Source organism: Pelophylax lessonae (genome assembly GCF_965119305.1).
Source record: "Pelophylax lessonae genome assembly, chromosome: 6".
Taxonomy (NCBI): domain Eukaryota; kingdom Metazoa; phylum Chordata; class Amphibia; order Anura; family Ranidae; genus Pelophylax; species Pelophylax lessonae.
Window position 1 is genome coordinate 83092524 of NC_138773.1, and position 72089 is coordinate 83164612.

Consider the following 72089-nt stretch of genomic DNA (forward strand, 5'->3'; position numbering starts at 1 on the left):
GCTTGGCTCAGTTTGCTTTTCCACTGCGTGGTACGAGTCGGCATGTTTCAGCACTGTATAGGCTCTACTTGGCTAAATTGTTGACATATAATTAGAAAGGCCTATGTATGTATGCATGTAGTTCAATGTGCAAGTGCTGCTTTTAATGGATGTGTTACCATCAACATGTAACACATGGCACTGCAAGTACCGGCTCAGCACTGCTTGGCCCAGCTTGGCTCAGTTCGCTTTTCCACTGCGTGGTACGAGTCGGCACGTTTCAGCACTGTATAGGCTCTACTCGGCTCGGTTTGCTTTTCCACTAAAGTAGTAAGTGGGTGGGATTACAATGATTCTCTGACCAATCAGTGGCTAGTAGTGACAAACAATCAAGGCTGCATGCAAAGGATTGTGGAATATGGTATAGGTATGGCCTACTTGGAACCCCAAAGGAGGTGGTACTGTTTAAGAGAGCTGTACCGAGCCATACCATGTAGTGGAAAAGTGCCGCTGTACCAAACCGTACCGAACCGTTCTAGCACATACCATGCGGTACCATGCAGTGGAAAAGCGCCAAACCAAGCCGTATCATGCAGTGGAAAAGCGCCAATAGTGAAATGGTAGGTGGTTGATAGTATTTAATCAGGGGCATATCACATGATTTTTTAATTTATTTCCAGCCAGGTTGAGGAGAATCAGAGTGTGTTTCACTCTTAATTACAACAAGCTTAGAAGGGTATAGCACAGAGTAGTGGATATACAAATTTTTGAATATGCATTTAACATCCAAGAACTTGATTCTTTCAGAACCTCAGAGGAGAATGTCGAGAAAAATGGAGACTTTACAGTTATGGGGAATAAATGAGCATGGTCTCTCACAAGTCATATTATATACTATCGCTGTATTTTAGCAGCTTGATGAGAAAGGGTCTAGGTGGATTACATGCTATAGATGGACAGCGGGGTACTCTGGGAGTACTCTTCGGTACAAACTGCACTGACATATGGTCACGGCCAAACTTAGTATGTATCATCTTTTAATAAATTCAGCAGGTTTGCACCTTGCACCCATTCAGGGATACTGAAAAATATGAGGTTATTTTGTCTGAGCCTGTTTTCCAAATCTTCCAGTTTTAAATTATTCATGTTAGTCTTAGACCTTACAGAGCGACATCTTGTTTCACGGTTATGGTGGTAACCTTCATGCCCGCCTGCTTTTCTGATCGAATATGTGTTCTCTGCTTTTCTGTACATATGACCTCATTAAGATACCTGTGTATATATAGAGGCATTTCATTTATTAACAGCCCAAAGCACTGCAGACAAAGTGGACCCAGCCTGGGCATCGGTGTTAGTGGAGCAGGGGAGACAGCAGAGTTGTCAAGGTTCCCAATAATAGGCCTGCTGTTATTCCCGTCATTCTGCTCTTTTAGTTCTGGTGAGGCATGTAATATGTTCACAGCTATATACTCCGTATGCTCTGAAAGCATAGAGGGTGGCATGCCTAAACTGTTGCCTGCACCCTCCTTAGCAGGGGTACAAGAAAAGCTCTCTAACTTGGCGGTACCATCCTTGCTTCTAGTGACATGGGAGCTGGTGTCCTCTTGAGGGTTTTCATAGCAGGGGTGTGAGTGAAGCGCTCTATCTTGGTGACAGCATCGTTGCTTCTTGTGACATGGGAGCTGGTGCCATCTCGGGCCACATTATCAGCTGTGCATGGGTCTCCTTTGAGGGTTTTCATAAAGGGGTGTGAACAAAGCTCACTAACCTGGCGACAGCATCCTTGCTTCTAGTGACATGGGAGCTGGTGCCATCCTGGGCCACACGATCAGCTGTGCATGGGTTTTCCCTGAGGGTTTAATAGCAGGAGTGTGAACAAAGCTCTCTAATCTGGCAACAGCATCCTTGCTTCTAGTGATATGGGAGCTGGTGTCATCTTGGGCCACACGATAAGCTGTGCATGGGTCTTCTCTGGGGGTTTTCATAGCAGGGGTGCAAACTAAGCTCTCAAACCTGGCGACAGCATCCTTGCTTCTAGCGACATGAGAGCTGGTGCCATCTTGGGCCACACGATCAGCTGTGTGTGGGTCTTCTCTGAGGGTTTTCATAGCAGGGCTGCGAGTGATGCTCTCTAACCTGGCAGCAGCATCCTTGCTTCTAGTGATGCGGGAGCTGGTGCCATCATGGGCCACATGATCAGCTGTGCAGGGGTCTTCTCTGGGGGTTTTCATAGCAGGGGTGCAAACAAAGCTCTGTAACTTTGCCAAGGAAAAGGAATTGGCAGCACTCCAGGTTGAGTCAAAATCCAGATTTATTGACTGGACATCCAAATATGACAATCGTGACAAGGTACACGCGTTTCACACACTGACTGTGTGCTTAAACATTACAAAGAAAAATGGATATAACATCTCAATATATACACAAAAATCCAATCATCAATTAAAAAACAGGTGATACAAATAAGGGGTAAACCATTTTCCTAATTACTGAGGACACGGATAGACCCATAAAACATCTTTGTGAAACCAGTGAAAAATCAAATGTGAATGTTGTGACACAATTGTGTATGAAGAAATATGTAAATGCAAAAAATCTGATAAAATCTAAATATGTATAAACTATGTATGAAAATGAAATGTATTGTGATTGAAGATATGGATAAAATGACCATTGTTTAATAATATGTGTCAATTATAAAATGAGAATAAAACCGCAAAAAAATGCACAAAAAAATATACAAAAATACAAGGAATAGTGAATATATATATTGATATCTGTACAATCCGATTATTTGAATATAAAACTATGAAATAGTTTGTTATTAAATTTTCAATTTAAAAAAAATTGTCAAATATATAAATCTATTTGTGCATATTAGTTGTATGGGACAGAAGAAAATCGATCGTATAACATACACAGACCAAACGATATATGTACAATAAAAACAATTATTTCAAACAATATGGTTTTTAGGACAAAATAAACACATATGATCCTGTGTATATATGCATCAACCGGTCACTCATAAAAACATTTACAATCATATAGGGGTGACCGGAGAGAGATATATAGTTCGAGGAGATCAAAGCTACATACATCAGATTATAACACTGGATACCGAACAAGACAGGGGATCCATACATGGTAAGATCTAATTGTAGAAAATCCATAATTGGAAGGATATATGGAGGGATAAGGGATCCATACATGGTAAGATCTAATTGTAGAGAATCCATAATTGGAAGGATATATGGAGGGATAAGGGATCCATACATGGTAAGATCTAATTGTAGAGAATCCATAATTGGAAGGATATATGGAGGGATATAGGCCTGGGAGATGAATAACTACACAGAGTATATTTAATATTGTGCAGGATGATGGCCAAACATTTAAGCTCATTATATAAATAGAATATAAAGTATATGTGATATAATATAAACTCTGCAGTGTTGGCCATATCATGCTATAAACTCTTAGGGACGGACATCGAGATCTAGTCAGAGTTCAAAGGATCTGTAACTTGGCGACAGCATCCTTACTTCTAGTGATATGGGAGCTGGTTCCATCCTGGGCCACACGACGATCAACTGTGGAAAGGTCTTCTCTAAGGGTTTTTTAGCAGGGGTGCGAAAAAAGCTCTCTAACTTAGTAACTGCATACTTGCTTCTAGTGATGTGGGAGCTGGTGTCAGCTGTGCGTGGGTCTTCTCTGAGGGTTTTCATAACAGGGGTGCAAACAAAGCTCTCTAACCTGGCAGCAGCATCCTTGCATCTAGTGACATTAGAGCTGGTGCCATCTTCGGCCACATGATCAGCTGTGCAAGGTTCTCCTTAGAGGGTCTTCATAGCAGGGGTTGCGAGTGAAGCTTTCTAACCTAATTGCATCATCCTTGCTTCTAGTGACATGGGAGCTGGTGCCATCTTGGGCCACATGATAAGCTCTGCATTGATCTTCTCTAAAGGGTTTTCATAGCAGGGGTGCAAGCGAAGCCCACTAACTTGGTGGCAGCATCTTTGCTTCTGGTGCCATCTTGGGCCACAAGATCAGCTGCGCATGGGTCTCCTCTGACGGTTTTCTTAGTCATTATCATGGATGTGCAGAAGCGCTCAGGGGGGGGAGGATCCCAGTATACTGTAAAGCCCAGAGGTTTAGTAGCAGCAAGCTTGACTACTGAAATGACAGCAGAAGCTGAGTGGGATGCATCCGTCTATATCCCCAACTCTCTCTCCTGGCTTACCAGTACTTAGATGTGCTGGCTACTTTTTTTTTCAGCCCTTTTAATCTATTTTGACCAGGTGACCCTGTCAATAATACAGTCACTATACTGTGCCCATGGAGGAGCAACGTTGTCACCCTAGGACAGGACTATAGAATATCTCTCCCTGTCCTGTATATCAGTGGTCCTCAACCCTGGTCCTCAGGGCCCACTAACAGGCCAGGTTTGCAAGATAACTGAAATACATCCCAGGTGATATCATTTGCTGCTCAGTGATTGCAGTATTCTAGTCTGCATCTCCCCAAGGTAATACTTAAAATCTGGCCTGTTAGTAGGCACCTGAGGACCGGAGTTGAGGACCACTGCTGTATATCATGGAGGGAGGTCTTCTGTAGTCCACAGAGAGAGTAGGGAACTATGCTTACTAATAACAGTCTGCAGAGGCAGACAGCACATGAAGTTATTAGTCTGCATGATTTTTGCCAGGGTCCACGGGTATTTTTGTTGCACTTGTCAGATATAACAAAACACTTTCAATAGTATATATACCAGACCAAAAGAAAAAGCGGTAAGAGAAGTTCAATACTAGGATTTACACACACACTCTAATATCTGATTGATTGCAATAGGCAACACAGTCAATTTTGTTGGGTCTGGGCCCATAATCCTATGTGTGATCTCCACTGGCCCGTACGCCCATCTGGTAATAACAATCTAAAAAGACAGACAAAGCAAAACACAAACATTGGCGTATGGGAGAGCCATTTATAACTTCTCTTAATAAACCTGGAAATGTTTATACGGGTTCACATGACCAAACGGAGATATTTTTAGAAAGATGCGCTCATTGAGTAGCCCCACTGTACAAATATTGTACGAATACCACACAGCTCTCCACACACAATCAAAGTAAATCCCCTATAGATTTCCGTATTTTTAGTGGGAAAAGAATTTGAAGGTCCCGGCAGTGCTATGAACTGCGTGCAACTAATTATTAAACAAATATTTTTCCATTACTGTAAGCTAAACATAACACAGAAAAGATACTCATTTAAAAAGATGGCCTTGGATCATATAAAATGCACCATCTTTAAATAATATCTCGTTTCAGTTAACTATAATTACAATACAGAGATGTTAGTGGTTGCTCCACTTATTACTTGCATTCTCTGGGGAGGAGTGGATTCTGCAGCTGCCATATTTTAGTAGCCTCTGACTGCAAAATAGATTACGTCCTTGTTTCATCTTTTACTGTAAGCCCCCCCTAGGTCCTGGGAGACTTCAGCTATAGGAGCTTTTTGCTATAAGAAATATAGGAGTTTTAACTTGGTAATCAAATAATCACTTAGTTTAGTCAATAAGGTGAAGCTTTGTTTACTTCAATTCATCCAATCATGTGCAAGCTAACATTTTTCTTGCATTTTTTGTTATTAAGCCTCCGTTCACATTAGGTCAATGCAAGTCGCCTCGAAGTAGTACAGGACCCTTTTTCTAAGTCGGAGCGACTTGTGTCGCTCCTATTAGAACGGCTCCTGTACTACACAATGGGAGCGTGAGGACCGCGACTTGTCAGGCTAACAAGTCACGGTCCAAGTCGTACCAGTGTAAATGCGGTCTTAAAGCTGTGTTTATTTTTATTTGAATTTCATTCTACTTTGTGTATTTTTTGCAGATCTGTGTTGTATCCAGCATTAAACAACTCCTGCAGTTTGCCTCTGTGCAGGAGTTTCCTTTAACCACTTTACCCCCAGCCCTATTTCGGACACTTTTTGTTCACAAGTTAAAACCAGTATTTTTTCCTAGAAAACTACTTAGAACCCCCAAACATTATATATATTTTTTTAGCAAAGACTCTGGAGAATAAAATGTCGGTCATTGCAAAATTTTTTGTCACGCGGTATTTGCGCAGCGGTCTTTAAAACGCCATTTTTTTGGAAAAAATTTGAAAAATCACATTTCACTAATTTTAAAAAATACTAAACAGTAAAGTTAGCCCATTTTTTGTATATTGTGAAAGAACATGTCACGCCGAGTAAATAGATACCAAACATGTTACGGTTTAAAATTGCGCCCCCCCCGTGGGATGGCGACAAACTACGGTCAATAGAGATCTCAATCTGCGACGCTTTAAATTTATTTAATGGTTACCAGTTTAGAGGTAGAGTGTAGCTCTTTTTTTTTAAATTATTGCCCATGCTCTGGCGATCGCGGCGATACCTCACATGTGTGGTTTGAACAGCGATTTCATTTGCGGCTCGACTTGCGTATACGTTTTTTTTTGTGCGCGAGCTAACGGTGACGGGGGCGGCTAAATTTTTTTTTTTTCCTATTTATTTTTTCTTTTTTTTTAACTTTATTACAGGTTTTAAAAAAAAAAAAAAATCTGATCACTTTTATTGCTGTCACAAGCAATGTAAACATCCCTTGTGACAGCAATATGTGTGACAGGTACACTTTATGGAGGGATCGAGGGTCTAAAAGACCCCTCCACTACACTTCCATGTATGCAAAACGCCAAAAACGGCATTTTTGCATACAGCCGTTTTTTAAATCTGCCGCCTTTTGCGGCACAGTAACCCGGATGTGACGTCATGGACGCCGCCTCCGGGTTACGTCATCGGAGACCCGATCGATGCCGTTTCCGGCATTCATCGGGACTCCATCCAGCCGGCGGACGTGCCGGCTGGGTGCTCGGGGCTCCCGGTGGGACGGGAGCCCCGAGCAAAGCCGCGGAAGGCGGCGGGAGGGGGGGGGACGTCCCCTCCCGCCCCCCCGGGTAACGATCGAGCGGCTCCTGAGCCACATCGATCGTTACCGACGGAAAGCCGACCGCCGGCTTCAAACAACGGTACCGGGATGATGCCTCTAGCTAGAGGCATCATCCCGGTATAACCACTCAAAGTCAGCCGACGTAAATCTACGTGGCTGGTCGTTAAGTGGTTAATAAAGACCAGTCACTGCTGCTCTATCTCCTTGTGCAGGATGACTGGTCTTGTCTCCGCCCCCTCCTGTAGTTTTACTGCAGGCAGCCTGTAGTGGGTGGACCTGCCTGGCCCCTCCCACAGCTCTGCTCTCTGCACAGGGTTGCCAACCGTCCATAAATTTAGTTTGTAAAAATCAGTGATTTTTTTACAACTGTCTGCAAATATCAGGGACGGATAATTTGTCATTATGTGTTGACTTTTTAAGTGTAAGCCAGAAATTACTTGTTATGGGTATTGTCAGTGTTTCCATATTGTGTTTATACTGTTTAACCAATTCTGGACCGGAAGGATTTGCCCCCTTATTGACCAGGCCATTTTTTGCGATTTGGCACTGCATTATTTTAACAGACAACTGCGCGGTCGTACGACGCTGTACACAAATAAAATTGATGTCCTTTTTTCCCATAAACAGAGATTTCTTTTGGTGGTATTTGATCACCTGTGCAATTTTTATTTTTTACACTATAAACAAAAAAAGAGTGACAATTCTGAAAAAAAAAAAAAAAAAAAAACCATTTCACTTTCTGCTATATAACATTCCAAAAAAAAAAAAAAATTGAAAAATCAAAATTTTTCATCCTTTTAGGCCAATTTGTATTCTGCTACATATCTGTGGTAAAAAAACAAAAAAAACAAAACAAAACGCAATAAACGTATTTTGATTGGTTTGCGCAAACGTTATCGCGCCTACAAACTAGGGGAAAGATTTATGTCATTTTTATTTATTTTTACTAGTAATGATGGCGATCTTTAGCAGGACTGCGACAATGCGACGGACAGATCGGACATCTAACTGACATTTTTTACACTTTTGGGGGGACCAGTGACATTACTACAGTAATCAGTGCTAAACAATAGAAAGCTGGCTGCTAAGGGGTCATCCAGGCAGCTGTGTTGGAGCAGAACAGCCGTAGATCAGTGACAGGATTTAGGAGATTGTTAAGAGATGGGGGGAGGGGGAAGATAAGTCTTGATCCAAAGTACCTAATGTGATTTCTGTCCTCTGCTATCTGCATGAGTCACTTCTGACAGTCGACAGTCAGACATCAGGCAATCCCAAGAGATGGCTCCGCCCCCTCCCTCCAGCACACAGCAGGCGATTGAGAGCTTCAGCTGTGCATGTTTCTCTATGAGTGTGTGTGTGTGTCATTCCATCCATTCAGGTCCCAGATTACACTCAGCTTCCTGCTCTATGGTGTGCAGTATGTGACCATAAATCCCTGCCCCCTGCCTTCTGGAGATTGGAAATGCTGTGTAAAATGTGTTCTTTAGAAGACTGTAGAGGAGAGAAGGCTTCAGGAAAAACAGCCACAGCTTACGTAGGAGGATTTGTTTCATCTCTGTGTATCTTCTGGCCAGTCACGTCACTGGGTATATGAAAGGGTTTACAACCACTAAATGAGCAGAATTATACTGCTTTCATAACCATACTTTCAAACCTGATTTACGTGTCTAGGAAAATCTTACGTTGGTGGTGTAAAAATCCATCAATTGGATTATACATGGCTACTGCTATCACATTCAGCTAGATACTGCATGTCGAAATCCCTCCGTATTGATTGAAGGATGTGCGTGTAGGTGGGGGGTGAATAGTGATATGACTTAGCGTACTTTGCCCATTTTCAGTGCACTTTTTACTGTTTTATTGAATAAGCCTGTTGGACTAAATTAGGTAAAAAGCAATAAACTCAGCATGTTTTAGATTGTTGAAGAAAACTAAACATACAAATGCAGGAGTGAAACATCTACTGATAGCGTCCCTGGTTTCTTAAAGTGTAACTCTACTTTTGTTGAAAAAAAAAACATTCCCCTCTGGGTGATCTCTGTACATTGCAAGGGTTTTAACAAACTTTGTTGCAGATACCTTACCTACCTGTGCCTCTGTGTTGAGTGGGTCAAATGGGAGTGGTTTCATAATTATCTATCAGCTGTGGCAGCTGCAGAGCTCTAATGAGGGAATCTGCTGGGCCTGCATCCCTTAAGACGTGTTCCTATTGGCAATATCTCACCAAAAATGACATTGTTGTTGCAGGGGATGCCAGAAATCTGACTTGCATCTTAGGCAGACTTCTGGGAAAATTGGTGAGCCAATCACACAAGCAGGAAATTATGTTTCTGGGTGTGGTCAGTACACATTCTGTGTACAGAACAGCTCTAGGTCGCCATATTGCATTGCATTTTCAGAAAATTACAACAGCTGCAGATTGAAAAGGAAAGATCATTTTTAATAACATTCAATCACAATATGATTTGTGTCGCAATTGTATACGCTATATCGTTTTTTCTTTATTTGCTATTTTTTTCGCCCACATAAGTGGAGTTACCCTTTAACCCAGGACATAGTTTTGCCACCATGCTAACCACGAAACCACAGTTACAACCAACTTCCATTTTTTTTTTTTATGGCAGCCCTTGCTGTTTAACCACTTAAGCCCCGGAAGATTTTACCCCCTTCCTGACCAGGGTTTTTTTTGTGATTTTTTACTGCATAACTTTAACGGACAATTGCACGGTCGTGCGACGCTGTACCTAAACGAATTTGACGTCCTTTTTTCCCCACAAACAGAGCTTTCTTTTGGTGGTATTTGATCACCTGTGCGATTTTTTGATCATGCGCTATAAACAAAAAAAGAGCGTAAATTTAGCAAAAATAACAATATTTTCCACATTTTTTATATGAAATTCCCCCAAAAAAAATGTAAAAATCAAAATTTTTTAACATTTTCGGCCAATTTGTTTTATGCTACATATGTTTGGTAAAAAAAAAATCGCAAAAAGCGTATTTTGATTGGTTTGCGCAAAAGTTATCGCGTTTACTAACAAAGGGAAAGATTTTTGTCATTTTTGGTGTTTTTTAATAATGGCGGCGATCTGCAATTTTTTTTGCGGTACTGCGACATTGCGGCGGACAGATCGGACCCTTGACTGACATTTTTGGGGTTACCAGTGACATTACTACAGTAATCAGTGCTATACATATGCACCGTTACTGTAAAAATGACTCTGGCAGGGAAGGGGTTAACTGTATTGGAGAGGGAGGGGTTAAGTGTGTCCTAGGGGCATGTTTCTAACTGTGATGAGACATGGCTACTACTGTAAAAACAGAGATCAACGGTTCTACATAGTAGAAGCGTCTGATCTCCATTTTTACACAGGGGAGAATGACAGGCGGCTTGTTTACATTAGCCGCCTGCCTTTCTCCCTCTCTACCGACGATCAGCGAGTGACCGGCGGACATCGGGTCCACCGGTCACACGCACTGACTGCTTGGTGAACGAGCCGCAGCGGGCACGCGCTCGCCCGCTATTGGCTCACAAGCCGGTGACAGGCTAGTGATGTATATATACGTCACTTTGCCTGGCCGGGGCTGACCGCTGCAGTATATTTACTTGCGGCGGTCGGCAAGTAGTTAATAGGCCATTGTCCTGTCTGTGCCTTTAATAAATATAAAAAGTACTGTATATACCAGTGATGGCGAACCTTTTTGAGCCCTAGTGCCCAAACTGCAACACAAAACCAACTTATTTAATTTCAAAGTGCTAACGCTTTCAAAGCCAAAAAGCATACCAATAAGGGGGCGCTGTACCAGATGGAGACCAGGGCAAATCCATTGAAAGACATTAATAAAAACTTTCCACAGGCAAAGGACAGTTTGTATGGTAAGCCAGGTGCATAGGCAGGTGGAAGAGCAACATGATAAACAATGGGAGTATGAAGGAAACTCATAGATGAAGAAAAGCACAAAACCGCCAGGTCAGGCGAAGGGCTGGCTCAAAAAAAAACCCTGGATCTCCTGTGGGATGAACGAAGGACTCCAACAGGACCTGGGCGAACCGGTGCCTGCCAGAAACCAGAAGAGAAGGCTGGAGCACTCTTGGAGCACGTAGTCAGGCACGATGACGTAGTTGGATGAGCCGCCCAGTGACGAGCATGCACATTGGTGATGACCGATCAGTGTGCTCTCTTATGTCAAGCTCTTCCGAGTATAGCTCGCATGCCCACACAGAGGGATCTGCGTGCCATAGGTTTGCCATCGCTGGTATTGACTAATCTGTTTTGTATCAAAGTTCTGGTTTGTTAAAGCTCCAATGAACTTTCATTTTAAAGTGGAATTAACGTTCCGCTGTAACAGTGGGCAGGCAGGATTTTATTGCAGAGGAGACATTCATGAACATAGATACAAGCTTTGAAATACTGCGCTCAGAGCTTCTGCGTCTGGGGATTGGAGTCCTTTGATGGTAGTGGTGAACAGTAACAGCTAGGAGTATCCTACCAATAAGGCGGGGGGATGAGGCCATCTCTGGGAGTTTTTCAGGCTGTAAATGGCCTGCACCTATAGCAAGGACTTTGGTCAAAGCTGAACAGTTTGTTCATATCTACAAAAAACCCTTATTGGCAGTTTTTTTGGTAAAGGTGAACTATGCCTTTAAACAGCTTTAGAAAAGTATTTAGTTATTAAAGCTGATTGGGCTGTTGCTTTAAGAGATGTGGTGAAAGATGGCTCGAGTGACACCGTTTCCTGATACCGTAGTGTTCCATCTCTCTAGCAAATCTGTCAACTTTTCACCCACAGAGCTTCTTGCTGGTTTCCCAACTTGTGATTCACCATCAGATGGTGTTCCGATAAATTTTTTGTGTCTCAGTTGCTGAGCAGTGCAAGTTTGTGGGCAGAAGTTCATAGGCTGGTGATAGTTGACTCAATTCTCAGTATCAGCACTGTCTTCTGGGCAGCTGAAGAGGAAGCAGGCACAGAACCGTTTAAAACCGCGGTTTTGTCTTCAAAGTTTCCTGTGTTCAGTGCTTAACATCAAAGACTGAACATAAAACATTCATTATTGCCCTTGTATTAAAATTTTCCGTTGTACACCATTGTAGTGATTAAATATACTGCCTTGCCATTTAAGCCCAAGACTCGTATCCCTTTTGCATAGAGTAGGAGGTTTATACTAGGGATAGACCGATATGTTTTTTTCAGGGCTGATACCGATATTTTGGTTACAACGTATCGGTATCAGCCGATATTTTGTAAATTTAAAGTTTTGAAAAATAAAGACAATTTTTGACACAAATCTGGTACTGAACAAGGTAATTTTTGTTTAATTCTTAATGGATGGCTTGCTGGCACCCTGTGGTGGGTGGCTGGCTGGTACAGGGGCTGTGGGTGGCTGGCTGGCTGTCTGGCACCCTGTGGTGGGTGGGTGGGTGGCTGACTGGCTGGTACAGGGGCTGTGGGTGGCTGGCTGGCACAGGGGCTGTTGGCGGCTGGCTGGTACAGGGCCTGTGGCTGGCTGGCTGTCTGGCACCCTGTGGTGGGTGGGTGGCTGGCTGGTACATTGCCTGTGGCTGGCAGGTACAGGGCCTGTGGGTGGCTGGCTGGTACAGACCTGTGAGTGGCTGGCTGGCTCGCTGGTACAGTGCCTGTGGGCGGGTGGCTGGCATCAGGCTGCTGTGGGTGGGTGTATGGCTGTAATACACTCCCACAAGACTAGTCCCGACTTCAGACGAGGCTGTCCAAGGCGAGGGAGGCGGCCTAAAAGGTTTTGCCTTCAGTTCCAAAGTACCACTAAAGTCAAAACCTTACTAATTATATATATATATATATATATATATATATATATATATATATATAAAACTTTTTTTTTTTTTTTTAGGATTTACAGATTTTTTAATTTTTTTTTAGTACCCCCATTAGGGGGCTGTGGTGAGACCCCTGATGGTTTACTTTTGAGACAGAAAGTTTTGGATAGAGTAGAGGGATTAGAACACCGGCCAGGTATTTGCAGTCTGTGTCCCCATTCAGGAGATTGACCTTCTCTATTTGTCCTGTTAACCATGATCAGTGAAAGTAAAAGACCCCAATTTTAGGTTGTCCCAAGAAAAGGAACAGAGGGGAAATCTTCCAATAGGGACACTAGTTCTGGTGACCTGGGGGTCCCCAAGAGATTCCCTTAAATCAGAACTTTGCTGCATTTAAAAACCAAACTAAAAACACTATTTTATCAATTTTTATTATTCAAAAGCAAACTCCCCCATTCATCCATGTCTCCATGCGTTACTTTACTGAAAAATCACTTTGAAAAATACCCTCCTCCTAGCATTTCTGGCCAAAAAGCCATCTTTAGTAAGGGAAGATGATTAATGTAGCAGCTACTTCCTGGAATCCGTTTGTCCTTCGCTCAAGCATGCTGGCAGGAGGGTGTGCTTAGCTGAGATAGCCTCTCTCCCCTACAGAAGACTTTTGGGATGTTTGACATCATTTGTCTAGGCCAGTAACCAGGAAGTAACTGAAGAAAAAAATTAACACAAGCAAAAAGGACATACTTTCCTATCCATTTACTAATGCTAGCAGCATAAGGATTAAAAATAATCAAGGTTGATTGAGAGAGTGAAGTTCCACTTTAATTTGCAGGGATTTTCTCTAACTTCCTGTTATAGCTATGGGACAGGAAGTGAAAGGAATCCTCCCCAAATGGGATACAGATGACAAAAAATAAAAATGTCAGGGGTTATAACTCTCCCTTACTGTATCCAAAATGAGGAAAAAAAATGCCTATAGTTCTACTTTAACTTCATGTCCAATAGGTACATCAGGAAGTGATTTAAGCAGGATCTTCCACGCGGGTGCTAAGGACATGCAGTAGTGAGCCCGATCCTCCACCACACACTGACTCTTACCCTCTGGCCCCTGATGACGTCTTAATGACAAAACTCATTGGGAGGAGCTAGCCTTATGTTATGTCGTCACGCCCGGAGGTCGGCCATCATATTGGTTGGAAACATGGAGTCCTCTGTAGTGTGTTATGTGCATTTTATCTGCCGTTTGGCGAGTGCTATTTCACGGTTTTTGAATAAAAACTTTGGGCACTTATTACACTATGAGCCTCTCTCCTTAACACTTTCTCATGCATGAGGTATATTGTGCTCACGGAAGGAATCTCAATACCAGACTGATCCGGATGCTTAAGGCTGAGTGATCCTTTAAATCACCCACTGCGCAGCTTGACCATTGTAGGAACGTGGTCTACATATTGTGGTAAGAGTGTATGGTTGAGGTGGAGGATCGGGCTCACTACTGCATGTCCTTAGCACCCGGGTGAAGCTCCTGCTTAAATTACTATTGGACCATTTTTTATTTATGCTAGACTTTAAGGTTTATTCTTAAAAACAGCGCTGCTTGTGTGTTTCTATATTGTATTTTTTACCAGTGTTTAGGTTGGCTGCTGTCACTTATTGGGGAGCGCAGGTTTGATTCTGATTACATCAGGAAGTGAGAAAAGGCCCTTTTAGACAGGTGTCACCAAAACAAGAGTACCTATTATAAAAGATACCCACTCTAATGCCTCGTACACACGCAACGATTATCGGCCAACCGATCGTCCGACTTTTGTCCAAGTTGTGTTTTGTTGGTTGGAATGTGCCTAGACTGCACACAAATTTTCTCGGCCCACAAAAATCTACTTCAGAAGTGATGTCATGTGCTAGTTTACTTTCCGTGTGTTTTTTCTTCTCTGAGCATGCCCAGTCTTGCTCATCAGATTTTTGTCTGCCGAAATCTGTACTGACTGACGGAAAATCGGCCGTTGTGTTGACAGCCAACAAAAAATTTTATAGCATGCACACCAGATTTTTTTCGGCCGAAAAGTTGGAGTCGGTTGTTGGAAGCATCATACTAACAAGCCGAAAAACGGCCGATCGGACGTTGGCCAAAAATTCCCGGACAATAATCGATGCGTGTGTACGAGGCTTAACCCTGGGATTTTCAATCGCGTTCATGGTGACCGATTGACAGGACAAAAAATGGGGGGGGGGGGGGGGGGTGGAAAGGGTAGGTTCAAACTATTTGTCTTTAGATACACTTTAAATGTATTTATATTGGGTCAAAAATCATTGTCTATTGCAGTATTTCTCAACCTTTTTTCAGTCAAGGCACCCTTTAAAATGTTTGACAATCTCAAGGCACCCTTTTAAATTATGGACAGTCTCGAGGCACCCCATTCTAAAATGTAAAAAAACGATTGTAATAGTTTTACATAATGCAGCAACATCCACACACCTAGGACACCCAACGTTGGAGGAACTTTTTTCTTCCAAAGAAAATACACTTTTGCACAATGGTACTGACTAGTATTCCAATGTTTATCTTCTCTCTCAATTTCTCTCCATCAGTCAGCTAATGTCACACAAGTGCTGAGGGAGGGAGACAGAGGAGGGTCAAACAAGAATGCCGTGGAGGGAACGGACATCCTCCTTTCAACTGATGATCTCATAGGTTGTTAGGATGGCAGTGTCTAGAAAGTCATAATGGTGCATAACAAAAACCCGTTGTTTTGTGTATCTAAAAGGCAGGCTTCGTCCACCTGCTGGCTTGTATAAAATTTGTTGATCAATTTTTAGGCATTTTGCTAAGGCATCCCTGAAGAAGCCTCAAGGCACCCTGGTTGAAAAAGGTTGGTCTATTGCAAAGGCAGGCTTTACTTCTTACTAGAGCCAGGATTGTGCTTTATGGTTTCACATTCTCATGCAGATCTATTTGTCTTGTCAGGCTAGGTGCTCACATACACAGCCACAAGAAGACCGTACAGTGTGCAAGAGCACTTAGAACCTTTGTAAAATCACCCGAGAGCCCCAGCTGCTGCGTACAGCCACCCATAGACTGCAATTACAGGATGCGGCAGTATGCAGGTTCTGTATGCTCTTGCATGCTGTGTAGCCCCCTTGAGGCCCTCTCAAAAAGCCCTATATGAGCACAATACATCCTCTTGGTTGGTTATTCTGTTCAGGAATTTTTACTTTGCAGTCGTTCAGCTAAAATGCTCACTGCTTGTCTGATATACCGATCTAACTGATAACTTTTATATACAGTATCTATGTAATCCAGCCACAGAGGAACCCTTGAATTTTTTCCAGTTTCAGGGAACCCCTGCTAAAAATGACTATATATTCATCTCATAGTACATTAATGTGATGGTCAGTGGGAAGATGGTTCCTTACACGTGGTCATTGGGAAGAATTACCCCCTTATGGATAGCTAAAAATATCAATGGTGTCAGTAGGTGCCGATCTGAGAAGCAGACATTGCTAATTGCTCAAGGAACCCCTATGGCACTTTTCCACTGCATGGTACGGATCGGTTTGGCGCTTTTCCACTGCATGGCACGGGTTAGAACGGTTCGGTACGGTTTGGTACAGCAGCGCTTTTACACTACATGGTACGGCTCGCTTAAACAGCACCACCTCAGTTGGGTTTCCAAGCGGGCCGTACCTATACCATATCCCACAATCCTTTGCATGCAGCATTGATTGTTTGTCACTATTAGCCACTGATTGGTCAGAGAATCGTAATCCCACCCACTTACTAATTCAGTGGAAAAGCAAACCGAGTAGAGCATATACAGTGCTGAAACGTGCCGACTCGTACCATGCAGTGGAAAAGCAAACTGAGCCGAGCTGGGCCAAGCAGTGCCGAGTAGAGCAGAGCCGGTACTTGCAGGGGAAAAGTGCCACTAGAAACCTCTGAAGGAACCCTGATTGAGAAACCTTCATCTACTAATCCAATGCCAACTTGTATATATGTAAAATCAATTAAAAGGTAAAGTGTTTGTAAAACCTTACATATATATGGCCAGTGAAGTGAATGGCTGGTGACACAAAGCTGAAACAAATCCTCCTACATAAGTTGTACCTGTTTATCTGCAGCCCTTTTCTATCGATATCTGTTCAAAGTGCTGTTTTTTTTAAAGCTTGTCTGAGAGTTCTGAAAAAAGGGGGTGGGGAGCTGAAGTTACACTGTGCAGAGCTCAGTGAGGAGAGCTCTGACAGCTGATTGGAAAGAAGGGACACACCCTACTTCACACAGGAAAAGAGCAGAGGTTGTCAATCAGTTGGGGCTCCCTCCTCTGTCACCTTTCTCTTGGTGTCAGGAAAACTTGTCAGAAGTGATTTGTTTTGATAGCAGAGGAACAAAGCAGCAGACAAAAGTTACACTTGGTGCTCTTAATGAAGACAAGTAGACACTAAAGGGGATATGCTTTGTTCATATTTCATGTCTGAGGTTTCCAACTACATTAACTAAAATATGCATGTACTGAAACTGCAGTATATGGTCCCATTGAATGAAAAGTAATCAAAAACACACACAATATTCAAGAAAAAAACTGCTTTATTTAAAGCAGAGACTGAGATACAGAATCGCCCTGATACCAGGTATAATTCCCCTGAGAACAATTTAATTCTCTTTAGATTTCAAAACAAATTCTAGAACGATAAAACCCCAGATACTGGAGCTGTGACATTAATAATGCAAGCGCGTTAAAAGATAAAGATTTTAAATTCAATAAAACAGCATATTTTTTTCCGATCCACAGAAAAGAAATAATTCATTAGGTACATAAAATGTTATCTTTCATTAGATACACAGTAAAAACACTGCATCTTTAAATTATATACAAACAGTGCCCAATATGGGCAATCATTAAATCCCCAATTAAAAAAATGCCACCTTGAAGCTGCATTAAAACTCTTTTGTTGAAGGCTCTAACAAGCTTATAATAAGCCTCACTTATGAAAAATATTCTTGTTGCCCATAGGTATGGCCAGTTTTCCAGTGCAGATAAAAAAAAAAAAAAAAATGGCAAAAAAAAAGAAGGCAAGACTGGACAAATGGAGACAGAGTTCAGGAGACAGTCAGTCCAATCTGAAAGCCTATGTGGAGCAACACAAATGGCTGCTGTGGTCTGCCCAGCCTTGCCTATGGGTAACAAGAGCACTTCTCATGTGGTTAAACCCTTCAAGTGACCCAGCACATCTACAGAATACACTTGTGCAGTTAGACCAGGTGACCCAGAACTGAACACCGACATTTATTTTATGGCACAACACTGCTTAAAAATAAGCAGCCTGGGCTGGTCTTGGAATAACTGTACTCTGCAACCCACTGGAGAAAAAATGATTCTACGGTAAGATGAAGGTTTTACACAGCTTTAAAAAAAATGTTTTGGCATAGGGATTTTTTTTTTAAGTTAGTTTTCAATAGTTAAAAATGTTAAAGTTAATTTCCATGCCGAAATTAGTCCCCGATTTTACTAACCCTTATTGAGTTTTCACACTGGAAAGGGATGTCGCAAACATTTTTTTTTTCCATTATTTCTTTTCAGACCTCTGCATAGATTTTTTTTTTTAAAGGTAAAAAAATATTAAGAATTAACCATCCACAAAAAAGATTCCTGCCCAAATTTGGCTTTTGTCCATTGTTGTGAATGCTGCATCCCGTTACAGTGTGGCAGCTTAAGGTGCTTTTAAGAGTCCAGCTCTTATGTTACGATCAAAGTGCCTTAAAGATGTGCTTAACTGGTTTTCTGCCAGAGCAGAAAAATAAATGCATTGGCAGAAAAGGGTTAAATCACTATATATTCTCTAAACATAAACAGGCATTAATAAGGCAGTGTAAGGTACAACGAGCAAGTGCGAAGTGCTGGAACCCGTAACAACCAATCAGAATTCATATTTTAACTGCCATGGCTAGAAACCGGTTTGTTGCACTGGGTTATTGCCTGTTGCACAATCTTTCCACTATTCACTGCTTCATTAAAGTGGAAGTAAACCCATCAATTTAATAGTTTCAAAAAACAGTCAACATTTCCGGCATGCCGGAAATGCTAGCTGTCACATTGGTTGTGCTCGCAACCAAACTGTCAAACCATCCAATGGCTGGAATCATAACTGATCACATGTGCAGCAACATAGCAGTTGCAGATTAAACAGAGGCCAAGATGGCAGCTTCCTTGGCTGAAAACGATAGGAGGGTTTACTTCCACTTTAAGTGATTAATATATCACCATATTAGACAGGTGCTCTATGACAATAAAATTCTATTTGTTGAAGATAAGGGAGGATATTGGGGGAGAGGGGGGGGTGGTCTTCATTTGGACCTAAATCCGGAGCCTAAAATATAGCGGGGAGACATCCCCTAAGGTAAGGCAAATAAAAAAATTTTCCCAAAACTGTAGACTGGATCTTTGACAGCCAGATCCATAAAATATTAGCACCAATTGTGAAAAATATTACACACCAGAATGTACAAATAAAAAAAAAAAAAAAGTACCAAACATTTTTCAGTAGCCATGCAATCAATCTACACAAATCATATTGCATGATAACCAAGGCGCCTACTAAACAGGACCTTGGATGGATTGGCAATTTAAACTGTACCCCAATTTTGGGAAAATTTAGGTAAATAAGCAATAGGTAGCTCACAAGAAGCAACAGTTATAGGGGCAGGTCTTCGGCTTACATTCTATAAGAATTGCAGACACTGCTAAGCATTTAAAGTCTATAAGTCTTTGATTGAGCGAGTTGACATACACAAACTGAGCGTGTCAACCTTCGCGCTCTCTTCCAGAAGGTCCCCATGGCTCTCAATCACATGAGGAGGTGCCAAAAACTCTGCAGAGATAAGCTGTCACTGTCTGCTTAGGCAGAGACAGAACCGGCCGCACAGCAGCCTATGAAACGAAACACTGTGCGTTCCATGCACAGCACCAGAAACTGGCGACGTTCACAGCAAAGACGACGTACTGGTCCCACAAGCCCTTCGGATACCAGGGAAACTTGGGACGAGGTTGAAGAAGATTTGAAGTCTTCTAATAGGCAAAGGTTTTGGGGCACCAGGGAGTATCTGGATATAGCAGACAATGGACTGAGCGAAACCTGCGAGAGAAAAAAAAAAAAGGGGATGTTTAGAGACCTGGATATTTTATTAACAAGGCTCAGAGTTTAAAAAAACCTAAGCACCTCTTAGCAGACAAACAATGGACCCTTACCTTGATGGATCATCGTCAACTGAAAAGACTCCTTTCATGAGGATTGCATTTCTCTTGTTTTCAAACATCCCGTAACTCAATGTCACCTGGAAGAGAATAAATTACGTATTTTTAAGACCTGATCTTTAAATCTCTACAACAGAAACTATTCTAACCCAGGGGTGTCCAACCTTTTGACTTTCCTGGGCCACATTGGAAGAGGAATTGTCTTGGGCTACATATAAGATACACTAACAAAGGGTAGCTGATGAGCAGAAAAAGTTGGGCAGATCACAAATTAACAATCACTGATATAGATAATGTACCTATCCGAGTAATAAAACTTAATTTTGTGTAATATTTAATATAAAGTAAAAGAGGGCAACATGAAACTAGGGCGATATTGGTTTTTGGTAAACTAGCATATCAATATCTGGTTCAATGGATGTAGTAGCAATTCTCAATGAATTCTCAGACATTTTGGTTCTAATTTTTCACTTCATCCTTGAAAATGGTTGCTCACAAATATAAGTAATGCTGAAAAACTGATGACATGAATAAGGCGTGATTGTGAAGAGTGTGATGTTTTTGTATGGGAAAATGAAACGTATAAAAGCCCAGTAAAGAGACATGGTCACTTTTTTTTCGGCCACACGTGTTTGCATCTTTACAATAAATACCCCACCAAAAATCAACATTTTAAAGCATGTTTACAATTTTGTGTTGGGCTGCATTCATAGCGGTCTTGGGCCACATGTGGCCTGTGGGTTGCAGGTTGGACACCCCTGTTTTAAGCCATTTCAGCAAATTTTGCGCCATTAGGAATAAAGCATTATCACAAAATGTTGACAGCCCCTCCTTTAAGAAATAAAGCAAAGGTTCAGTTTACTGGGTACTGATCTTACCTGATTTGGGATTTCGATTTGAGGAACTTGGTGCAGGTTTTCCAGATGAGAATGGAAGAGGTTGCTTCGTATTAGCTTCACGCCAAGAACAGACTCAATGATATAACCAATAGTGCAGTCATCGGGAAGTCGGATTTTCTCAGCTGTGTTCATAAAGTGTCCCCCACTGCCAAAGAAAAGCAAACCGTGTTAAAAACACTGTCAAAGCAAAGATCATTGATCATAATATCCCTGTTTTAACATGCCCCTCCACTGTTGAGGTTGCCTTAGTGGCCAGTAAGGGTGCTCTCATTGGATAGGGGAGATGACCTTGGTCATGAAGTCAGGTTCCCAACAATAACTTCTAACTTAATCAAACTGGGGAGCATAAGGAGGCTTTTAAGACTAGTTAAGACATCAGTAGCTATCTAGTGGTGTCTTCTTCAGCAAGACATTTTCTTTGACATGCTGCAATATAAAATTGTCATGTCCCAGAAATTACTTCCTGTAAGGCAGTAATGACTAAAGTTACCGGAAATGCCCCCCCCCCCCCCCCATCTCCCCATCTGTAATCCAACCCAATTACCAGGAAACCGTTTCTAAATAGACACTCACCTTGCCCATGGGCTCATTTTTAGGGCCAATCCTCGGCTAATGCAGAACCCAGCTCCTCCAGTGGCAAACCAGAAGTTGACAGGACGCTGCGAAAAAAATAAAAAAAGATCGAACCATTACAAAACTACTCAAACAAGAGAACAAGATCACAGTTTAGTTCTTCCCTGCTTAACAGAACATCTAGGCAGGCCTCTTCTACTTACCATTTTGCTTTCACTGATCCTCTCGGTTGCTTGGATAGGCCGATCTAAACTTGGCTTCCCAATATATACATCATTCGTATGAGAATAACGTGACAACAGTTTAATTAGAGTCTTCACATTGACGTAATTGTCATCGTCCACATGGCAGAACCACCTAAAAAAGAACAAGCAACAATATAAGGTATGGCCACAAACCATAGAATTCCCTACAATTTATTATATGTTTAAATGCACTTTGTATTATACAACTTCACTAATAACTTACTTCATGTTGGACTCTATAAACGTGTCATATTCAACAGCCATTTTGCAGGACAAGGCTTGTCGGCTGTGAGCAGCAGAGCAGTTTGTGCTGATGACATTATCTGTAAGGGGATACAAAGAAACACGATCAGTATACCATAACCTTAAGTACATAACCACGCGCTGCAGAGATTTGGGGTTTAATTTCAGCCCTTGCTGGCAATGGGTTAATACAGCTGCTGGGATTGACAATATAAGGTTACAGTGAAGGATGCCATATAACACTGGGGGAAGCAGTAGATAGAACAAGCCATTGTCGTTTGGCTGGGGGAGGAGGACTGGCAAATCACTAGCTTTGGGGGGAGTGAACATGTGAAAGGGTTAATTACTAGTCCCTCACCCCCCCCTTTTTTTTTTAAAGGGATCTCTTCCTATTGAATATGCACTTTCCCAGATGAGGCCACCTGTTACTGGCTGTGCTCCCTCAATAGACGCTGTATAAAGAGTCTGAATAGAAATCATTTACATGAGAAGGATCAAGGTTGTGACCCAGACTCAATGGGGGAATAAAAAAAAAATACACACGCTACATTAGCAAGAAACCCACCCCACTGCTGGTGTTCCACCCTTCCTTGTCCATAATGGTTTATTCCTAGCTACTGCTTAAAGCTTACTCCTTGTCAGTCTAGTTAAAAGGTCCCAACAATGGAAGAGATGGTAAAATACAGTACAAAGGACCTACAGCACACGGAGAACATCCTTTGTCAGGCCCATTCACTTACAAAGCTCCATGTTGCTTAACCAACTTGTCCTAACCCCCACAGAACAGGGGCAAGCTCGAAATATGTTAACCAAATAAAAACGGCATTAAGATGTTTTTTTTGGTTAGAAATCAAAAGGAAATCAAATTATTGGTCCCAAACGAAGGATTTAAATATCTCAGAGGCAACATTTGTGTCCTGTTTATTTCTGATTTTCCCGGTGTTTATATAGAAGTCAGCAGCCCTGTAATGTATTGTATAGCTAGCTTCTACGTAAAATTGGAAAGTAAAAGTGGATTATACAACAAAGGGGGGGATTTGAAGTTTGATCCTCACCTGTCTTTTTCTGCAGCTCTTCGTCCTCCCCATCCGTGAAGATGAAAGTCTGAAAGATACAAAGGAGATAAAAGGCACATTACATTTCTGTGGTCGGGAATGCACCTGGGACATTTATACAAATAGGATGCAGAAAAGCAGATGGTTGGAGGACAGAGCTTATAATTTGCAGCAACCCCGATCAAATCCACGACTGGCTCCTTTTGTGTGCAGATTTTTGGAGAGCGACAGCTGTGTTGGTTAAAAATTCTAAAGCCCTCCCTAAAGCCAGTAAATGGAGATGGGATCAGAAGACTAGCATTTTGAAGGAAGCAAGAGTTAACTTCACTAAGTTATATACTTTTGCATTTTTTTTGATTGGCCGATATTCAATATTACATTTTTATAAATTTTATTACCGGTAGAGCGGTCAATTTATACAAGTATATTGGACATTCGTTTTGCACATTATCATTAGCACATCATCATCTCAGTTTTAAAGTATTTGTCTAATTTTCTTCCACTTTGCTCTTCGATTTATAAAACTTGCTACAAATGTTTCCTAAACTAATCATCATTTTATCTTTCATTTTGCCCTATTAAAATGACAGCAAAAGCAGCTACGATGTTCGGCTAAGAGCCGGTTCACACTGAGGCGACACGACTCCTTACTATTTTGGGGGCGACTTGTGCATTACCATGCACCACGACTTCGGAGCGACTTGCAGGGACTTCACATAATGGAAGTCTATGCAAGTTGCTCCGAGGTCGCCCCGAAATAGTACAGGACCCTTTTTCTAAGTCGGAGCGACTTGTGTCGCTCCTATTAGAACGGGTCCTGTATCGGTCAATGGACCGCGAGGGAGCGCGACTTGTCAGGCTGACAAGTCGCGCTAGTGTGAACCGGCTCTTACACGCTCGAAAAGTTACACGTTCGAAAAGTTACAACATAATTCCTACTGTTCTTCATAGGTGACACTACTAATAACTGTGGCATGAGCAGCTGTTATCGCGGCACGAGTCTTGGCTGTGTTCAACCTGCCACATATCCGAGGGTTGTCCCGAACCAGCCTTTACATCTGCCAGCCGCTTTAGCTCTGCTTCCAAATACCTTGTTTTCCATGCTTAGTTCTATGTAACTAAATAGCACTGAAAACCATTGTGGCTCTTGGGCCTGTAAGGCTGGGGGCTACCTTCATAAGCCCTGCCTACTTTTACCTTCCCCACCTGCCTGGCCGCCGTCCCTTATTGACACAGCTAATTCTCGGCAGATGTCGACCGTCTTTGTGGTTTTGTATGTTTTATTTAATTGTTGTGGGCAGCAAGATATTAAAAAAATAGCATAAGCCCCATCAGTTACAGAAGGGAAGAAAGGAAAAAAGGATGGCGTGCCACCTGCCTGTTGTAGGTAAAAGAAATAAAAAAAACAAGACACAAAGGAGGCATGAAAAGAAAGTAATGCACAGCAACAAAGAACAATGGAGGAGGAGGGAAGGAAGGCGAGATACCAAACTGCAGTTGAAGTGGAAGCTCCGCTGTCAAACGTAATTTATGCCTGTGGTAGGCTTTCTTAAGAAGGGAAGAGGGGAAAAGTTGGGAGTCTGTTTCTCAACAATAGGCTAAATGTTGCTGGCTAGCTTTACTCACTGAGCAAGAGTTTAAGCTGAGACGTGTCCTCCTTATTAGCATACAGCTGGCCTGGTTAAGCTTGGTGAATTGAAAAGGAGAATAAAAGAAAATGATTGATGTGGCAGCCCTTTTCTCCCTCCCGGGACACAGAGGGGGTGACTAGAGAGGGGGCAGGGTGGATTCAGGATCATTTAGAAAGGTACATTTTATAGAACAAATGACAAAATTGGTTCAAGATGGCTTTTCATTAAAAAATGCATACAAGCCCACAGTAAAGCCGTCCATAGTGGACAAACCGAAATCATCTACCAGTTTATTACTATCCTGTTCTATATTTAATAAGAAGATCCTAATTTCTTTGAGGATCCCGTCTGTCTTTGCCGTTGTTTGCAGTACTCTGCGTGAGTCTGGGCTGGGACCAAGTTTACAATCTGCCCTGCAGAGTCATGTCATCTATAGGACCAGAAAAGAATTTGCTTTACGGTTATTTTACCTTTCATCTCAGCAGGAGTTGGTTTTGGCACTAAAAATAGATAGCTAACTGTTTTTTTTTTTATAGGTCTGGCTAAGCAGTCGGATTCTGAGTCCCCATCCTCTCCCCTCCTTTGTCCTCAAAGCTCTGAGACAATGGGATGATTCCTGGCTATAAAAGAAGAGTCTTCTCTCTATAGAGAGACAGGAAAGAAAACTCAGGCACCCTCCTCGCTTTATTGGAAGTGTACTCCGGAAGCTTGTAGCCTGCCTGCCTGCTCCTTGCTCCAAGGGAGGAAGGGACAGCCTGTTTAAAGCCCCAAGTGTCACCTCTTAGGAGATATCTGTGATCGGCAGGATCCTTGGCTCACACCCCTTCCTGCCAGGCCCAAGAAGTCCAGCCAGGAAATCCAATCAATCTCAAACAATTAACCTTTATCTGCTCCCCAGCTACTAGACACATGGGTCAGACATTCCAGAAGCCTTTTGAAACAGCGGACTATATTTAACTATCCACCAGATATGTCCGATGATATGCTGCAAGTACCCTAAAATGGTCTATCAAAAATTAGAACCAAAAGGTTTGCTGAAATGGTATAATATATACCAGCCTTCAACCATTTTACTCCAGAGCAGGGTTTCCCAACTAGGGTTCCTCCTGTGGTTGCTAGGGGTTCCTTGAGCATTGAGCAATTTTAGCCTCTTAGATACGTTCCCACTGACAATTGATTTGTAAGAGACGGCTCACATTAACGCGACTTGTCAACCTGACAAGTCGCGCTCCCTTCGCGGTCCATTGACCGCTACAGGACCCGTTCTAATAGGAGCGACACAAGTCACTCCGACTTAGAAAAAGGGTCCTGTACTATTTCGGGGCGACCTCGGAGCGACTTGCATAGACTTCCATTATGTGAAGTCCCTGCAAGTCGCTCCGAAGTCGTGGTGCAATGTAAAGCACAAGTCGCCCCCGAAGTAGTAATGAGTCGTGTCCCCTCAGTGTGAACCGACTCTAAGAGGGTCATTCTTCCCAATGTCCACAAATATAGGGAGCATACTTCTCACTGACCATCACACTATTGTATCAAGAGTTGCAGATCTAGACATTTTTAGCAGGGGTTCCCTGAACACAAAAGTTATTTCAAGGGTTTATCAGTTAAGGTTGAGAAAGGCTGCTCCAGGAGGAACCCTTGAAATAATTTTCAGGTCTCAAAGAACATCTGGTAAAAATAATTCACCAGGGTCTGTGGGGGAAATGCCAACCTTACAGTATTAGTCAATGCCACCTTTACAGAAAGCTAAAATGATTACTGAGGTCATGCCACTGGCTCTTCCAAGTGGCATTGAACCTGAAATTAGCCAGGCACCATCAAATGAACACAGATCAAGGAACCCTTAACCAGTGCCATATTTTGGCCTAGGCCAACAAGGCTCAGGCCTAGGGCGGCACTTTGCAGGGGGGCAGCAAAAAAGCCGCCCCCCACCTCCACCTGAGAATCTATTGGCCACTGGTTGATAGAGTCGCCTCTCTCACCCCTCCTCTCTCTCTTCCACCCCCTCTCTCTTTCTCTCACCCCCCTCTCTCTCTCTCACTCTTTGATCCCCCCCCCACCCTCGTGAGATCTCAGGGGTTCATGTCTTTTTTTGGAGGGAGTCACGTCCATTAAAAAGGGAGTGGGGCAAATTTACATAGGAGGGGGCACCCAGTTTTAGTCTTGCCTAGGGCAGCACAAAACCAAAATACACCACTGCCCTTAACATTTGGAGGAGCCCTGCATGGAACCCTGGTTGAGAATGGCTTATCTACATTGACCAATTCGATATTACCTCGAAGCAGCTCTGTCAAGTAAGGGTTGGTGGATGATAAAAATCTGATTGGCTGGAATGGAGTAATTATTTTTAAAAAGGTACATATTTACAGTGGAAATCATTGTGCTGTACATTTTTTCCCCTGTTTACTACATAAGAAAACTAAATGTCTTGAAGAAACTGCAGTTCAGGGCAAAGAGCAAGTGTTGATTGCGGTTTATAAATTCCTCTGAAGTTTTACAACATCGGTAACAAGTAGGTGACATTGAATGTCACTATATCCTGAAGCTGGTTGGAGAGCATAGTGACAAGTGAGGTGCGTAGGAGGGCTGCGTGCTGCAGCCACGTGTTGCTTCGTGCTCCATTTACAAAAACCGAGCACTTTTAACTTAGGTTATCCCCCCCCAAAATACCACCATGCAGACAGATACTCCTCTCAATTACAGGAACCCCAAGCCCATTCGGTTTCAAAACATGTCATCTATCACTGACTCACCATTATGTAATACCAAAAATAATGTCTGTACATTTCTTTGAAACTTCTGCATTTTTCAGGCAGCTTTACTTTATTTTGGCCACTTCTCTAAATTTCAGCTTTGGCCACAAGATGCTTTTGTCCCTTAGAGAAGGGGGGGGTTTACGAAAGAGGAAGCATCGTTATTCTAAAAATCCACAAACACAGGATGCCAACTCCTCTTGTAACAATAGGGACCACCACTGAAGTAGGTGTGGATAATGACCCCCCCTACCCCTTTAGAACAGATCTAGCTAGTACAGTTAACAATAGACAGCTTGTCTGATTGTAAGGAACAAAAAAAAAAAAAAAAAAAAGAAGTCGACTATTTGTAGGTAGACTCTCCAATAAATCGAATAAAACAATTCTGTGCAGTAGAACATAGAACCTCAGCTGCATGGGGATGCTGGACTTAAATGTCCACAACAGCTGGAGGATTGAAGCTGCCTGTAACTGATCCGAAAGCCTGTAATAGCTGATATGTCCAATCTTGGAAGCAATGTATGATATCCCAATTCTGGTGTAATTCTATGTATTGGATCATTTCAAATTTGAATCTCGAGCGGTTGCCAGCAGACAGGTTTGACAAGATGATACAGATGATATGGGAGGAGGAGGAAGGAGAATTACTACCTGCAACAATCTGCTTGTCATATCACCTGTCAAACAACCCCTACTCACACAGGTTTACCCAAAACATTGCCTAACCAACCCCGGATCAGGACAAACAGCTTAGTGTTATTGGATGAGCTCCCACCTTCATTACAGTTTAATGAGTTTACGTTATCGGCACATTTAAAAAATGCACTCAATAGCTGATGCTATTCTAATCTGAACACTCTGTACAGGTAATTGGAATCATTAAGATTTTATTATGTCTATTATAGCCTTTATCAATGTTTTTACCACAGAGGAACCTTTGAAATAATGTTCAGAAGTTAGGCTGGCCATCCGATTTACAACATTTTAGATTTACTAAAACCATATATCATGAGGTCAAACCTAAGCACTTTCAATTTGTATGCAATCAGGCAGGCCATTGCACTACATAGTTGAAGGTAAATCTAAAGGAAATTGAACAAAAAGAAATGTATGACGTATGGTCAGCTTTAGGGAATTTTAGGGCTAAAATTAATTCTTCAGGAATTAGTTGGAAGAATGGTCCTTACATTGGTGGTCAGAATGCCACCCTTGCAGATCACTGGGGCCAATCCTCTGGCTGTTGCATGTGGTGTTAAAATAACCTGGGCATCAATAGGCCACAGCTCGAGGAACCCGCTTGGCCACAGCTCGAGGACGCCAAATGACGTCAATAGGCCACAGCTCGAGGACGCCAAATGACATCAAATAGGCCACAGCTCGAGGAACCCATAGCCACCCTTGAAGGAACCTTAGGGATCCACAGAACCTTGGTTGAGAATGGTTGGTCTAATAACTAGCAAACGAATTGCAGCTAAGCTTAAACAGTAAGTGGCGGTTCACACTAGTACGACTTGGTCAGCCTGACAAGTCGCGCACCGTCGCGGTCCATTGTGTGGTACAGGAACGGTTCTTAAAAGAGCGACACAACTCGCTCCAACTTAGAAAAAGGTTCCTGTACTACTTCGGGGTGACCTGGAGTGACTTGCATAGACATTATATGAAGTCCATGCAAGTCGCGCCGAAGTCGCGGTGCACGCGACTTCACAAGTCGCCCCCTAAGTCGGATCGCCATAGTATGAACAGACACAAGTGGTTTCAGTTATAGGTGGATATTCAGTTGCTGACTGAGGGGGGTATTTACTAAAACAGAGTGCAAGATCTGGTGCAGCTTCGCATAGAAACCACTCAGCTTCCAGGGTTTATTGACAAAGCCTAATTGGACAAGCAGAAATTAGAAGCCGATTGGCTACCAGGCTTCTGAGTGCTTCTGTTTTAGTAAATCTCCCCCTTTGTGGAAAGTTCCTTATGTCACCATTCTTGGCCCCGTTCTTGCCCACCTTGGGGTGTGCCTACTTCTGGTGAGTCCAGCAGGTGTGCAGACCTATGAACTAATACTAGCTTTTGAATGATTGCTGTGGGTTACCCCACAAACTGCCACTGATGAACCATCAGTGCACAAGTGATACTTTTGGAATGAATAGGTTTTATAGAAATTATCACAACGAGTCCACTCTAGAATACAGACTACAAGGGAGCTTCTGTAGATGGCCTTGCATAACCTTTTCTCATTGCCTTCTACAAAGATATTTAAAGTTCTTCCTTGTCTGTACTATATTTTGCCATGGGGCTCGGTTAATGGGCATACCCAGCAAGATTTATATTGATCACGTGTGTGATTCATAATACAACAGGTAGAAATGTGAAGTGGGAGTTGGACTTCGCTGCCAGATGCACTGGTTACCCCCAAGTGCTTGTTAAAGGTGGTCACAACCAGTTCTTCCCAGTTCCATCTGATTTGGTTGGACCGTATACATGCTTGTGTTTATACCATAAACAGAAGGCAGAGCTCTATCTACCTCATCTCTGTTGATATATACACAGAGCAGCACGTCAGGAGCATGTGAGGCACGCCTCTTCAGAGCCGTTACACCTGAGGACAAAACCTGGCAAGCCAGCCTCTGTCTTGTCACTGCCGCAGGCCTGTCAAGAGTGCCGGATGGGGTCTTAGAACAGTTGAAGAGCAGAATGACTGGCATAAGTCTCGTCACTGCCACAGGGCCTGTCCGGGGGACTGCCGTCTCCTGTAAAGTGCATTCCATGTAGACCTAACCCCATTACTGCTAGAGGCAGAGAGTGTGCACTGTACTACTGGAAATTCCAGATCAAGAATACAAACTATGCATGGGGTCCAGTCATTATATGAAGACATTAATCTATAACCAGGAAGTTAACAATAAATACCAGTACTATAACCAGCATGGTGGGCCTTGTAGTTCCACAACTGCCTATGACCAAGCTTTTGTAGTAACCTAACCTCCTACTGCCTTACTGAAAACTGCAGAAACCCTTAGTAACCATCCAATAATCATTGCTTTGGCCAAAACCTGTTCATCCTAGTTGAACAACTGAACCTTTTTGCATTTGGCACCAGATGCATAGGCCATACCTGTATGCAAAAGCCGCATGTGGTACTTAAATGTCACTGTCATTCAAATCCCCCTAAGGGCCACCTATTGTTCGTCAATAAGAAAAAATGATAAATATCTGAAGAAAAAGAAAAAAAAATGACAAATATGCAGAACTAGATTCCTTTACAGCCCTTTCGCGGGGTAAGCCGTACTTCAGCGCCAAAATGTGAAAACACGAGTTGTGCCGCAGGCGACTACGCAGGAGGCAACTTTTTTAGATGGCTTTGCACAACAGATGCTTATCTCTGCAGCAGATATTCAGGAAGATGGACAGAATAACGTTTTGTGCGCAAGCCCTTGTCATCACTTACAAAGAAAATATTTTTTACCAGCTGGGGTGGTCTACCATTTTAATTATCTCCCTTTTGCCCCTTTTTTTTTTTTTCTATTGTGCGATCAAAACAGTTACGAGTAACAATAGAGAGGTAACAGTATCACCCCAGTGTAGACACAGGAAACCTGGCCCTTTGTATCTATCAAAGAGACCTTGTCCTCTGCAACCCTAAATCTATTTTCTCACTGCTCCTCTATAGGGCAGGACAATCAGATAGAATAGAAATAAGGCATTAACCCCTTTGCTGCAGCTGGACTGAAGTCCAAGGGTTAACACTCGTGAAGATAGACAGAACTCACAATCAAAAAAAAAAAAAAGAGGAATCATTACCGGTGAACAAAAAAAGCTCATTATGAAAAACTTGTGTAAGATCAGGGGAGGCGTGCGGGTGAGTGGGTGAATTAGCTGTGTTTTGGGTTAAACATTGGATGTTTACTACCCAGGGGCATGCTGGAAGTAAGCGAACTGGAATTTCTACTTGCGCCCTAAGGTCCTGGCAAAAGCACCAATTTAGTCCATGCGGTTGACAAAACAGAAAGTTCATCTTATTAAAAAATAGAAAGATAAATAGGAGTTAGAGAGTTCCGCTTAAGACGCTCTTTGGCCAAGTGCAGATTCTTAAAGGGACAGCGCAAAGGAGGGTGTTTGATATTCAGATTTTCCTGGGAATTTCGCTAAGCAGTGAATTCCTCAAGCTGGAACCCTAACTAAACTTACATTCGAGATGCTGAACAGGATTATCTTGGCCCTCTTTAGTAGAAGCCATGAGTAGCTGTCAAGATATCTCTCAGGGAATTTGAGACCAATCGTGCTTGGTCAATATGAAAGCGTAGCCTTCCATGCCTATTCTTCAATGGCTATTTGGGTCACATCTCCCTCAAACGGCTGTCCTTCAAGAACCCTACAAGGACTGTCAAGCCTTGTCAAAGAGCCCCCAGAAAGCTTCCTCTTTTTGCTTGTTGCCCCCCCCCCCTCCTTTTTTTATCTTGGGGCTTCATCAGCCTACATCTCTTAGGCAACCTGACCTGGACACCACTGTGATAGCTTGGACTTCAAGTGTTCCCAGCATAAAAGCTCCTTGCAAGAGACGGCAAAAGCCTTTCTCTGGCCTTGCAGAAAAGGGGCATTGTTAGCAAACGCTGGGGGACAGCGTGAGAGAACAGGCCCGGGGTCCCTGGGAACTCAAACAGCCTGCAAAACCAAACAAAACAAAAAGAAACCCAAGAAGAAAGCGCCGGGCTTCATTCTCAGGGATGTCATTCTATAGTCCTTGTGAAATTTATCCTCGCCACCCCCCCCCCCCCCTTTCCCATCCCCAATCCTTAACTTCAATTCAGGCGCAAAGGACAGAAGAGAAAAAAAAAAAGCAGCTACATGACAAAAGAATAAACATAAAACACAAGGTAGGAATGAAGTAGCTGGTCTTCTGGGTGAAATCCAAATATCCCTGACAAGGCCAACAAAATTAAGGATCACCTACCCAAATCACGTTTTGTTTTAAAAAAAAAAAAAACTACTGATTCAGTAGGTCTGTGTGACCAATCAGATGTCAGGCCAATCTATATGAGATGCATGCTGACTAGTATTATAAGTTGCTGCAGTTTGCGGATTTCCAAGAGTGACAGAACTTGCAACATTTCCTTTGGCAGGAAGTGTCAGCAGAGCGCTCTACAATGTCACATACATGCTAGATGTCCCCTACAGTGCTGAAAGCTCCAGCCAAACCAGTGGCAAGTCATAAAACAGACAACGGATTGCCTAAATAAAAACAAATAAAAAAACAAAAAAACAAAAAAAAACAGCACTGTAGATCAGATTGTGCACACAATGTACAATATTATATAGGAGATGTGTGATTGTGTACAGAACAATGCTGGTTTCCTGTGAGTAGAGTCTACTATAGAGCAGACAATACAAACTCTATCCGGACATATAGAATACAGTAGAACATCTGCTCTCTATGTGCCCTTATATGATCCCATTTCACAGATCCAAGTCAGAAAACACAAACTTTATTTCATGCTCCTCCAGGCCCCTCCTCTCAAGAGGAATAATTATATATATATATATATAAAAAACAAAAAAGGGGATGAAGGGGGATTTAGTACCATGGATAGTGAGGGCTTAAAGGATGGTCATACAGAAAATTGGCATGACAGGCGTTTGCCAAAAATTAAGGGGCTCCATCCATAATGATCCCTGGAATCAAACATTCCTAAAGCCATATACTGAGGTCACCCAACTAAATCCATACCTATGGGAGCACCATTGGATTATAGATCCTTCCAGAGTGCGGAGTATAAGAAATTAAATCTACTGTGCAGTAATACATCTCTATCTATTATAAATCTAACTATATACAAGTCTATTATTCAAATATATGTATCTATAAAGCCATTTATTTTTCTACCCATCAATCAATAAATCTATGAATTGATCTATCAATTATCGATCAATGTATTGATCTATCAATTATCGATCTATCATCCATCTATTGATCAAATAAATATCGAACAATCTTCTATCTATAAAATGTGTATTTAAAAAACAATGTATTGATCAATAGATTATTGATTAATCGTCTATTAATCAATATGCCTATTGATTATCTATAAGCAGATAATCTATCAGTTGATCATAAGTCATATGTATCAATCGATCAAATATCAATCGATCAATTATCAATTTCTGAGTTGTGACACTAACATTTGTAGCATTGCTTTAATAGATTTAATTTTTAGGTTGAGTTGATACAAATTAAAGCTTATACTAGTGATACATTGTGACTCCTGATGTCACTTGAGATGAACAGATGGCACAGCAATCCCTACCCCATTGTCAGCCAACCAAGTGAGGTCTTCGCTCCTCTAGAGAGGTAACATTGTGACTTTTGTGAGCAGATTGTAACCCTCAATGAATGTTTATGTATAAGAGTATATAGGATGGTATGGTAGGAGTAGAGAAGATCAGGGGGTAAAGGATAAGTTGCCTCCCCACCATTGCTTAATCAGGTGACCCCTTATCTCTGATCAGATGACCCCCCCCTTATCTCTGATCAGGTGACCCCCCCTTATCTCTGATCAGATGACCCCCCCTTATCTCTGATCAGGTGACCCCCCCCTTATCTCTGATCAGGTGACCCCCCTTATCTCTGATCAGATGACCCCCCCTTATCTCTGATCAGATGCTCCCCTTAATCTCTGAGCATGCCCCCCCTTTTAACTCTGATCAGGTGCCCCCTACCCCCTTTATCTCTGAACATGTGTCCCCCCTTTTTATCTGTGATCAGGTGTCTGGAGGTGATGTTGGGGGTCTCACCTGCTTCTTGTTCCTGGAGATCCAGGTGTCCATGAGCAGGTCCATCCTGGACCGGTGAAACTTCTTGGTAGTCTTCACGGCAATGAAGACATCTTCAGCGGTGATCTCTTCTATGGAGGGCTTGCTGGCCCCCGGGGCCCCTACAGAGGGGGCCCCCACCTGCTCTACGTCCTTCCTCTCCCGGGTGAGCTGGCTGAAATAAGCCGAGAAGGTCTGGGCATCCTTGGCGGACGGCGGCTCCTCACCCTGGGCAGAGGCTGCCCCGATCAGCGCGGAGAGGTCGGTGGTCTGTGCCATCTGCACCAGCTGTCTGTTCTGCTGATCCACCACCAGGACCAGCAGGCAGGTGAGGGTGGCCCCCACCAGGGACAGCAGCAGCTTCCTTCCGCAGTTCTTCAGCATCCTACAAGCTGGGATCAGTCCGATCAGTGATTGGGGGAGCCGGCTGTATGCAATCCCACTGAGCTCAGCTCTCTGATCACTGACACACTGTACACACACTGAGCACACAATACCGCACTCTGACATTTAAAATCTCCTACGTAGCAGCACGCCCACTGAGGAGGGGCAGAGTGCTACCCCGCCCATCTCCTTTAAGAGATACTGTGGGAGCCATACCCACTGGGGAGGGGACAGACTGAAAACACGCCCACCACAGCGTTAGATATACAGAAAGGGGCCGAGCCGGGGGCGTGGTAGGATGGCAGGTCACACCCCCTGTGGAATCCCATGTGGCTTTCAGGCTGGTTCCATGAGTGTCACAATGGGCGGGAGCTGGCCGGAGGAGGACGTGTGTTCCCTGTGCTGGGACTGTGAGCGGGATCTAGCAGAGGATCGGATGGCTGCTCGTCTTTTTACAATAAAAATGAATACATGTACAATCATTATTTTACTGCCTGGGGGGGGGGGTTAGTGCGATCTTGAGTTGTAACAGAAACCTATTTATCAATTGTCCACAACAATTCATGCAGAGCATTGCAACCTGGCTCAGCTCATCACACCACGGGTCCAATGCTGAGATATGCAGAGCATTGCAACCGTGCTCAGCTCATCACACCATGGGTCCAATGCTGAGACCGGTGCAGGCTCTTCCCCAGTCTCATGTGTACGGGGTTAAAGCTGACCATACACTATTGCATAGCTTCCAACTGTCACTGATTTTGAGGGACTTTCCCTGATTTGGAACAAAGTCCCTCTTTCCTCTTCATTTTGGTCTGATCTATAAAGTTGTATATAAAATACACTTTTTAGCTTTCAAAAAGTGTTTCCCAGCTCTAAACCTTCCATCCAATTTCTAAATTGCTGCATTTGTTAATTTCCAAAGCCAATATAAAGGAATAGAAATGGAAAAAAAAGCACTTGTGGGTTTAACCACTTTACCACCGGAGGATTTTGCTGTCTTCCGTCCAGGCCACTTTTTGCGATTCGGCGCTGTGCGACTTCAACTGACAATTGCGCGGTCGTGCGACGCCGTACCCAAACAAAATTTACATCCTTTTTTTCCCACAAACAGAGCTTTCTTTTGGTGGTATTTGATCACCTGTGCGATTTTTACTTTTTGCGCTATAAACAAAAAAAGAGCGTTTATTTTGAAAAAATAACAATATTTTTAACATTTTTTTATATGAAATTCCCCCCAAAAAAGATGTAAAAACCAATTTTTAAAAAAATTTTTGGCCAATTTGTTTTCTGCTACCTATGTTTGGTAAAAAAAATCGCAATAAGCGTATTTTGATTGGTTTGCGCAAAAGTTATTGTGTTTACTAACAAAGGTAAAGATTTCTGTAATTTTTGGTGTTTTTTATTTTAACGCGTAATGGCGGCGATCTGCGATTTTTTTTGTGGGACTGCGACATTGCGGCGGACAGATCGGACCCTTGACTGACATTTTTGACACTTTTGGGGGTACCAGTGACATTAGTGCAGTAATCAGTGCTATATATATATGCACTGTTACTGTAAAAATGACACTGGCAGGGAAGGGGTTAATTTTATTGGAGAGGGAGGGGTTAATGTATGCCTGGTGCTTACTGACGTGTGGGGGGGAGGTGACTGAGTGAGTCATGGACAGATCGGATGTCCAGCTATGCTGAACAGTCCGATCTGTCACTCCCTGTCACTATAGAGATCCGCCCGCTGTGTTTACACACAGCGGGCGGATCTCCAGACTCGATCCCCGACGATCGGGTAAGAGCAGCGGCGATCGCCGCTGCTCCTCCCCTGGCCCGACTCCCGCTGTGAATGAAAACAGCGGGAGCGAGCCTCCGGCGGCGCGCAATCGCCTCTCAGAAGGGGGAGTGTCTGACGACGTTAATACTACGTCGTCAGACGATAACGAGCCACTCTGCCGCGGTAGTATTACTGTGAGCGGACGCAAAGTGGTTAACTAATCATTTTTTTGTATAATTCTCCTTTAAGGGGGTGTGACAGGGGGTTTGTCCTGTGCCTACATACTTTGGGTAATAGGTGTCCCCAGGGCCGCCATCAGGGGGGGACAGCCCATACAGATGTAGGGGGCCAAGGCGTCCCAAGGGGCCAAAGAGCGGGCCCTGGTGTTCCACCACTGCTGGGAGAGGGGGGGGGGGGTGCGCTGCTCACTGCCCGTTCTTCTTCTAGTTTTAATGAATGGCCGCTCTGGGATTCCCGCCCCTATCAGTGGCGGCTGGTGCTCAAAATTTTTTTTTTGGGGGGGGGGGGGGCCCAAAAAGAAAAATTATGAGTTATGAATGAAATTATGAATGAACACAGCGAGTGAGTGTCCTCTGTGTTCATTTAGAAAAGGAAGGGGCTGGTTAATGACATATTTACTAGCCTCTCCCCCCACTCTCCATCCTAAAACATCCTTGCAGCAGCCAGTGGGAGAGGAGGGAAGCCAGCAGCACTTGGGGGGGGGGGGGAGCCCAGGCAATAGGGGGAATCAGCATTGCACACAGTGTTAGGGTGTGGCCAGCAGTGCTGGGACAAGGTCAGCTAGAGCCCAGGGCAAGCATGCCAAATTGCCCCCCCCCCTCCAAGATGTATGAGCATTATGTATCTGCAAAAAAAAAAAAAAAATCCCTCCCCCCAAAAAATATTGAGCACCAATCTACATGCTTAGCTAAAATCCTCTACCCCTCAAATTTCTCCTCCGAGCACAAATCCTTTCCCCCCACTCCAAATCTCCCTCCTAGCACAAATTCCCCTACCCCAATCCCTCCAAATTTTCCCTCCTAGCACAAATGGCACCCACAAATTCCCCTCCTAGCACAACCCCCCCCACAATATTACCTTTTCTTACACAAACACCCCCAAATCCCCCATCCTAGCACAAATCCTCTTCCCCATCTCCCCTCTTAACACAAATCTCCCCCAATTCACCCTACTCCTAGCACACCTCCTGAAATTTCCCATCATAGAACAATTATTACCTCCTGCTGCCCCCCCAAACGTCCCCCTGCAAACACAAATCCCCTCCCCCCAATCTCCTTGTGGTGCCCCTGCACCTCACATGATACCACAGTGCCCAGGGCAGCCGTCCCTCCTGCCCACCCCTTGTCCGTGCCCTAGTGCCCAGGCACATCTGGCACACCCCTTGTGCACGCCTATGCTGCAGCCACCGAGCAACAAAAGTTTTCCAACATACTGGTTCAACAGAAATCGATCGTTAGATTGACTTATGTCAAGCAGTAATGACCACACATGGATTGGAATTTGTTTGGTCCTTACTGAACTGGCTTAATTAAAGTCCATCTATGGGCGGCTTTAGCCTTTAAAATAGTTTACAAGGTCCATTGATTAGGGAATCTTCTATAGCCAGCGCCATAATAACTTGCAGTAAATACTGATACTGTCTGATACCACGCCGACAAGATTAAAGCTAGTGGTTGAACATGCGGGCATGGCCTGACTGCTAAATTATCATTTTATTATTTTATTGGTCATTAGAAAGCTTAATAACTCTCCCTTGGATTACTTGAAAGAGTTTTCCAGAACAGGAAATGCAAGTAATACAAGTTAAACATCTAGGAGAATTAAAGTGACCAATTCGTATGCCTAATGAGTGTTTCATTAAACTGGTTTCTTACAATGATCTGGGAGCGACTGACACAACCAGTTTAGAACCCTATGGAATTCTCCTATGGCCGGGAATGCCATATCTTATGTACGCTTATCGAACTGTAATGGCGTCACTTACAGAGCTGGCGCAAGGGACAAAACTTGGCTTTGTTTTAAGCCACATTAAACATTAGCATTGCTACATTGATACTATAAGGGAGTCTTGCTGATGGATGTTTCATTCAGTGTATTACAGAGAAATGCAGAATGAAGCCACCAAAGTCCGCTGAAATATTCATTTTGGTTGGAGGAGGCATTAAAGATTTCAGGCCACATATATGATTTTAAAGCCCAGTTCTAGCCTATCCTCCAGTTCTCTCAATATGTATTTATGATCATTTTTTTTGCATTCGGAGTTTAGGGGTATATTTCATTTTTGTAAAACTGCATTCATTCTGTGTGAATGGGGTCAAAACTAAATCTTACTAGGCTATTTTCTCTCCAGGTCAGATGTTATTCATTCATAAAAATAGCTTGTTTCACAAAGATACTGAATTATGGCCACGGGATGGAGCTGGAAATCATAGGAAACAAGTATTTATTTCCTATGATTACTGGCTCCATCTAGTGGCCATAATGCTGCATTTTCCTGATTCCCTCTATTCTATATAAATTGATAGAATTTGACTTGAATAGAAAACAGCCCAGTAACATTCGATTTTGACCCCAATCACAAAGAACAAATGCAGTTTCACAGGACGAATAGCTCTGAGAATTTTTAATAAATACAACCAGAAGTGATACCCTTTATTGGTTGACTTAAGCTTATTAAAGAAGCAAGTTTTTTGGATAACTTAAGCCGGCCATAGACAGTTTGGCTGAGGGCTTGGCTGAGATTCGAACCATGTATGGGCAGGCTGATCGATCAATTTGTGTACAACCAGCCTGTTCGATTTTACATGCAATTATTGCTAGTGGCTGTTATAGCCACTAGCGATAGTCACTGTGTTCCCCTGGTGGGGACAGCTTGCCCCATCCCCCTTCGGGAGAACACAAGTCTGGGGGAATCAAGCAATTTTCTTTCCTGAAACTCGTGGTTGCAGGAAAGAAAATCGCTCTGTCTATGGCTGGCCTTTGACCCTTTATTTTAGATATATTTTTGCCACTCATGTGACTTTTAGGGTCCTGTTCCTCCTATTTTGTTTATCAATAGATGGTCTTCATTGATGCAAAGAATGGCACTTAAATAATGTCAGTGCTTATCTCTGCCGTATTTTACCCCATGATGAAGCATTCACTTTCTCCTCAATGAGGTCCTCCCAAAGACTCACCACTTTGTGGTACAGCGTTGATCTTATTCCGTTTTGAAGAACGCCCAAAATCATTCAACCATCTTTCTGTGGACGTCATCAAACTGGTGTCTTTGAAGCACTGGGCTCACAGAAAGTGAGTTGAATGATTTTGGGGATTGTTCAACACAGGAGAGGACCAATGCTGGACCACAAGCTGGTAAATCTTTAAGAGGACGTGAGTTTTTTTAATTTTAAGAACGCACAAAATCATTCAAACCCCTTTCTGTGAACCCAGGGCTTTAGAGAATGGGTGGCTCTATGAAGCCCTGGGCTCACAGAAAGTGAGTTGAATGATGTTGGGCATTCTTCAATACAGAAGAGGACCAATGCTGCACCACAAAGTGTTTAATCCTTGAGACGATGTGAGTTTTGTAGTTTGAAGAATGCCCCAAATTATTCAACCCCCTTTTTGTGGATCCAGGGTATCATAGAAATGGTGGGTCCATGAAGCCCTGGGATCACCGAAAGTGGGTTGAATGATGTTAGGGATTCTTCAACACAGAAAAGGAGACCAATGCTGGACCACAAAGTGGTGAGTCTCCGAGAGGACATACGTTTTCTAATTTAAAGAACACCCAAAATCTGTAACCCTTGTTCTGTAGGCCTAGGGCAGGGGTGTCAAACTCAATTTTATCGTGGGCCGCATCAGTATTATGGTTGCCCTCAAAGGGCTGGTTATATCTGTAAGATTAGATGTCCAGAGCACCCCACGCCCCCTTACATCCTACATGAGATGTCAAGAACCCCCTCACCATCATAAGTCAAGAGTCACCCACCCTTCCTTACATCACAGTGCACCCCCTTACCTTGTGTTGCTGCCAGGAAGACGATGCGGTTGATTCTGGGAAGAAGTACAGGGTCTGGAGGAGAATCAGAAGAGGGCTGGAGTCAGCTTCCAGAGTCTGCTGAATGCTGAGACCAGGGGAGGCAAAGGCAAGGTGGTGTTGCGGCTGCACAGAGAGGTGCACGATCTGTAGGAGGAGTTCTGCCCTCCTCTCTGCTGCGGACTGCTGAGAAGGGGGAGGGGGGTGGGCAAAGATTAGCCTTTCTGCAGCTGCACAGAGGAGTGCAGAATCTGGCAAAGGAGTTCTGTACTCTCTGCTGTCGACTAAAGAGACAAGGTGGGGGCAAAGACAAGGGGGGTGCGGGAGCTGCAGGAGAGGTGCGAGGGCCACATGAAATGGCCTGGGGGGCCGCATTTGGCCCGCGGGCCTTGTGTTTGACACCTGTGGCCTAGGGCATTATAGAACTGGTGGGTTCATGAAACCCTGGGCTCACAGAAAGTAAGTTCAATGATGTTGGGCATTCTTCAACAGAGAGGAGGACCAACGCTAGACAACAAAGTGGTGAGTCTTTGAGAGGACATGAGTTTTTTAATTTAAAGAATACCCAAAATCATTCAACCCCCTTTCTGTGGACCCAGGCAGTGGTGTATTTAGGTTTTGTGCTGCCCTAAGCCTGACTAAACTTGTGCACCCCCTTATTTAAATATGACCCGAGCCTTCCTGTTTCTGACCCGTTCTGTCATCTGTAAACCACAGACCACAACCACAGTGTATCAGTGCCCATCAACGTAGCCTCATCAGTTCCCATAAGTTCAGCCTCATCAGTGCCCATCACATGAAATTATATTATATTAAAAATTATATTATTGACATGATGACTCACCTGCCGGTATTATCATACTGGCAGGTAGCAGTGTGAGTGCTTTATGTAGGTGCCAGACTTATTTGGATCCTGCCCTCTGCCCAATTCACCCCATAAGACTGGCACGATACTAAAAGTGCAGCGCAAGCCGGCGGGGCCGGGAGGAGGCTGTTTTTTTTTTTTTTTTTTTTTGTGTGGGGTGCAGCTTTTATGCTGCCCCCTGCAAAGTGCCGCCCTAGGCCTGGGCCTTGCTGGCCTAGGCCAAGATACAGCACTGGACCCAGGGCATTAGAGAACTGGTGGTTCTCTAACTGGAGAACTGGTATAAATCCCTGGGCTCACAGAAAGTAAGTTGAATGATGTTGGGAATTCTTCGGTTAAGTTCTCTATTTGTCCAAGTTGTGTTTTACCCAATGCAAATTCAGGTATTGAAGGCAGTTGAAGGGTTTTTTCCAACTCTAAATGTTGACATGATCTGGTGAAGACTGTTAACATTCTTTCCTGATGTATTTGCTTTCGGAATCCCTGATTGTATCAAGGATATATAAATAGATCTTGTCGCTAGCACAGGAGCCACTTGGGGATCTGACAGTTTGTCCTGTCCAAGTGTTACTGCCAGCAGTTCACTGATACGTGCTAAAGCTGAGAGTGTTTATTGAAAAGACAGAAGTGTGTCTTATATGAAGTGTGCCCCCACCACCACCTTATTTCAATAACAAGCTCTAATAACAGGATGGGTGATTATGTTGATTTATTACTGTAGGTCTGCAGGTCTGACGAATATAACACATGCTTGTGAAATCTTTAATGACTTTTAACAATCCAGCCCTGTGTATTGCAAATGAGCATTATCCGGTGTGTAGGTGGGGATCTATTCACTATACAGTGAGAGGCATTTGCAATCAATAGAGTATTTGAATTCCTTTAAGCAAGTGGAGGTCTGTGGATAATCCCTTTACCTGGGTTCTGTTTTTTATGAGTACGCATGTGGAAGATCACTGTCAAGAGAGTTCATTTAAAGTTACTGAAAGCATACCAAAAAGCTGGCCATCGCCTTCCGAGAACGCTTGGACTTATATGGAAGACCTGACTCTATCACAATGTTCTTTTGGCTGTTTTCACCCAGATATGAGTGCTTATGAGTACAGCAATGTGCAAACTATCCCAGTTTTGGGGTAACTCAGGGGTGCTCAACTTGTAGCCCTCTGAGCCATCTGGTGTGGCCCTCAACCTCAAACCAGGGAAGTGCACTTCTATTATATCCTGTAGGTTTGGTGCGCTTTCCTGAATGCGGGAGTTTTGGTGGGCTTTCAGAAAGTGCACCACACCCACAAGATATAATGGAAGTTTTTGGCAAAGCGCCACTAACCTGCAAGAAAGCCGCAAGTCCACTGTGCTGCATCCGTGGTGCAGAAAACCACAGTAAATCAGTGTGAAAGCAACCTTGTAGGGGGCTCAGGACAGTAAGTGCTCATTTACATTTGCTTTTTGGGGAGTGGTAAAAACCTATAGTCGATATGTGTTTTTACCACACACCCCAACCACTGGTGTAGCGTCAGGGGTCGCAATGGCAACCCCACCCTATACTCTAGGGAGCCCGTGTGGCCTCCCTGTCACATTCTGTTTTACACTTGGACAGGAGGGGCAGCATATACAGAAGCTGATCGCTTCAATTTTCCTCCTGCAGCCTCATTCACCCTCCATTTAATTTCCTTTTTGCCTGCAACCGGTTACCAAATCACTTAAGTGGTCCGCACTTTTCAAAGGGTTGAGCACCCCTAGGGTAAACAGTAGCCAATGGTCAAGGCTTTATAGTCTGTTCTATTATTTTGTTCTTCAAGAATGCTTTTTTGGAGCTGATTGGCCCACCTCCATAGAATATGCACTGATTCCCGGTCTGGCAAAAAAAAGGAATTCTTATGGACATCTTAAGTTAGTATTATTATTATACAGCACATGTGTCAAACACAAGGCCTAGGGCCAAATCTGGCCCTCCAGGCCATTTCATGTGGCACTCACACCTCTCCTGGAGCTGCAGTAGAGCTCCAACCCTCCTTTGAGCCTCCTGCAGACCTGCACTTTCTGTTTCCCAGCTCTGCCACCAGCTTCTTCCCAGCAGCAACACAAGGTAAGGGGGTTCACTTTGATGTAAGGGAGGGTGGGGTTGGACTCTTAACATCTGATATAAGGGGTTTGGGATGCTCTGGACATCTAGTATTACAGATGCAACTGGCCCTTTGAGGGTAATCATAATGCTGATGCGGCCCTCGATGAAGTTGAGTTTGACACCCCTGTTATACAGGATTTATATACCACCGGCAGTTTGCACAGTCTTTTACAACATGAGGGCAAATAGTACATTTACAATACAATTCAACACAGGAGGAATCAGAGAGCCTTGTTCATTACAGCTTAAAATTTAAGAGGGAGGGTCAAGAGATACAAAAGGTAATAACTTTGGGGGATGAGCTGATGGAGAAAATAAAAGTACAGTGGTTAGATGAAAGCAGGATAGGCCTCTGAAGAGACGGGTTTTCAGGGATTGCCTAAAAGTAGACAAAGTAGGAAATAGTTGGACAGATTGTTGTAGGAAGTTTCATAGGATGAGAGAGGCTTCGGAAAGTCCTGAAGGCGAAAACTCTTGAGTACAGAGGCAGCCCCAGTAGAAGGGAGGCCTAGAGAGAAGGCAAGCCGGAGATAATGCAGAGAAAACACTAGTATGGTGTTGGCTGCAGATGTGAAAGCATTTGCTCCAAGGAGGTTGAATGAGCTGAAATAAATTAAACATATTGGACTCAGTGTTGCCAACCTCCCGGAATAAAATTTACTGGCAGAATGCCAAAAAATTACGGACGGCACCAATTTTTTACTGACATTGCAAAAATGTACATAAAATAGCCGTTTTCAGTGCTAAACTGTGCAAATATGAATAATTAAACTATAAACATGTAGATAGAGCTATTAGCAATGTGTTTAAGTTAAACAAAAGTTTAATGAAATTGTCTTGGTTTAGTCAGCAATAGAAGAGACTGGTGGGGGGCCCAAAAGGTGAATCTCCTCAGCCAGTCTGCTCTGCTGAGATGAGCTCTCTCCTCACAGGAGCTTTTAGGCTTCGTTTCCACTATTGCGACTTGCTGTGCGACTTGACACATGTCAAGTCGCACAGCAAGTCAAAAGCCATTAATTTCAATTCGGCCCGTTTTCACTGCCGCGACGACTTCAAAAGTAGTTTGTGCACTACTTTTGGGCCGACTTCAGTGCGACTTACCTCTATAATGAGGGACAAGTCGCACTGAAAGCAGCAAACAACTTACACTATGAAGTCGTGCTAGAAGTAGCACGACTTCGTAGCCGCAGTAGTGGAAACGGAGGCTTAAGCTACAATGTAAAACAATTTTTCAGCAAGCATTAGGCTTTTAAATTAAAGTTCTTCTCTGGGCACTCTTAAACCACTCTCCCAATTTAAAAGCCTAATGATTGCTGAAAATGGTTTTACATTGTAGCTTAAAAGCTCCTTTCTAATACAATAAATTGTCTTCAGCTCTGACATTTGTCTTTGCCAGAGGCAGAGCAAACATTCTTTTTAGTAAAATGACTGAAACATACATTAACCCAGGTCCATCTACACAAAATAAATCTATCTGCTGCATTAACTTAACAGTAAGCTCTGAACAGCAAAGACTGCCTTTATGCCTTTATCTGACCGACCTGTGCCTTCCTGAGCTGGTGTCTGTGACTCCCTCTGTGACTGTGGATGGATGCTGGCCGTGTCCGACTCCGTCCTGCAGCACAGTCACACTGTGTCCTCTCCAGACTCCACCACGGCTCCATATTCCGCCGCCGCGGCCGCCTGCTCAACTTTAAGCTCAGCTTTGCTCCACATTTTCAAATTCTGGCGCCTGGCGGTGGTGTGGCGGGGAAATGCGCCATGACATCCAATCAGCAGCACTCAGCGGCGCCTTGTCACAAGTAGGCGTGCCGCACTCACATCTTCTGAGTCCTGACAGCAGCCAGACCCACCCCCCTGGCCAGGGCTCCGCCCGCCTGCCCGAAAACAGGAAATGATCGGGTCATCTCGGGCATTTCCGGAACTGCACATGCGCAGTTCCGAACCGAGCCGATCGTTGCCGTTTTTCACGGGCACTTTTCTCCTGCTACGGACATTTACGGGCAGGAGAAAAGTGCCCTGATTTTACGGACTGTCCGTAAATATACGGACGGTTGGCAACACTGATTGGACTAGGTGGGACTTTAGATGAGACCCAAGCTGGTGTTGCCCGGCGTCTCCATCCCTATAACAAAACACAAAATGAGGTTGAAGGATTGTAAGAGGTGCATGAAAGTCAGCCAGCCCCCAGTTTGATGTACTCACCTTCCAGTCTGTCACCAACCAAATAAGACCTGTCTCTTGGTACAAAGAACAGGGGTTTAGTTGACACACATTTGCAAACGCATGTGAAAGCTGCAGAGCCACTTCACGGCACCCTGTTTAAATCTGCAGTCCTACACTCTTAATTTAGTGTCCTCACACTGGAGGCACATGGCCGCTAATGGGTGGATGGGGAACAGGTGAGAGGGAGACAGCCCAACCTCCCCCAACCCATCCCCATGCACGACTGGCTGTTGTCTCAAAAAGTTCAAATAATTAGGTTATAATATAACCATGGTGCAAACTGGAGAAGACCAGCTGAAAAGCATTACACCTCCATCCCCTTGGTGGATGCAGTATATAGATAGGAAGGGATTTTATATATGGGGCATGGCCTGTAAAGCACACTGCCTTTGCAATCCCTTATTTCCTTTGGGACTTTATATGAGACAAGCAGGTCATGCTATTGGTCTCCATCCCTCTATGCGGAAAACACTAGGGTCAAATCAAAACTGCATCCACCAAAAACGCACGAAAATCGCACGGTGGGACTTTAGATGAGGCACCAAGCTGTAAGCAAGGCGTCTCCATCCCTGGTTGCTTTAAACATATTGGACTAGGTGGGACTTTAGATGAGACCCAAGCTGGTGTTGCCCGGCGTCTCCATCCCTATAACAAAACACAAAATGAGGTTGAAGGATTGTAAGAGGTGCATGAAAGTCAGCCAGCCCCCAGTTTGATGTACTCACCTTCCAGTCTGTCACCAACCAAATAAGACCTGTCTCTTGGTACAAAGAACAGGGGTTTAGTTGACACACATTTGCAATGTATGTGAAAGCTGCAGAGCCACGTCACGGCACCCTGTTTAAATCTGCAGTCCTACACTCTTAATTTAGTGTCCTCACACTGGAGGCACATGGCCGCTAATGGGTGGATGGGGAACAGGTGAGAGGGAGACAGTCCAACCTCCCCCAACCCATCCCCATGCACGACTGGCTGTTGTCTCAAAAAGTTCAAATAATTGAACTTTTTGCGCCGCCATTACTCACACATACAGGGCTGTACAGAGATGCAGTGCTGGATACGTCCCAGCACTATATATCCATCGGGGGACACCTCCATTCTACTACTAATTCACAGATGTCCTGTGTGTTTTTGACCTTACCTTGGAGATCCTCGTGGGAATTTCTGATCGTGGAGCTCTCTTCTCACTGTCATTTTCCAAACCACTGTGTATATGGCTTATAACCATTTAAATCTCCTTTGGAAGCCCATACAATATTAACAAATTGTTCTGAGCCTATCTTGCGTAGACCCAGCCAAACTAGCGTATACTACTTGCGGCCATAGACAATTGAAGGCCTTTTTCTCATCCACCAAGGCCCATCCCTTTGGTCTCACGTCCTGGATTCCACAGAGGTCTTACATATCTGTCTGAGCTCTGGTGTTCTCTGGACTATCGAGAAAGGCAATTGGACCGAAACGCGTCTAGTCCGATCCAGACACCTCAGACCCTCTTGGTTCCAAGACGTATCTATGACCTTGTTTTTATCATATATTTTATGTGTGATTATGTATGTTTCATCTCTGTAATACGTGTAATAAAATTTATATATTTTCATACTCAAGTCCTGGTTCTTGCCGTTGAAAGTCCCAATCCTCAGGGGTTATTTTTGTTCCATATTCATTAGGGATGTTGGCAAGATTCCAGGTTTAAAACACAGAATCCGAATTTATCTTTTCTAGTGATTTTAGCTGGTACTTCTGGGTATGGGAGAACATAAAACGTGCTCCCTCACCTCCCATGTGACAGTGCTGGTGTTGGGCAATTTTCAGCTCAGATATCCAGCATGGTCCTTTGGAGGTGGGTAAAGAGTCCTCAGTCATGTCTAAGGGGCCGTACACACTTGACGAAAATCGGACGAAATATCCCCCGATTTTTCTCTGTCTTCTCAGCGTTCATTACCGTTTTAAGTCGACAGTGCATAAATGTTCACGAAATTTCTCGTCCGATTTTTCTTTTTTTTTGGCACATTTGTTCCTAGACTTCCGGGTTGTCAGCAACTTCAGATCATGCGCGGTCTTTCGTATCCGATTTTTCACGGACGTACTGCATACACATTAAACGAAAATCGGTCGTCTGGTGACGGACGAAAACAATTTTGGTGTTTGTCCCTCCGTTTTTTTTCGTTGAAAATGTCGGCATCGGCTGCTGAAAGTTGTGTACACACTAGGCGAAAATCGGACGATTTCACATCGGGCGGGATTTTTCGGCAGATTTTCTACTAGTGTGTACCCCACTTAAGTTCCACCCTGCGAATTGAAGCTTACACAGGAATTCCTCCGTTCATATAATGTGGCCAAACCAAGCACAAGTGGAGTAAAAAGATAAGTATGTTCAGCTGGTGAGCACAATAAAAGTGAACCTGTTGCCACGAGGCACAAGAGTCTCATTCAACCTAATTGAAGCAAATGCTTTCACATCTGTAGCCAAGAAAATACTTGTCTTTTCTCTCTAGGCCTGCCTTGTACTGAGGCTGCCTCTGGACTATAAGGTTTAAATGCTTGTTTATATCTAGGGGCTGGGAAAAGTAATTTTAACTACCTGATTGTCCAATCCCACAGGCTCCTCTCTGCTTCAAGTTCAGTCCTGTAGCTTATTTTACGCAATACTCTGGTGGTTCAATGTACTCTGACATCATCAAGACTGAACCAGGGCCCATAGTCCTAAAATCGACACGAGGACGTAGAGTAGGGATCCTCAAACTATGGCCCCCCAGCTGTTGCGGAACTACACATCCCATGAGGCATTGCAAAACTTTAAAATTCACAGACATGACTAGGCATGATGGGAATTGTAGTTCCTGGACAACTGGAGGGCCATAGTTTGAAGACCCCTGACATAGAGGATCAGTTCACCGCCAAGGCAAAGGGAAATGCCAACTACCAGGGGATGGAATGGAGGATTCGTTGAACAAAACTGCTTTTCCAGTCCCCTAAACCTAAAAAAAGCATTTAACCCCAGCAGTTCAGGGATCAAGGGAGCATTTTTACTTTTCCCAGAGTTGGGATTTAAAGTGGAACTTCATTCTCCAGATCAACATTGATTATTGTAATCTTTATGCTGCTAGCATTAGGAAATAGATAGGAAAGTATATCCTATTCACTTGTACATTTTTTTTTTCATTTCTTTAGTTACTTTCTGGTTTCCAAGCCTTGGCAAATGATGTCATACATCCAAGGAGTCTTCAGGAGGGGAAAAGAAGATGAGGGGATTTTTCAGCTAAGCACACTGTCCTGCTTGCATGCCTGAGCCAAGGGCTGTTAGATTCCAGGACGTAAATGCTACATGAATAATCTGCCCCTATTCAAGATGGCCATGGCCAGAAACAGGCGGGTGTTTTTTTAAAGTGATTTCTCAACAAAATAAAGTATGGAGACATGGATGGATGGGGGAGTTTGCTTTGAATATTAAACATGAATTAAATAGTGTCTTTGGTTTGTGGCGCTCAGGTGCAGTAAACATCCACTTTAAGCTGCCCATAAAAGGTTAGATTTTCATTCGAAAGTCCATAGAAAAATAATTCGTCAGAACATTCCTTCTTGTCATTACTGAGCAAACTAATTTCATTCTAAAGCTCTTAAAATATTATCCAGACCTGCTATGTGAATGGAATTCCAGACATATCAATCAGATTTAATTATGAGTTTTCCTGAAAAAAAACAACACATTCACAATTAGAATTGTATTCATTTCAGAAAAATGTTGTCTTGCTCCATCAAATTTTCTCGTAACTACAAAATTAAAATGAACGTCAATTTGACCCCATCAGTCATATATGATAAATGGAATTTAAATTAAATTAATTTAAATTAAATTCTGTTGATTTATGGCCAATTTTACATCCTTATTGCAGAGAAAAGCCATCAAAGACCTGAAAACTGCATAAATTTCAAAGGAATCTGCCCATTGCCATTTTTTCATCCTTATGATTTCTCCAGCTTACTTCTCAATATACATGAACCCAGTAGTTATAATTGCTTGGCATTGAAAAGAACCATGCGCTACAACAAAATAGAGCATTTATCCTACGTTAGTGTTGGAGGATGGGTTCCGATTTTTAGAAGTGCTTAATTCTTCTAAGCTTGTTGTCTTATTATTAGCACAGTTGTTTCTTGCATTGTTGTATAGCCACTAGACCACTAAAGAGAAATATACATTGTGAATAGCGGTAACGTGTTCATTGTTCTTTCTCAGTAAATCTTACAAGATTAGTGCTCCTGTTATGAGAAGTTTTCTTTTTCTAAAAATGTAATAATGGTTGTGCATCATTTTTGGTGCCTCCATACTATGGGATGTCTTGGAGCACTTCTAGGATTTCTCCAGCCAGGTCTATCTGAGGCAGCAAAAGAGCACCACCTAGTGGCCAGGGAGGTTGCTGAAGAACTCCAATACAAATATTTCCTACTGAACACAATGGATTCTTCAGCAGCCTGTTCAAACATATTACGTAGTGCTATTTAAAAATGTTATTGTATGAGTGTCTGACCTTATAATATAGCATTTTGAACATATAATGAAGTTGACCATTAGGGCAATTTGGCTACAGTCACCAAAAGCTTTTCTTTCTGCATAGCGCCTTTTAAGGGCCTGGCCCTTTGGCTAAGACCGGGGGCAATTTTTGTCTACCAGGCCTCAGGGCCTAGGCCAATGCACTTCGGCACGGCCACTTTTTTATCTTCTATTTATTTCTCTCCCACGTTTTGTCTATCCTTCACTTTTGTGTGTTTTTCTCACGGATGAATGGTTTAAGTCCTCGGGGTTACCCTGACATCTAGGATGATGTCACAAAAATATTGGCAATATCGGCAACTTCCAGGGCCGATTCCGATATATTGGGGAAAGTGCATATCGGGCCTTGATATATCGGCCTTGCCAATAATCGGTCGATCCCTAATACCCAGCTTAACAGACCAAAAGGGACCTACTAAGAGAAATTCATTGTTAACGTTTACATCCACTTCCAGCAGAGATACAGGTGTGCTCATTACACAGTGTCAGTAATCTCTCTTCTCTTCAGTCGCCCAAGGAGGAAAATAAAGCACAACTTGTGAGCCTCTAGAAAAGAGATTGATTGAGGCGAGGTTCACACTACTGCAATATGATTTTGACATGATTTGCAGTGTGAATTTTGGATGTAAATCGTACCAAAGTAGAACAGGAACATTTTCAAAATCACACCGCACGGAATCCTTACAGTTGGATGCTGCTGAACCATGTGACTCTGGCAGCCATTTTGGGTCAGGCAGAGCCAATTTAGGGCTCTGACTCCCAGGCTTGACACGTTTTATGCAAGTGGGTAGCATAGGGAAAGGTACCCCATCTGTTAGGGACAGTACTAGCGGTAAGGAAAGGTTCCTGAGGAGGAGGGAAAGTGAAGGGTCGCAACTCCTCTGGACATCTTCCCCTTTAGGTATGGGGCGGCCAGGCCGCATTCTGCCCTCTTGACTTGTCAGTCTGGCTGAAACCTGCTCTCTTCACATTGCTGGAAACTGTGAAACTATGAGTGTACCCAGTTGGGCAGCCTTCCCACTGGGTTTTTTTGTGAACTCTTGCTGCATTTCTTCAATACAAGTCTTCTAATACACCTGACTCTGTGAATTATTGCCTGCGCACCATATTGCACCCCACCTACACACACTATAGCACTAGCAATCTGGTATTTTATTTTAATAAAGCGGTACTAATTGCTAGGTCTTTTTTTTCCATTAAAGTGGTATTAAACCCAAAACTAAAAATGTAATATATTGCAGTTTTCTAAACTTTAGATGTGGTGGCTGCATTCTTTTTTTTTTTTTTAGGCTCTGTTTTCACCTGGAGATCTGGCCAGTAACACACCTCCTGTATTGGATAGAGTGCCACCAATCTGGATGAATGAGCACAGGGGGCAGATTGTGACAGCAGGATTGCCAGTATGGGGGTGGGGGGAGTGTTAGATGCACTAGCAGATTTAAATTCCCCAAAAAATGTAAGCAGAACTCCAGCTGATACTTTATATATAGTTATAGCAAGCATTTTTTTTCCTTTTGGGATAAAAGTTTTACATAAATAAACAAATAAAAGCTGGTCATTGTAAGCACCCCTGCCAATGGTAAATAATTTGTACTATCGCCGCTTTCCCATTCTTCTGAGTTCTAGATGTAGGCACTGAGGGCAGTCAAGCAATAGGCCCCTGTTACCGTCAGTCAAAGTGCAAGGAGGAAGAAGCATGGTGGTGGTTTGCATGCACAGAACACTATCAGGTAAAGCCCACACACAGGTGTCTCCTTAGTAGCTGGCTGGCTAGGGAGACACCTTTAAAGCTGGTGTGTGTGTGTGTGGGCTGGTGTGAGCATAAGAAAACAGACAGTTTTAAAGAAGACCCATCTTCTAATGCAAGGGTCTCTAGACTTTCTAAACAAGGGGCCAGCTTATTGTCCTTCAAACTTTAGAAAGGATGGACTTTGGCCAGTGGGAGAAGAAAATGTGTGGTCAGTAACATTAAACAATGCCCCATTATTGGTATTAGGGGGTGTAATACTACCACATTGTTGGTATCAATAGGAGGAATTGTGTCCCATTATTGGTACAAATGGGAGGAATAGTGCCCCATCATTGGTGTCTGTGGGAAGAATAGTGCCCCATCATTTGTGTCAGTGGTAAGAATAGTGCCCCATCATTGGTGTCAGTGGGAAGAATAGTGCCCCATCATTGGTGTCAGTGGGAGGAATAGTGCCTCATCATTGGTGTCAGTGGGAGAAATAGTGCCCCATCATTGGTGTCAGTGGGAGGAATAGTGCCCCATCATTGGTGTCTGTGGAAGAAACAGTGCCCCATCATTGGTATCAACAGGAGGAATAGTGCCCCATCATTGGTGTCAGTGGGAAGAACAGTGCCCCATCATTGGTATCAATAGGAGGAATAGTGCCCCTGTCAGGTCGCCTGTGGCCAAGTGACAACTGCACCCTGTTGTAGGCAGGGGCGCAGCGCAAGGTAGTGAATCCAATAGCAGACTGCTGCGGATGGACCGGAACGCGAGCCCAAGATTCCCCAGGGCGCGGAGTCTAAGACCCAGCAGGTGTTCACCAGAGCCTCTAGTGGTGAGGATGGACTTCGCTGCAGCTGGGCCCAGGTCGCGGCCCCTTGGGTCCCCCAGGTCACGCTCCGTAGGGAGAGAAGGTAAGCAGCCACTCAGGACACACAGAATGGTGATCGTTAAGCCGAGGTCAGGGTAACAGGCAGACAAGGGTAGTCAAGGGACAGGCCAGAAGTCAGGGTAACAGGCAAACAGGAATGGTCGGAGACAAGCCAAGTCGGTACACAGAAGAGTAGTTCAAGCACACAGCAAACAGGAAACAGGAAACTAATACTGTTGAACAGCAAAGCAGACCTGCAGTGCATTGGTTAATATAGACTTCCTGTGATGACCTGGGCGGGGCAGGAACAGGAAGTAGAAGTGATAAAAAGGATCCAGAAATGCAGTCTGACCTCTAATACAGACATGAAGGTACAGGTAAGCTTTCCAAGCTCTATTGCAAGTCCATGACAGTACCCCCCCCTTACGAGGCCTCCCCCTATCCCGCCTGGGCCCAGGTTTAGAGGGACACCTCAGATGAAACCTTCTTAACAGACAAGGTGCAAAGACCTCTGATGCAGGAACCCAAGACCTCTCCTCAGGACCAAAGCCTTTCCAATGAACAAGGTACTGAAGAACGCCTCTACAGAGTCGGGAATCCAGAACTTGACTGACCTCATATTCCTGATTATCCTCAGAGACTGGTGCCCTGGTAGGGAAAGGACGAGAAAATTTATTGAGGACTAAAGGCTTCAGAAGGGAAACATGGAAGGAGTTAGCAATTCTGAGGCTTTTGGGGATCTGAAGTTTGAAACAAACCAGATTCAGTTTAGAAATTATGGTATATGGACCAATGAATGTTGGAGCAAACTTCAGGGAAGGCACTCGAAGCTTGATGTTCCTGGTGGAGTCCCCTGGCTGAAAAGAAGGTGGTTTAAGCCTGCGGCGGTCAGCAAAGCCTTTGAATTTGTTGGCAGCTGCCCGGAGGGAATCATGAACGTCACTCCAGATAGAATTGAAGGACTCCTGAGCTGAAGCCAACGCTGGGATATCCAGGGAACAGGCCATGGGAAGCGGAAGTTGAGGATGTCTTCCATAAACTGCGAAGAAGGGTGTTTTCTGCGAACTGGTATTTACATGATTGTTATGTGAATATTCCGCCCACGGAAGTAGAGAGGACCAATCATCATGATGAGCGGAAACTAAAGTGCGAAGAAAAATCTCTAACTCCTGATTAACCCTCATCCTCCGGATGGTAAGAAGAGGAAAAATCCAAGGCAATATTGAGGGATTTGCAAAAGGCTCTCCAGAAACGAGACGTAAATTGAACGCCCCTGTCAGAAACAACGTGAGAAGGAACCCCATGGAGGCGATAAATTTCTCGAATAAAAATGGGAACCAAGGCAGGAGCAGAAGGAAGACCAGGAAGGGGAACAAAATGAGCCATCTTGGAAAACCGATCGACTATCATCCAAATGACTGTATTACCGTCCGACAGTGGGAGATCGGTGATAAAATCCATGGCAATATGAGCCCAGGGTTCCTTAGGAATGGGCAAAGGCATGAGGAGACCAGCAGGAGCTTGTGCGGAGGATTTAGACTGAGCACAGACATGACAAGCCTTGACATAGTCTTTGACCTCCGAGCGGAGATTAGGCCACCAGTAGTGACGGCTGATGAGCAAGAAGGAGCGAAGAAACCCTGCGTGGCCTGCCACCTTGGAATCATGCCCCCAACGAAGAATCTTAGTTCTTAGCTCAGTGGGGACAAAGGTCTTACCAGGAGGAATCTTCGAGTCCAGGGTGGTAGAATGGGCAATAATGCATGAAGTGGGGATGATCGGCTCAGGTTCAGGAGTGGACTCCTCGTCCAAAGTGTCAAAGGACCTAGAAAGTGCATCAGCCCGACCGTTACAGGAACCAGGTTTGTACGTAATCGTGAAATTAAAACGGGAAAAGAAAAGACTTCACCTGGCCTGTCTGGGATTCAGACGTTTAGCATTCTGTAGGTACTGTAAATTCTTGTGATCGGTGAAGATCGTTCCACCTTCCAAAAGATGACGCCACTCTTCCAGCGCCAATTTGATTGCGAGAAGTTTCCGGTCGCCGATAGCATAATTTCTCTTCCTGAGAATTTTTTTTGGAAAAGAACGCACATGGTTGACGTCTCTTCTCAAAGAGTTGAAGAAGAACAGCTCCCACCCCCACTGAAGAAGCGTCCACTTCAATAAAGAATGCATCCCCAGGATTAGGTCTCCTCAAGAGAGGCCCGGAGACAAAGGCCTGTTTCAGATCATGAAACGCAGTGACAGCTTCGGGGGGCCAGACTTTGGCATTAGCACCCTTCTTGGTCAAGACGATAATAGGTGCAGCGATGGAAGAGTAATTCCTTATGAACTGCCTATAGTAATTTGTGAAGCCAAGAAAGCGCTGTGTGGCCTTAAGACTAGCAGGAAGGGGCCAGTTGGTAATGGCTAAGACCTTCCCAGGATCCATACAAAGGCCCAAACTTGAGACAAAGCATCCTGAAAATAGGACCTCAGAACATTCAAAGGAACATTTCTCCAGCTTGGCATAGAGATTATTCTCTCGAAGGCGCTGGAGTACAGTGCGGACATGGTTTCTATGGACATGCAGATTTTCCGAAAAGATCAGAATGTCATCCAGATAGATGACAACAAACTGGTACAGCAGGTCCCGGAAGATCTCATTGACAAAGTTTTGAAACACAGCTGGGGCATTACACAGCCCAAAAGGCATGACCAGGTATTCATTGTGACCGTCCCAAGTGTTAAACGCCGTCTTCCATTCATCACCTTCACGAATTCGAATGAGGTTGTACGCCCCTCTGAGATCCAACTTGGTGAAAATGGAGGCACCCTTCAACCTATCGAATAGTTCAGATATTAAGGGTAAGGGGTATCGGTTTTTAATAGTAACAGCGTTTAAGCCTCGATAATCAATGCAGGGTCTCAAGGTACCATCCTTCTTGGCGACAAAAAAGAACCCTGCTCCTGCAGGCGATGAGGATTTCCGGATGAAACCTTTCTCAAGATTCTCTGCGACATACTCAGACATGGTCTGGGTCTCAGGGATGGACAATGGGTAGGTACGACCCCTGGGCAGAGTTGCCTCAGGAACAAGATCAATGGCGCAGTCAAAAGACCTGTGGGGAGGAAGCACTTCAGCTGATTTCTTACAGAACACATTCCGGTAATCGCTGTATGCAGCGGGAAGGTCAGAAGATACCGATGTGGTAGCAACCGGAAGTCTTTCCTTAGAGGTCACCTTGGAAAGACATGACGAGAAACATGAAGGGCCCCAAGCCAGGACCTGCCCAGAGACCCAGTCCACATGGGAAGAGTGGAGCTGTAGCCAAGGAAGGCCCAATACAATGGGAGTAGAGGCTTTGGGCAGGATGAGAAAGGATATCCACTCCTGGTGGAGAATCCCTATTGACATCCTAATGGGTAGTGTCTGGAAGCGAATAGGGCCCCCTGGAAGAACAGTGCCATCAATAGCCGAGACTACCAACGGCGTAGAAAGGGGTGAAAGGGTGAGCTTCATGGAAGAAGCAGTTCTCCAGTCCATAAAGTTGCCGGCAGCCCCGGAATCCAGATATGCAAGGGTTGATTGGGGAGAAGTGCTTACATGAAGGGAGACTGGAAGAAGAAGACCGGAAGGTGATGTTTCTGGGTCCAATGCTCCACCTTCCAAATGTATTAGACCCGAGCGTTTCCCGGACGAAGCGAACAGGAGTCACGAAAATGGCCCTTGCCTCCACAATAGAGGCACAAGCCCAAAGTTCTGCGCCTAGCACGTTCCTCGGGGGTTAGTCTGGTCTGGCCCAGCTGCATGGGTTCCTCAGGCAGAGGATGCTCCACGGAAGGAAGAGAGGGGAGCTCAGACTGGCTGGGTCCCAGGGTGTGTTGGCGTTTTCTTTCTATGGATCTCTCCTGAAAACGAACATCGATCTGGTTACAGATGACCTCGTCCAGACCGACGGGGATGGTTCTTCCCGCTAATTCGTCCTTCACTCGTTCAGATAGACCCTGCAAAAAGGTAGCGACCAGGGCCTCATTGTTCCAGCTCAACTCAGCTGAGAGGATACGGAACTGAAGGGCATATTGTCCCACTGGCGGAGACGTAAAAGAGCACTAGCCGCTGAAGAAACCCGAGCCGGCTCCTCGAAGATATTACGAAAGAGCTTCAGGAAGTCAGTCAGGTTGGAAACTACCGGATCATTCCTCTCCCATAGGGGGGCGGCCCAGGCTAGAGCCTCACCGGAAAGGAGGGAAATAATATAGGCTACCTTTGCCCGTTCAGACCGGAAGTTTTGCGGCTGAAGCACAAAATGGATGGTGCATTGGCTAAGAAACCCCCTGCAGGCCTTGGAGTCTCCAGAAAAACGGATTGGAGGAGGTAGATTCAGTGAATGGGAATCTGTGACTGGCGCGACAGGCCCAGCCACTGGTTGCTCTTGGTGTTGCGGATTCGAGGTTCCCAACAAGGTCTGAAGCTGTTCAAAGCGGGAAGACAGCTCCTGCAGGAATCGCATCACCTGAGTCTGATTAGCTTCTTGCGTATCGAGTCTGCGAACTAAGCCCTGTAATGGATCATCTAGAGGGAGCGGCACGTCGGCCGGGTTCATGGCTGTTCAGGTCGCCTGTGGCCAGGTGACAACTGCACCCTGTTGGAGGCAGGGGCGCAGCGCAAGGTAGTGAACCCAATAGCAGACTGCTGCGGATGGACCGGAACGCGAGCCCAAGATTCCCCAGGGCGCGGAGTCTAAGACCCAGCAGGTGTTCACCAGAGCCTCTAGTGGTGAGGATGGACTTCGCTGCAGCTGGGCCCAGGTCGCGGCCCCTGGGGTCCCCCAGGTCATGCTCCATAGGGAGAGAAGGGAAGCAGCCACTCAGGACACACAGAATGGTGATGGTTAAGCCGAGGTCAGGGTAACAGGCAGACAAGGGTAGTCAAGGGACAGGCCAGAGGTCAGGGTAACAGGCAAACAGGAATGGTCGGAGACAAGCCAAGTCGGTACACAGAAGAGTAGTTCAAGCACACAGGAAACAGGAAACTAATACTGTTGAACAGCAAATCAGACCTGCAGTGCATTGGTTAATATAGACTTCCTGTGATGACCTGGGCGGGGCAGGAACAGGAAGTAGAAGTGATAAAAAGGATCCAGAAATGCAGTCTGACCTCTAATACAGACATGAAGGTACAGGTAAGCTTGCCAAGCTCTATTGCAAGTCCATGACAGCCCCATCATTGGTGTCAGTGGGAGGAGTAGTGCCCCATCATTGGTGTCAGTGGGAGGAAAAGTGCCTCATTGTTGGTGTCAGTGGGTGGAATAGTGCCCCGTCATTGGTATCAATAGGAGGAATAGTGCCCCATCATTGGTGTCAGTGGGAGGAGTAGTGCCCCATCAATGGTGTCAGTGGTAGAAACAGTGCCTCATCAATGGTGTCAGTGGTAGGAACAGTGCCCCATCATTGGTGTCAGTGGTAGGAACAGTGCCCCATTGTTGGTGTCAGTGGTAGGAACAGTGCCCCATTGTTGGTGTCAGTGGTAGGAACAGTGCCCCATTGTTGGTGTCAGTGTTAGGAACAGTGCCCCATTGTTGGTGTCAGTGGTAGGAACAGTACCCCATCATTGGTGTCAGTGGTAGGAACAGTGCCCCATTGTTGGTGTCAGTGGGAGGTATAGTGCTCCATCATTGGTATCAGTGGGAGGTATAGTGCTCCATCATTGGTATCAGTGGGAGGAATAGTGCCCCATCATGAGTGTCAGTGGCAAGAATAGTGCCCCATCATCGGTGTCAGTGGGAAGAATAGTGCCCCATCATTGGTATAAATGGGAGGAATAGTGTGCTATAGTTGGTGTCAGTGGAATGAACTATGCTCCACTGTTTCTGACAGTGGGGGGCAAACGAAAGCCTCAAAAACCAGATTAAAGCAAGCAAAGTGCTGCAGTTTGGAGACCACTGTTCTAATGCAATTGTGAACCTCCTCTTCTTAAAAAAAAAAAAATAGGGTTTATTATCAAGTTATGTAAACCTACATTATTTTTTCAAATAAAATTTTTATGCACATTGACCGATATCGGATCACTGCACTATTATTATTTCTTTGGTGGTGGTGATAGGCCTGCAGACATACCCACCATAGCTCTGATGGGATAAAGCTGTTTTTCTTGACAATTTACAGTGCCTGCTGTCTTCTGGGACTTGGAGAGAGAGGGACAGATGTACAGGTTAGTGACACAGCAAGTTCAAGCCCAGTGCAGTGACAGAAGGCTTCAGAATAGCAGTAACAATGGTCTGCTTGTATGCTAGCACATGTGGAGACTCTGCAGACCCAGAACATGACGGGCCGTGACAAGGCTCCTATCTCTAATAATATCTGTAAACTCATTTATGGTGACCCTTTTCCCCTGAAGTCATGAAGGACTAATATGGAACGTACAGCTGTATGCTAACTGCAGTACTCGCCCTTGAATATTTTTAGATGTCTGAAAACATGTTCTTTTCTTCCATCTTTTCATGTCATTTTTAATTGTTCATTGCATAGTCCATATGTCCTGCCAGATGACTTCCGGCCTTTGCTCGGAGGCATCTGTGTATCGCTAGCGTCCAGCAGCAGACAAGCCAAGCAATGACTGTTCATGTGTATACATTGTGATTAGATAGCTTCTAATATGAATGCAAAGCAGCATGTGAGTATCATTTTAAATTTAATCTCAGTTACTAGAAACAGTGTATTTTTTTCATTTTACAGCTTTTTTAGTATACATTATTGGTTTACAGATGTAAATAAAAAAATAAAATAAATAAATAAATAAATAAATATATATATATATATATATATATATATATATATATATATGTATATATACAGGGCTTTTTTTCAGCGGGAACGCGGGGGAACGCAGTTCCGGCACCTCCAGCACTGAATGTATGGAATGGCAAGGGGTGTAGGGTGTGCTGGAGGGTCTATCAATGCTGGCTGCTGGGGGATCTGTTGTCACTGGTGGGGACTTGTTTTTGTGTAAGGGTCTAATTTTGCTGGTCAAGGATCTATTATTGCTGGGGGGTCTTATGTTGCTAGTAAGGATCTACTGTTGAGGTAGAGGTATATTGTTACTGGCTGCTTGGAGACCTGTTGTTGCTGCTAGGAGATCTATTGATGCTAGCTGCTTGGAGATCTGTTGTTGCTGCTAGGGGATCTATTGATGCTAGCTGCTTGAAGATCTGTTGTTTCTGCTGGAGGATCTATTGATTCTAGCTGCTTTGAGATCTGTTGTTGCTGCTGGTAGGGTCTAATGTTGCTGGGGTTGGTCTTTTGTTTCTTGGGGTGTTTTTTTGCTGTGGGTGGTCCATTGTTGCTGTGTGTGTGTGTGGGGGGGGGGGGGAAATATTGTTGCTGGGGTAGGGTCTTTTGTTGCTGTGGTTGGTTTATTGTTGCTGGGGTGGGTCCATTGTGGTTGGGGGGAGGGGTCTAAAATTGTGTGAGGGATCTATTGTTGCTGGAGTGGGGTCTACTTTTGCTGGGGGATCTATTTTACTGCTTTTCTTGTTATTAGACCAGAATAAATTCCATACAAATTATTTAGCACCACAAAATGATACTTGGGACGGTACTGAGAGGAGGGCAGGGGATGGAATCAAGGGACGGTGCTCAGAGGTGGGTAAGGGGGGCAGACACATGGGGGAGGGGCTCAGAAGGGGAGAGTTCCTGCACCTATTTTCTTAGAAAAAAAGCCCTGTATATATATATATATATATATATATATATATATATATACAGTATCTCACAAAAGTGAGTACACCCCTCACATTTTTGAAAATATTTTATTATACCTTTTGATGTGACAACACTGAAGAAATGACACTTTGCTACAATGTAAAGTAATGAGTGTACATCTTGTATAACAATGTAAATTTGCTGTCCCCTCAAAATAACTCAACACACAGCCATTAATGTCTAAACTGCTTGCAACAAAAGTGAGTGTCAAAATGTCCAAATTGGGCCCAAAGCATCAATATTTTGTGTGGCCGCCATTATTTTCCAGCACTGCCTTAACCCTCTTGGGCATGGAGTTCACCAGAGCTTCACAGGTTGCCACTGGAGTCCTCTTCTACTCCTCCATGAAGACATCATGGAGCTGGTGGATGTTAGAGACCTTGCGCTTCTCCACCTTCCATTTGAGGATGGCCCACAGTTGCTCAATAGAGTTTGGGTCTAGAGACATGCTTGGCCAGTCCATCACCTTTACCCTCAGCTTCTTTAGCAAGGCAGTGGTCCCCTTGGAGGTGTGTTTGGGGTCGTTATCATTTTGGAATACTGCCCTGCAGCCCGGTCTCTGAAGGGAGGGGATCATGCTCTCTATGTCACAGTACATGTTGGCATTCATGGTTCCCTCAATGAACTGTAGCTCCCCAGTGCCGGCAGCACTCATACAGCCCTAGACCATGACACTCCCACCACCATGCTTGACTGTAGGTAAGACACACTTGTCTTTGTACTCCTCACCTGGCTGCTGCCACACACACTTGACACCATCTGAACCAAACAAGTTTATTTTGGTCTCATCAGACCACAGGACATGGTTCCAGGAATCCATGTCCTTAGTCTGCTTGTCTTCAGCAATCTGTTTGCAGACATTCTTGTGCATCATCTTTAGAAGATGGTTGCATGGGACAACAGCCATGCAGACCAATTTGATGCAGTGTGTGGCGTATGGTCTGAGCTCCGACAGGCTGACCCCTCTACTCCTACAACCTCGGCAGCAGTGCTGGCAGCACTCATACGGCTATTTCCCAAAGACAACCTCTGGATTTGACGCTGAGCACGTTAACTCAACTACTTTGGTCGACCATGGCGAGGCCTGTTCTGAGTGGAACCTGTCCTGTTAAACTGCTGTATGGTCTTGGCCACAGTGCTGCAGCTCAATCTCAGAGTCTTGGCAATCGTCTTATAGCCTAAGCATCTTTATGTAGAGCAACAATAATTTTTTTCAGATCCTCAGAGAGTTCTTTGCCATGAGGTGCCATGTTGAACTTCCAGTGACCAGTATGGGAGAGTGAGAGCGATAACACCAAATTTAACACACCTGCTCCACACCTGAGACCTTGTAAAACGAATGAGTCACATGATACCGGGGAGGGAAAATGGCTAATTGGGCCCAATTTGGACATTTTCACTTGGGGGTGTACTCACTTTTGTGAGATACTGTATGTACTAGTCCACGGAGGGCTTTTTGGTTCCTTTTATCCAACTTACTTTAACCTGTTGGAATACACATTCTCTTAGACATTAGAAAGAGCACCCACAAATCACTACATACGGTAATTAGGATGAGAAATTTATGGCATAACAAGAAAGGATAATATGAAAAAGACATCAAAATAACATTTACTATTAAAAAAAATTCAAAAACAATTTAAAATGAACATTTGCTAAGAACAAAACAGTTTCCCATGATAAGAAGAATATCATATTTAGGCCTCATGCACACTGGACATTATAAAAAAAACCCAGTAGCATTACTTGTAGCAAGCTATAGCTGTAGAATGAGTTTTTCCAGCGTTTTGCAGTAGCATTTTGCAGCGTTTTTAGCTGTAGTGTTTTTTTTTTAACTTTTTTTTTTTTTTTTAATTATACCCCCACAAAATCTTATGGCTCAAAAATGTTGATAAACGCTGAATATCTGCATTTTTCTGCGTTTATTGGCATTTTTAAGCTTTTTTCAGCTCTTTCAGGGTTAGGCCTCATGCACACTGGATGTTTTTACAGCTGCTGTTTTTTTCAGAGTTTTTCTTCTGCAGCCAGTAAATTCCCCAGCATGTTATCCTATGTGTCCATGCACACATAGGCTGTAATCAGCAGTTTTTATCAGCAGTTTTTGGCAGGGGTGTTTTCTGTCTGGAAAAAAAACCCCCCAGAACTAGTGGGTTTTGAGAGGAGTTTTTCAGCTGTAAAAATGCTCTAACTCTGATAAAAGCAAAAAACGCAAAAAAATGCGGCTATTCGGCGTTATCAACGTTGTTGAGCCATAAGCTTTTGTGGGAGTATAGTTTTGCAGTAGCTGGAAAACGCTACTGCAAAAAAGCCGAAAAACTCCTTCTACAGCTACAGCTTTCTACGGCTGTTTTGATAACATCCAGTGTGCATGAGACCTTAGAGCATTTTACAGCTGAAAAACTCCTCTCAGAACCCACTACTTCTAGGTTTTTTTTCCAGCCAGAAAACGCCCCTGCCAAAAACTGCTGATAACGGCCTATGTGTGTATGGACACATAGGATAACATGCTGGGAAGTTTATTTTCTGCAGAAAAAATGCCTGAAGTCAAAAACAGCAGCTGTAAAAACGTCCGGTGTGCATGAGACCTTAAAGCATTCATCATCACTAACGCGTTGCCCTAAGCAAAATTGGAGGTGGGATCGGACTGTTTACGGAAAACTATAGTCTTGATAGCCACGGAGACTGTATTTCCTATTGAGCAGATGGGATAAAGCCACTTCATCTATTGTATAGAAAATCTACAAAATGTGATCTTGGTCTGTGCTGTTTGGTTTGTGTGCTGTTGGCAGAGATGTATAGTAACGAAGTAGAACTACTTAAGTACTGTACTTAAGTACCGAAATGCGGTATCTGTACTTTCCTAGAGTAGAATTTTTTTCTCCTACTTCTACTTTTACTTCACTACATTTTTTCGATGATTTCAATACTTCTACTCAAGTATTTTTTTTTTTGTGCTGCATAGTTACTCGTTACTTTTAAAAAAATTACCACTGCCAGAACAGTAGATGGCAGGTTGCATAAAGCTCAAAAAAATGTGTATAATGTCATTTGTAAATCAGCGCATACGAAAATAAAGGCTGTGTATAATAAAAGCTGCTATACCAAATCTTTCCAATAAAAAGAAAATATGAAACAAACAAATAAATGGTGCTACAGCGCTTAAAGTGCATCAAGAAACTACTAACAAACACAGGTTAATCATTTGAATAAATCATTTGAAATAATAAAAACAATATGATGTTCATACTTTTGACTTCTTTCTTTAATAACTACATAACACAGTACTTGTACTTCTACTTTCAGTACTTGAGTAGAATTTTTTTTTTATAACTACTGGTACTTTTTACTTTTAGTACTTAAGTAGCAAATTTTTTGAAAAAACTACTTGCAATACTTAAGTAAAAAAAATGTTGAATACTTTAGTACTTCTACTTAAGTAACTTTTTCTGCGAGCACTTCCACTTCTACTCAAGTAATTTTTTGATCGAGCACTTGTACTTTTACTCAAGTAGAAATTTTGAGTACTTTATACAAGTCTGGCTGTTGGTGGTCGGGGATGGGGGTGGATAGGGGACTGCCAACGAAACATACTCATGTACTGAAGAAATAAAACAAAAATTACATTAACATTAAAATACATGTAAAACATACACTATGAAAAAATAACAGCAGTATCCATTCTCAAAAGAGTCATTCCTTTAGATTTGCTTAGTATGTTCTTGTAATCAGGGGTGTAGAGAAGAGGAGGTCTGGGGGTCCAAACCCCCCCAGAATGCCCACCAGCACATTCTATATATCTCCTGTTGGATGCCCTCTGTCCAAGTTAGGACCCAATGCCCATGTGACAGTACACAGGAATCCCTGTAATGTTGTGGGTGCAATTACCTACGAAATTCAGACCCCAGATATGGCGCGGCTTGGAGTGGAAGAAGGCCCCATGGGGCCCACCTCGGCTCTATCACATGAAATGAAAGCCATACATACAAAGCAACTTCATTGATCATATCCACTTTTTTTGGCCACACTCACAAACGGCAGTCTGTGCTTTACTCCCCCAGCATTTTTCTTCTCAAGCCCCCTACCCCAGGAAAAAAAAAGATCTACACCCCTGTTCGTAAGACCCCAAACAGATATCTTGACATCATCCTTCTGTAAGCCCCTGTATTTCAGAAAGAAAGAGATTTGGGCAGTCAGACTCTTCTTCAGTGCACATGTCCACGTTTGAAAATCACCAAAAATCATGTTATAGAGACTCTATAAAGTAATAAAAGTATTTAAGGAAAGCAAATGTGTAAGCAAGTAACTGAATACTTACCTGTACTTACCTGTCCTGCTGCCTGTAATGCTCAGTGCTGCTCAGTTCCCCGAAGTCCACTAAAAAAACCAGGAGAGCTGATCTGTGGGGTCTCCCGCACCGGTCTCCAGCGACGGAAGCTCTGTGCAGGAGAGGACCAACAATGGCTGTGAAATGAATGGGAAGTGATTTCACCCATAGAGTTACTATGGAGCTTCCGTTGTGAAGTGCCTCTCCTGCACCCGCCTCCACGCTGAAGCCGCCGCTGACAGTTCAACGTGGGACTGGACCGGATTGGCTGAAGAATAGGTAAGTGCATTGAGTTTTGCTTTACAGGGTTTGATAGATTAGGTTTAGAATGTGGCACAGAGCAGGTTAAGCGTTAGTTAAGTTTTGCATGGACTGCTACTATAAATACGGTGGTTAAAGTACACGTGAGCCGTAACTAAATGTAATTTTGTTTGCCAGAGCAATGTTTATCAGATACAGCTGCCTTTTTTCCAAATAAGATACAGTTTTCACCTCTTTTCTCATCCTTTTATTTTATATTAGGACTACTCATACAGAATTACCACAGCAGGAAGTGCCTGAACGACTTCATGGCAGGAACAAAAGCTGTTATTTAAAAAAAAAGCCCCAGTTTTAAAAATTACATTTGAAAATAATATGATATGTTAAATTTCATATGAGATTTTAGTGATTGGGTTTATATACAGTATACTTTATTAGTTATGTAGCTAAATTGTAGCCCAAAAGCTGACCCACCAACATTATTCTTACTTTGAGAGCTACCTACGTTATAGACCTGTGAAGCATTAGAAGGTTCCACTCATGTAAAAACTTTCTTTATCCTTTTAATTTATTTTATCATAAAACCTATAACATCAATTAAATATTAGACTTAAATTAAATCACATACTGTACATAAAAGAGATGCTGTGGAGTAGTGCTAGTAGCCCTTCTTGATAAGCAGCAACATGGCTTTAGTCATGAAGGGGTTAATTGGTGCCTTAATTGGCAAAGCTCTCTTTTTGATGCCTGGGAGATAAAAAAGAATGTCAGAATCTTAAAGGAACAAGCTCCTCTTTCATTTTAATTTTTACAGTTCAATGGAGCTCTGGGGCCAGTCAACAAAGGGAATGACGAGTGGCTAGATAGCTCTTGGCAGAGATCTCTGATCGTAGGTATTTGCAGTGCCTCCAGAGTTGGATTATGGTCAGCTTTTGTTGTAGATTTGGCCTAACGGGACACATGCATCCATATAAACCATTGATCAGGGTATAAAGACAAGGTTAACAGGACAGCCCCAGTCTTCCTGAGTTCTAATGTTTGCTTTTGAGTTTAACTCTGAGAGACAACAGAAGGGGAGAGGGGACAGGGGCAGGTTGGTTGTTGGTCACAGTGAAGATTAATGGTCAGTGTACCAGTAAAACTACTTCTATTGTCCTACTTTCCACAAATAAGACAAAGAAAGAAACCAGAAAGAGATATCTTTGTTCTCGTGCTACAAGGCCCTGGGTGCATTTTCAGGGCAGGTCATTAACTCCTCTACCAAGAGTGTCTGAGTCCAGCTGAATCATAAATAAGTTGTCTGTTCTGTTTTTCAGAGTCACTGTTTGGATTATTTCAAAAAGCTTTAACCTGTAGCAGTAAATAAACCGTGTCTCAGACACTGAACAAGCTTTTGTGAGTTTTGGGCCACCATTGCAATTACACACAATGAAGATTCTTACAGTAGTGAAGGCTCTTCCATCAACAGTTTGAAATGTACCCTACAGGTTATTGATATTTAGATCTCCTAAGATCTTTCGTATTGAGACTGAAATTGGTTGGCACTATCCTCACCTTGCCCACCTGTGGCTCCCCAGCCACAGGAAATTGACTTGCTTTTTCTTCTAGGCATATTTTATGACGAAATATGTCCATGTGCATAGGGCCTATTACATTGTTGGGCCAACAAGAGTGGGATGCTGGACAAGGCAAGCCAACACATTTAAGGTCAGTGGGTTTGAGGTTCCTAGAGCAATTGTGAAGCTCTTGAAGGATATATGTTCCTATGTTTGTAGGCTCCTTCACAATCTGCTGACATTCCGTGGCCAAGGTGAAGAGTTTTTTTTTTTTTTTCAATTATAGATTTTTATTGAAGTTTCAAGGTGAGGTCATACAGTACAAAATCAAAATACATCTCATATCATATTCAAATCTATTCTTGCATTAACTTTTCCATAACTCAAAATGTATTCCTCTAACTCCTCTCACCTCCACTTCTCTATTTCTATAAAACAAATCAAACCCAAACCCAAAACAAGAAGTAGAGAAAAAAAAAAGGGGGGGAAGAAGGAAAGGAAACAAGTAAGGGGGGGAAAAGGGATAGGATATAGGGAGATATCTCCTCCCTTACTGCCCGAGGTGAAGGCGCAAGAAAGTTCCCTTTCCCAATTATCGAGGTATTTTACATGATAATTTACCTTAGGGAGGTTTATTATATTGTATGTTTTGGATAGGACCTGAGATATACCCCCTGACTCCGAGCAATATTTTTAAAATTTCGTTAATTGACGATTATAATTCTGGGGGTTGGAGATCGATTTTAAGAAATGATAAAGTTGAAGTTTGAGGTTCCTAGAGCAATTGTAAAGCTCTTGAAGGATATATGTTCCTATGTTTGTAGGCTCCTTCACAATCTGCTGACATTCCGTGGCCAAGGTGAAGAGTTGATTGGCGGTTGGGTTGAAAATCCCTGGCAGACCAATACTATTTTTCCTAAGTCAAGCCTATCCCCTTCCTTTATGTAGACACAAAATGAAAGTTCATCTAGTGCAAACTGAAATGTATATAGACATCTTCTGTTAGAAAATCGTTCAGTGGTAGGGTTGTTGGCCACAATCTAGTTTGCAAGCAGCTGTGGCGATGACAATGTCTACAAGTGGTGATGTTGTTCCGAGGACCTGTCATCGCTAGCTTTAAAAACCCAACTGAATTTTTCCAACTACAAAGAGAATGAGATGCCACCACTGTGAATATTAAATAGTGATATATGTGGACTAGTTATTTTAATGACAAATGTTTTACACTATAGCCTGGCATGCTCCATAGCTTATCACTTTACATAAACTTGGAACGTAAAGTTTTTTTCTGGAACAGCTGGTTGGGCTAAGTGTTTAATCAGCAAGTGAAATCTGAAATGGTGGATGACAGTTTTATGAAAAGGTTTACTTTATATATATACTGTCAAATCTCTTTTGCATTCTTGGAATTTACGTGTTTCTTTAACTGCCCCTTCAAAAGTTTCAAAGGACTTGTTATCCTGATTTACATGACTTTTCTTACCTCAAATTATTTTCCAATACATGGTGTTACCATTTCACCATCCCTTACAATAATAGAAATCAGGACACAACCCCAATTTAACTAAACCTTGGCTACAAGATGACCATACTCAGGCACATCATGGGCACATCTTAAACGTTTCGGTCTGGGCCTAAATATCAAGATAGTCTCATAATAGTTTTTATTGTACTTTGATTTTATAAATCAATCTCAGAAGACATCCAAACACAATATATTAATAGGTTTTGCACTTAGCCAGATATTTTTATTCTGTATATGAGTGCAAATGTGCAGTTCATGTTGTTTTTATATTTTCCTTTTAAATGAGCTTTTCAGAGAAACTACACCAAAGACAATCTATTGATATACCTGGTAAAGGACATTCTCCATAATTAAATACATTCTCAAATTTATCTTAAAGATGATTGTTAAAGCTTAACTCCATGGAAAGGAATAATCTTCCCTTGCAGTAGGGTTGCTCCCAGAACCCATACCTTGGATGTGCAGACACCAAAGAACAGACCACCTCTAGAGCTTAGGGGGTTGAGGAGAGCGCCGGCAGGGAGGTGGGGGTTGAGATTTAGGTAAGTAAAACTGCTTTTTGTGACCCCCCTAGAGCTAAATTAAATCCTGCGGGGTGGGAGCAGCCCCACTGCAAGATAGTATTTTTTTTATTTTATTTCCTCTGGGATGGAGAAGCTTCCCAAATACCATATTCATAAGTGACCCAATCTTATGCCATTATGTATAGTATATACACCAGAAAGAAAATTACGATGCTAAACACCTTGCTCCTGCGCTCAGAAACAGGTTCTCAGGCTGCCTCTATCCCGGAACTCTCACTTGGCATCCACTATGGCTAAGCTTTGCTGCCCTCTACGACCGTGGTGGTCGACAAAACACTGTAAACATAAACAAAAAGAAGGGCGCACCAGCCTAGCGCATTATCCTCAGTAGGCTTTTATTAGTAAAATATTAAAAAGTGGCTACTCACAAACATGCGATGTAAACCAGCATATCAATTCCATTGAGCAATGTCCATGTTGTAAAAATCCAATGTCTCGTACAGACGAAAATCTAACACGTTTCGAGGCAGTGCCTCTTCCTACAGCCTCGAAACGCGTTAGCCTTTCGCCTGTACGAGACATTGGATTTTTACAATATGGACGTTGCTCAATGGAATTGATATGCTGGTTTACATCGCATGTTTGTGAGTAGCCACTTTTTAATATTTTACTAATAAAAGCCTACTGAGGATAATGCGCTAGGCTGGTGCGCCCTTCTTTTTGTTTATGTTTACAGTGTATAGTATATGTCAGCTGGCCATCTCTCAAGGTTTGGAAAATAGGTTTCAATACTATTGGCCATCTCAGATGTGCAGTGCAGTCCCCCTCTCCAAAGCAATAAACCAAACCAAACCTTTTTTTTTTTTTGGGTGCATTATGACAGAGTTTCTTGGGTGGGGTGATCTGTTCAGGCTTGCACATCCAACTGCACTCTCTTTATTAAGCTTTTTTACTGTCTGTCAAGGCAGTATTTACTGTAAGAGTAGTTGGGGGCCATAGTCTAGGGCAGCAAGTTAGAGGGAAAAGCGCCAAGAAACAAAATTATTATCATATTATTATACAAGATTTATATAGCTCCAACAGTTTGCACAAAGCTTTATAAAATAAAGGGAGACAGTTCAGTTACACTACAATACAGGAAAAGAGGATTAGGAAGGCCCTGCTTATAGCGAGGGAGCTACAGAGCAGGAAGTCTTGGGAGAAGTCAATCATTATTCAGGTGCCTAAGCATAGTTGCCAATATTTGAAAAAAATTTCCAGGGACACTTTGCAGCACAGCTATCAATTACTTACCACACCCACTTCCCTGAAGCCCCGCCCACTCCACATAATTTATCTCCACCTACTTATTATCAGATTATAAGGTCTACTCAATAAAGAGAGGGTTACAGGAAATTGAAAAGGGAATTTTTAAACTTGAGGTCAAAGTAGCAGAGTTGGAAAAATTCTCCCATTCAGCTGCACTACTTCTGCCTAAATTATAAAATTCTCATCATAATTCCCTGCAATTCTAAAGTGTCAAATGTGCTCAGGTGTGACCATACAAAAATGGAATATGGAAATATAAATAAAGTGCAAAGTGTAAATAAGTACATTGCCGGGACAATGTAAATTATCCTATTTGCCGGGACTGTCCCTGCAAACACGGGACAGTTGGCAAGTATGCCTAAGGCTGCGTGCTGCCCATCACAGACCAGCAATTTGCTATTGTTTATATACCCTTCTAGGGCTGAAAGACCACAGCCTTGACTGAACCCTAAGCCCTGGTTCACACTGATATGATGCGGAAAATGCTGCGTTTCCCTGCATCGCATCGCACTGCTTGGCTATCACACGGTGCCCATGACATCTGCTGCGGGTGTCGATGTTAGATCAATGACACCCTGAAACAGATTGCAAAACACAGTGTGATTGCCAGAATCGCATCACATTGGTGTGAACACCCCATGTGATGTGATTCAGGTGCTAGGAAAAAAAGGGTCCTGCACCATTTTGGTGTGGATGCAATGTAATTTTTGGCTCAAACTCACACTGCAGAGACATCGCATGTGATGTGCACCGGAATGCAGTGTGATTCCTGTGCGAATCACGTGCAGTGTTTTCCATGCACCAGTGTGAACCTAGGCTTAAGATGTCCCTGGAGGGACAATAGTGTGGCCAAAGATCATAAGGTGATTGCATTGCAGATGATAGCACTCCATGACTATCTGGGTATAAAACTGGCCATAGATATGAGATAATCATCTCCCAGTTTGAGTTTGGTATAGATGTTAAAGAGAACCTGTCATCAGCCTAAAGATTTCCAGGTAAAAGCGTAGAAAACTCATGTTAAATGCTTACTTACAGCGTTTTCCAGTCCATATACTATTTTTTATTGTCTTGCAATGAACTTCAGAACTTCCTAGAGAACTGACAGTTCAGAAAGTGTAAATTCCCTAGCATGCCCCCTCCCTGATTGCATGGCATAGCCATCTCCTCTTCTGGGAGTGTCTCATTTTTGTCTCTGCTGTCCTAGCTCCCCTGTCCCTCCCCTACTTCCCTACATAACCTTTTTTGTAGCTGCTGTGATTGGAGCAAAAATGGGAATACTATAGTGCCACTTACCAGATGGCTTTGAATCTGCTGTAGAACTGACAACTTCCACAGCCTCCCCACCATGTATACCTTGCTCTGCTGTCCCACCTGTGGTCCCGGAACCAGGAAGGTGAGTGTCGCTAGGTAGAGTAGAGGGAGACCAGTGAACATCGGTTCACTGATCTTCCCTCCAGTAAATGAATAGGAGGGGGGAACAGCCTCTATCCCCATAAGGACACTGCAATGCAGGGCCACTAGGCACTATTTCTGTGCTAACAGAGGGATAAACCCAAACTCATGTAAATGGTCATCTGTAGTTCTCACATACAGAAACATGTATGTAGCCTACAATGCTTCACGTGTACAATGTAATATCACCATACACTCCAAATGCCAATCTGTCATCCATTCATGCTTTGGACCTCTTGGTACTCTGCTGGCCCTAGGCCTGTGCATAGTGTGCTCATTGTCTGAGTTTTATTACATGGAACACATCACTAATAGAAAAAAATGGAAAAAGGGGAAAATGAATGTTTTGTGTAAATCCTGGATGTGATTTTGTTGTATTCCACCTCTCCTTTGTGACATGAGAATATGCGGCTGTACCGCAGCCAGCAGGACTACATCACATCCGTTAATGATTCACAGAGAAACAGCTGTGAGCCTCTGCAATCTAAGCCAGTCCCTGTGCAGTTCAGGTCTGACCTCCATTAACAACACACACACATCTGCAGCCAAATCCCCATCACTCTGTATTTTCCAGGGGATGCTTTGTAATCAGAGTTCTTCCTTATCATTCCCTCCTGTCAATCGTA

General features: G+C 43.5%; 1 protein-coding gene across 1 annotated transcript; it reads right to left on the reverse strand.

The window, feature by feature from the left end:
* Window positions 1-19078: 19078 nt before the first annotated feature.
* On the reverse strand, window positions 19079-34678 carry LFNG (LFNG O-fucosylpeptide 3-beta-N-acetylglucosaminyltransferase). Its single transcript, XM_082260273.1, has 8 exons — window positions 34186-34678; window positions 23025-23073; window positions 21950-22049; window positions 21685-21838; window positions 21482-21567; window positions 20888-21053; window positions 20004-20089; window positions 19079-19890 (listed from the first exon to the last, which is right to left on the reverse strand). Exons 1-8 carry the CDS (start codon window positions 34585-34587, stop codon window positions 19824-19826), a joined length of 1110 nt encoding a protein of 369 aa, XP_082116399.1. The 5' UTR covers window positions 34588-34678; the 3' UTR covers window positions 19079-19823.
* Window positions 34679-72089: the final 37411 nt, after the last annotated feature.

What these genes read in the sequence shown, in the direction of transcription:
- LFNG (XM_082260273.1), bottom strand. Translation starts at nt 34,587, where the DNA reads ATGCTGAAGAACTGCGGAAGGAAGCTGCTGCTGTCCCTGGTGGGGGCC. An exon ending in TTTATAGAGTCCAACATGAA is followed by an intron (nt 21,839 to 21,949) that starts GTAAGTTATTAG and finishes GTTCTTTTTTAG; the next exon opens with GTGGTTCTGCCATGTGGACG. An exon ending in AAAATGAGCCCATGGGCAAG is followed by an intron (nt 21,054 to 21,481) that starts GTGAGTGTCTAT and finishes TTTCTTTGGCAG; the next exon opens with TGGGGGACACTTTATGAACA.